Source organism: Rattus norvegicus, chromosome 1 (assembly GCF_021556685.1).
Source record: "Rattus norvegicus strain SHRSP/BbbUtx chromosome 1, alternate assembly SHRSP_T2T, whole genome shotgun sequence".
NCBI classification, from domain to species: domain Eukaryota; kingdom Metazoa; phylum Chordata; class Mammalia; order Rodentia; family Muridae; genus Rattus; species Rattus norvegicus.
Window position 1 is genome coordinate 83792244 of NC_141534.1, and position 72089 is coordinate 83864332.

General features: G+C 39.5%; 4 protein-coding genes and 1 pseudogene across 5 annotated transcripts; 2 read left to right on the plus strand and 3 right to left on the minus strand.

Annotated features, from left to right (window-relative positions):
* Positions 1-989: 989 nt before the first annotated feature.
* Positions 990-1934, plus strand: Vom1r49 (vomeronasal 1 receptor 49). Its single transcript, NM_001008920.2, has one exon. It carries the CDS (start codon positions 1014-1016, stop codon positions 1932-1934), a length of 921 nt encoding a protein of 306 aa, NP_001008920.2. The 5' UTR covers positions 990-1013.
* Positions 1935-4316: 2382 nt separating this feature from the next.
* Rpl36al2 (ribosomal protein L36A like 2) lies at positions 4317-4653 on the plus strand. Its single transcript, XM_087603152.1, has one exon. The coding sequence runs from the start codon at positions 4336-4338 to the stop codon at positions 4651-4653; it is 318 nt and encodes a 105-aa protein (XP_087459278.1). The 5' UTR covers positions 4317-4335.
* Positions 4654-10689: 6036 nt separating this feature from the next.
* Positions 10690-14938, minus strand: Vom1r50 (vomeronasal 1 receptor 50). Its single transcript, NM_001008918.2, is given in 2 exon segments — positions 10690-12072; positions 12098-14938. A coding segment is annotated over 1 exon segment (978 nt). The 5' UTR covers positions 14255-14938; the 3' UTR covers positions 10690-12072; positions 12098-13276.
* Positions 30719-31367, minus strand: Vom1r-ps54 (vomeronasal 1 receptor pseudogene 54; annotated as a pseudogene).
* Positions 50005-60227, minus strand: Zfp551 (zinc finger protein 551). 2 transcript variants are annotated; one of them, NM_001432556.1, is given in 5 exon segments: positions 50005-50212; positions 52884-54737; positions 56029-56152; positions 59304-59342; positions 59897-60227. In NM_001432556.1, coding segments are annotated over 4 exon segments (2166 nt in total). In that variant the 5' UTR covers positions 60062-60227; the 3' UTR covers positions 50005-50212; positions 52884-52899.
* Between the last annotated feature and the right edge of the window lie 11862 nt (positions 60228-72089).

Below are 72089 nucleotides of genomic sequence, written 5' to 3' on the forward strand. Positions count from 1 at the left end.
CATCATAAATAAGATTTTTCAAATATTTTCTGGTTTTTTTTGTCTTGGTGAATTTCGAATTCTATTTAATGTGAATTTCAGAAATAATGAACTATTTTAAAAATTCTTTATTTGACAATTGACCACAAATCATTGTGTTTAGGCAAAAGCAATAAAATATCTTTTTTGTTTGTATCATTTTTTACTTTTTGAGAATGTGATTCTCTGTGTATAACTATGACTGTTCTGGAACTGTCTCTGTACACCAGATTAGGCTTAGAATCATAGTTCTGGTAAAATACAGAGTTGGAGGCTCACAGCAAACCATTTGACTGAGCATGGGGACCTCAATGGAGGAGTTAGAGAAAGGACTGTAGGGACTGAAGGGTTTTGCAACACCATAGGAAGAAGAACAATATCAACTAAGCAGATTCCCCCCCACCCCAGAGCTCTCAGGGATTAAATCACCAAACAAAGAGTATACATGGAGGGCCCCTTTGCTCTAGCTGCATATCTAGCAGAAGATAACATTGTGTGGCATCAATAGGAAGAGAAGCCCTTGGTCCTGTGAAGGCTTGATTTCCCCAGTGTAGGGGAATGCCAGGGAGATGAGGTGGGAGTATGTGGGTTGGGTGGGGAGCACCCTCATAGAAACAGGGAGAGGGGGAATGGAAGGGAATGTTCCAGAGGTGAAACCTGGAAAGGGGATAACATTTGAGATGTAAATACATAAATATCGAATAAAAATAAAAGAATCAGTTCTGTATGCTTCTGAATCTTGAGTCATAAGATTAAGGCATGTACCAACACATCCAAGAAAAACTTTAAACTTTAGAAAATGTATCCAATATTTTTTATTTTAGTAATATAAAAATATTTATTTTTGCAAAGTAAAAGTTTTCTTCAGTGGGAATGCTATATAAATGAAATGAATGATGACTATTTCATTCTAGTTAATTTTATGAAATAATGTATATTTAATGTATTTCCAGGATTTTTTGACCATAATAAATTTATTTCCTTTTTCAATAGGCATGAAAATGACTTCTGCAAACTTAGCAATGGGGATATTCCTCTTCTCCCAGATTGCAATGGGAATGATTGGCAATTCATCCATACTATTTTATTATATCATTTTGATATTCACTGGGAAGCATTTAATGCCAAAAGACCGTATTATAGAGCACCTGACATTTGCCAATTGTTTGTCTATCATCTCAAATGGCATTCCACAGACTCTGTCAGATTTGGGATTTAAGGATTTCCTAGATGATACTGGATGTAAACTGATAATGTTTATTTACCGAATAACCAGGGGGATGTCTCTGTATGCAATGTGCCTATTGAGTTGCTTCCAAGCAATCACAATCAGCCCCAGGAACTCCAGGTGGATGATGCTTAAACACAGAGCCACAAAGTACATTGGTCTCTCCTGCTTAGTCAGTTGGCTTCTGCACCTGCTTCTAAACATCACAGCTCCAATAAAAGTGACAGGCCCCATTTCTAGCAAAAACGTGACAAACATGTTGAGTTATGGGTACTGCTCATGGTTCACTTCTAGCAATGTTGCAACTGCATTGTATATGTTCTTATTGTGCTTCTACGATGGCTTGTGTCTGAGTCTCATGGCCTGCTCAAGTGTTTCCATGGTGAATATCCTCTACAGACATAAGAGACAAGTCAAACATATCCACAGTGCTCAACATTTTCTGAAAGTCTTGCCTGAGGACAGAGCCACCCAAATTATTCTCATCCTGGTATGCACATTTGTCATCTCTTACTCAATCTCTTCTATTCGTGTGATCTTTTCAAGCTACACTGAGAAATCAGTGCTATGGGGAGTGAGTTTATTTATATTTCTAGAAATATGCTTTCCCATATTTTGCCCCTTTGTACTCGTCAGCAATATCAAGTGTCATTTCAGACTGTTTTTACCGTGTTGTGGTAAGAGATAGCTCTCTCAAAATATTATTTGATACATGCTCATTTTTCTTGCTGTCATATTATATCCTTTTATCGAATATAGATCAGTAAGTCTATAGTTTGAAGATATTAATTGTCTTTTAACTGACTCCTACTGATATGTATTTTGATCACTACGTGTTTTATCATAAAGTTTATTTTTTACAGAAAATATTATCCAATAAAGAACAACTTTCTGATTCATAGAATCACCACAATATATAAACTATTATGTGTTATTACACAAAATATGGAACATTAACAATATATCTGGGGACCTGAACACACACTGTCTCTCTCACTCTCTCTCTCTCTCTCTCTCTCTCTCTCTATATATATATATATATATATATATATATACATACATACACACACACACACACACACACACACCACACCACACAGAGACACATAGACATAAACACACATATGTAAAACAATTGGTTGTACACATATTCATATATGTGTGTGTACTTTTAATTTTATGGGTTTGTGAATTTTCTCTGCATGTGTGTCTGTGCACCACATGTGTAAAGTATCTTCAGTGAGCAGAAGATGCATTAAAAACTATAAAACTTGGGTTGGGGATTTAGCTCAGTGGTAGAGCGCTTGCCTAGCAAGTGCAAGGCCCTGGGTTCGGTCCTCAGCTCCAGAAAAAAAGAACTGTAAAACCACAGTTACACATTCTTGTGTACGAACATTGAGTGCTGGAGTTAAAGCCTGAATCTTCTGAAATAGCAATCAGTGCTCTTAACCACCAATCCATCCTTTACACAATGAGGGGTTTTTATCATTTAAATTATTTTAATGTTTTTACATGTGTGTGCCTCAGCATAACTATATGCATCATATACAATATCTGTTGCCTATAGCTGCAAGAAGTGCATGTTCGATCCCCTGTAACTGGAGTTATAGAGCTACCTGATGTGCTTGCTAGGAACTGAACTCACTTTATTTTCCAAAATTATTACTAGTTTCCACACTTAGCCATCTCTCTAGCTCCAAGCTGTTGTTTATTACTTCTCATGTATAGGGACTACAATCATTCAAATATAATATGACCTGAAAATGTTGCAGAAAAATGAATGTGTCAGCAGTTATCTTAAAAATAGTTGTCAGTCAGTCTCAGGAAAAATATTGTATTTTCTTTCATGTAAAATCAAGGAACAAAGAGATATCAGAGGAAAGTATGAACTACTAAGAAGAGGAAAAGTACCATAGAGTAAAAATGAGGTGTATAAATGAGATAATGAAGGATAAATATGTTTCAGTCACAAACTGCATAGATATGAAAGCATCACAATGCAATCCATTATTTTGTACAATTAACGAATGCTTTAAAATATAAAATAATTAAAACCTGCTGCTACTTCCTGCTACATATTTGGTTCATTTCACTAAGGTAAATATTGCCATGCCTCCATATCCTACTTTCTAAAACATTTATCAAAATATTTTATCTGTGTATAAATTATTATCCTATGAATATATTTGCATCCTCAGGAAAATGTACCTCTGGGTTCTTCCTTTCTTCTGACAAACTACATTAGTAATGTACTTAATTTATAATAACTTTTGCTAAAAGAAAATTATCCTTTTTCTGCAAAGAAGAAATATACCCTTCAATCCCCTAGAGTCTAGATATGGCAATAACCTAAGTACTGGCCATGGATATTCTAAAAGCTCCATCCTCTCCAAGGGGACTGGAACATGTAACACATGGACCTTGGTGGAGAGATCTTCAGAATGTGGCTTTAGTGCCACTTGCAGTGAAAATATTGGTTTCTTTAAAAAAACACAGAAATACTATAAGTATATGTTGTTATTTAAATCCAGGTGTATGACATGGGGCTGCTTTAGATTATCCATAACAGCTGACTATGGTTCGTTGTGCTTTAGCAAGGAGCAACAGATAGTTTCTAACGTTGTGTAGTGTTTGGAATTCTGGTGAATTCTTATAAGGTATTTAAATGCTAGGGCCCTGAGAGATATGGAGGGTTGTTGGTTGATTGTTGGCCTATAATTGCAGTTTATTAAGTAGTCGTGTACAAAGTAGAAAAACAAACAAATGTTAGATAGCCTGACACTATTGCTGACAATCAACCTGCTTAAACAGACACACTTCCTAATAATAAAACTCCTCATTGGCCAAGCATTCAAGCACATAAGTCTACAGGAACCAACCCTTTTCAAACCACCATAGGAACCTATTCACACACACACACACACACACACACACACACACACACACACACACACACACACAAACACACACACATGCACGCACGCACGCACTCATGCACACACGCGCGTGCAGACATGGTTTGGAGGGAAGAGTCACACAATTATCTTTGTTGATAAAAGAATGGCTCTACTTTCTGAGCTCTTGCAAACATGGTGAACGTTCCTAAGACCCGCCAGACATTCTGCAAGAAATGTGGGAAGCACCAACCCCATAAGGTGACGCAATACAAGAATGGCAAGGATTCTTTGTATGCCCAGGGAAAGCAGCGTTATGACAGGAAACAGAGTGGCCACGGCGGGCAGACTAAGCCCATTTTCTGCAAAAAGGCTAAAACTACAGAGAAGATTGTGCTGAGACTGGAGTGCGTTAAGCCCAACTGCAGATCTAAGAGGATGCTGCCTATTAAGAGATGCAAGCCTTTTGAACTGGGAGGTGACAAGAAGAGAAAGGATCCAGTTCTAAGCTGATTTTGTTAGGAAGACAATCAAATCTTGACCTTTCAAAAAAAATGACTCTAACACTCTTGTATAATGATAGTGCTTGGATGGTAGTAATAAAGAAAAAATATCACAGGCCTGGGGAACTAGAGTAATAACACAGAATTGAGGGCCAGGAGTCCAGATTAATGATTCCATCTTAAGATGGGATGGTTACAAAATTGTAGATCAAAACTTGTTGTGGTAAGCTGTTGTGATTTGAGCTTATTTACTAAACCCTTACCTGATACGAGACTGCCATGTAGAAGCTATTGAAATCTTTCACCATGCCCATTACCTTAGCATAAAAAGAATGAAAATATCCATACATATACTTCTTAATTAGATGGGAATTGCCTTTTAAATCTTCGGTGAAGATTATGTGGAGAAGTGGAAGGAACATTACTTTCCTTACACAGTTTTTTTTTTTTTTTTGGTGTGTGTGTGTGTGTGTGTGTGTGTGTGTATAAATCAGACCTCTCTACAAACCTAAGACAAAGTTTTCAGTGAAAATGAGCCATACTATGAATAAAATATCTGTCTTTTCTCAAAGGAGCACAGAAAAATAATTGGTTTAAGCAAATTTTAAGCTATAACTGTTTTAATTTGTATTAGTTCCCTGAGTTTGGTATAAGTTGATTTGATCATATTCACTTCTCCCATCATTTTTCCAAATGCCACCTTTCATTCCCTAACTTCCTGTTCTTTTTAAACAGACCTGTCAAGACCATTGGTTCTATCCAATTGTCCTTACATCCATCATATTTCCTGAGTGTTGTCTTATTACCAGGGACTATGCTCCTAGAGAAAACTGTATTTCTATTTCTCCCAACAGCTAACAATTGTGAATAGCTCCACAGCTAAAGTAGAATTTAGTCTCTAGCTTCATTTAATATGATAAGATTTGTTCAAGCTTGGTCTTATATAGATCTTGTGCCTGCTGTAACAGTCACTGTGAGTTCACATGTGCAGAGGCCCTGCTATGCATAGAAAACACAGTTGTTTATCTTTATCTACCATCTCTACCTCTTATTCACTTTCTACCTTTTTTCTGCAATGATTCCTGAATATTTTAAGGAAGAAGATAAAGAGACATCCTGTTCATGGATAAACATTATCATGCATTCACTTTTTCTCTATCCTTGAATATTTATGGGTCTTTAAGTTAATCACCATCTATTTCAAGAAAAAGCATATCTGAAGAGGATTGAGAGATGCATTTATCTATGGAAATAGCAAGTTGTTAGGAGTCAGTTTAATATTAATATCAGTTTAGCAGAGTAAAAGTAATAGGTTCTCTTTTATGACCTTTGACATGTCTAGTCATGGGTTCTTACCCCAGTAATGGTGCCAGGTGCCTGGGGGAGGAGGGAGGGCAGGCACATCAGGGGATCTTCTTTCTTGTGGTTTCTTCTTGAGACAGCAAAGGAGGAAGAGTGTCAGCCAAGGGTGACTTGGTCTTAGGAGATACAGGGGTAAGATTTTGTCTTATGAGATATTTAGGGTTGCTTTATAGTAAAAAGTTGACTTATCTAAGTTTCTATGCTACTGTAGCTGACCTGCCTTCTGTGTTCCTCTGAAGCCAGAAACTGCAATCTTTGCCACTTAGCACCTCATTCTAAAACAACAAAGCATTAAGTAAATAGTCTTTATACTATCTCAGCTGGAACTGTGCTGGCTCTAACTTTCTATGGTTGGTAGTTGGAATTCACAGGAAGAAAAAGGGACACTTTGAAAAGTGATTATAGAGTTTATTACTAAGTTGTAAAAAGTTTTCTATGAAAGCTATCTAAGGGGGAAAGTGGAAAGATGCTAAGCAGGGAAAGGAAAAAATTCTTCTAAGTGGGGAAAAGAAAAAAATTCTTCTAAGGAAAAAAATTCTACTCTTTAAGCAGGAAAATGAAAAAAATATCTCCTAAGGGGGAGAAAGATCTTTTCTATCTGATTCTCATCTCTTTGTCCTCAGTACTTATACATCTTTCAAAATATGTGATCACATGTTAAAAGGTTCATCATAAGTTCACACAAAAAATCAGATCATAAATTGAAACAAATGTTTGCAACAGAGAATGTTTACATGCAATATCGACTAGGAGTAATTATTTGACTAAACATTCATCACTTGTCTTAGCTCTACAGGTTCCCTGAAGGTTTAAAGCCATAACTAAGTTATAGGTGAAATTTTGTATAGATAAAACCTATTAATATTTTATATTCTGTCCTAGCATCCATAATAAATTGTTAGTTCCTTTTTATGACCTTTGGTTAATTGTTTTACAACCTTTTGGAATGTATTCTAAGTCAGAGAAAGTAAGTTATCTATTAACTGGTGACACTTGGAAGACTGCCAGAATTCTCAATGAAGTTTTGACTATCAGAAAAGGACAAGAATCAACAGAACCAAAAGTTGGTTCTTTGAGAAAATCAACAAGATAGATAAACCCTTAGCCAGACTAACGAGAGGACACAGAGAGTGCGTCCAAATTAACAAAATCAGAAATGAAAAGGGAGACATAACAACAGATTCAGAGGAAATTCAAAAAATCATCAGATCTTACTACAAAAACCTATATTCAACAAAACTTGAAAATCTTCAGGAAATGGACAATTTCCTAGACAGATACCAGGTACCGAAGTTAAATCAGGAACAGATAAACCAGTTAAACAACCCCATAACTCCTAAGGAAATAGAAGCAGTCATTAAAGGTCTCCCAACCAAAAAGAGCCCAGGTCCAGACGGGTTTAGTGCAGAATTCTATCAAACCTTCATAGAAGACCTCATACCAATATTATCCAAACTATTCCACAAAATTGAAACAGATGGATCACTACCGAATACCTTCTACGAAGCCACAATTACTCTTATACCTAAACCACACAAAGACACAACAAAGAAAGAGAACTTCAGACCAATTTCCCTTATGAATATCGACGCAAAAATACTCAACAAAATTCTGGCAAACCGAATCCAAGAGCACATCAAAACAATCATCCACCATGATCAAGTAGGCTTCATCCCAGGCATGCAGGGATGGTTTAATATACAGAAAACCATCAACGTGATCCATTATATAAACAAACTGAAAGAACAAAACCACATGATCATTTCATTAGATGCTGAGAAAGCATTTGACAAAATTCAACACCCCTTCATGATAAAAGTCCTGGAAAGAATAGGAATTCAAGGCCCATACCTGAACATGGTAAAAGCCATATACAGCAAACCAGTTGCTAACATTAAACTAAATGGAGAGAAACTTGAAGCAATCCCACTAAAATCAGGGACTAGACAAGGATGCCCACTCTCTCCCTACTTATTCAATATAGTTCTTGAAGTTCTAGCCAGAGCAATCAGACAACAAAAGGATGTCAAGGGGATACAGATTGGAAAAGAAGAAGTCAAAATATCACTATTTGCAGATGATAGGATAGTATATTTAAGTGATCCCAAAAGTTCCACCAGAGAACTACTAAAGCTGATAAACAACTTCAGCAAAGTGGCTGGGTATAAAATTAACTCAAATAAATCAGTTGCCTTCCTCTATACAAAAGAGAAATAAGCCGAGAAAGAAATTAGGGAAACGACACCCTTCATAATAGACCCAAATAATATAAAGTACCTCGGTGTGACTTTAACAAAGCAAGTAAAAGATCTGTACAATAAGAACTTCAAGACACTGAAGAAGGAAATTGAAGAAGACCTCAGAAGATGGAAAGATCTCCCATGCTCATGGATTGGCAGGATTAATATAGTAAAAATGGCCATTTTACCAAAAGCAATCTACAGATTCAATGCAATCCCCATCAAAATACCAATCCAATTCTTCAAAGAGTTAGACAGAACAATTTGCAAATTCATCTGGAATAACAAAAAACCCAGGATAGCTAAAGCTATCCTCAACAATGAAAGGACTTCAGGGGGAATCACTATCCCTGAACTCAAGCAGTATTACAGAGCAATAGTGATAAAAACTGCATGGTATTGGTACAGAGACAAACAGATAGACCAATGGCATAGAATTGAAGACCCAGAAATGAAACCACACACCTATGGTCACTTGATTTTTGACAAAGGAGCCAAAACCATCCAATGGAAAAAAGATAGCATTTTCAGCAAATGGTGCTGGTTCAACTGGAGGTCAACATGTAGAAGAATGCAGATCGATCCATGCTTATCACCCTGTACAAAGCTTAAGTCCAAGTGGATCAAGGACCTCCACATCAAAGCAGACACACTCAAACTAATAGAAGAAAAACTAGGGAAGCATCTGGAACACATGGGCACTGGAAATAATTTCCTGAACAAAACACCAATGGCTTACGCTCTAAGATCAAGAATTGACAAATGGGATCTCATAAAACTGCAAAGCTTCTGTAAGGCAAAGGACACTGTGGTTAGGACAAAACGGCAACCAACAGATTGGGAAAAGATCTTTACCAATCCTACAACAGATAGAGGCCTTATATCCAAAATATACAAAGAACTCAAGAAGTTAGACCACAGGGAAACAAATAACCCTATTAAAAAATGGGGCTCAGAGCTAAACAAAGAATTCACAGCTGAGGAATGCCGAATGGCGGAGAAACACCTAAAGAAATGTTCAACATCTTTAGTCATAAGGGAAATGCAAATCAAAACAACCCTGAGATTTCACCTCACACCAGTGAGAATGGCTAAGATCAAAAACTCAAGGGACAACAGATGCTGGCGAGGATGTGGAGAAAGAGGAACACTCCTCCATTGTTGGTGGGATTGCAAACTGGTACAACCATTCTGGAAATCAGTCTGGAGGATCCTCAGAAAATTGGACATTGAACTGCCTGAGGATCCAGCTATACCTCTCTTGGGCATGTACCCAAAAGATGCCCCAACATATAAAAAAGACACGTGCTCCACTATGTTCATTGCAGCCTTATTTATAATAGCCAGAAGCTGGAAAGAACCCAGATGCCCTTCAACAGAGGAATGGATACAGAAAATGTGGTACATCTACACAATGGAATATTACTCAGCTATCAAAAACGAGTTTATGAAATTCGTAGGCAAATGGCTGGAACTGGAAAATATCATCCTGAGTGAGCTAACCCAAACACAGAAAGACATACATGGTATGCACTCACTGATAAGTGGCTATTAGCCCAAATGCTTGAATTACCCTAAATGCCTAGAACAAATGAAACTCAAGACAGATGATCAAAATGTGAATGGTTCACTCCTTCTTTAAAAGGGGAACAAGAATACCCTTAGCAGGGAAGAGAGAGGCAAAGATTAAAACAGAGACTGAAGGAACACCCATTCAGAGTCTGCCCCACATGTGGCCCATGCATATACAGCCATCCAATTAGACAAGATGGATGAAGCAAAGAAGTGCAGACCGACAGGAGCCGGATGTAGATCGCTCCTGAGAGACACAGCCAGAATACAGCAAATACAGAGGTGAATGCCAGCAGCATACCACTGAACTGAGAACGGGACCCCCGTTGAAGGAATCAGAGAAAGAACTGGAAGAGCTTGAAGGAGCTCGAGACCCCATATGTACAACAATGCCAAGCAACCAGAGCTTCCAGGGACTAAGCCACTACCTAAAGACTATACATGGACTGACCCTGGACTCTGACCTCATAGGTAGCAATGAATATCCTAGTAAGAGCACCAGTGGAAGGGGAAGCCCTGGGTCCTGCTAAGACTGAACCCCCAGCGAACTAGACTGTTGGGGGGAGGGGGACAATGGGGGGAGGGTGGGGAGGGGAACACCGATAAGAAAGGGGAGGGGGGAGGGGGATGTTTGCCCGGAAACTGGGAAAGGGAATAACACTCGAAATGTATATAAGAAATACTCAAGTTAATAATAAAAAAAAAGAGAAAAAAAATATAGGAGCTTAATAGTCACTGTTTTAATTTTAAGAATTCTTATAGAATAATCATTAAAACTTAAGAAGTCATCTATTTGTCTATATAGCATCACCACAAGACAGTACATCTTTCTAGATATGTTCCAAAGTGGTGGGCTATGCTTAATGCTTGCTATATATGTTTAATAATAACAGATATTAATAGCAGGAATCTTTTGTAAAATGAATTCCCTTATAGCTCGCTTAATGAAGGCAAACCTGTCACAGATTATATAACAATCTGAAGCAGGCCATCTCAGGGAAATCACCTGCTAGTTATTAACTTGCCCCATTATGGCTCCTGTCAGCCAAATATGGTTTCAAGCTTCTAGAGCAGGATTTAAATCCAAGCAGTAGGTTATTAGTTGTTCCCATGAGGTTTATGCCATGGGTATGTCCCAGCAGGGCAGGCATTGTTACAGTGCACAGTGTCACTGCTGGATATGACTGATGATTAATTTTGCTCCTCCCATAGTATAAATAGAATTCCCTGCACTGTGAAAGTTATCCATTAGGTATGAAGTTCCAGGTCTGTACTAGATTTTGTTTCCTGTCACATTCTGGAGGGTAAGCAGGACCAATGGCAATACTGAGTCCTACTATTTTTTAACTAGGAAAAATTTTAATTATGGATCCTCAAAAATTTTTGTTGGTTATGGTTCTGGCGGGGTATTTTTAAATGCTTTATTTGGTTTTGTTGTTTTGGGTCACTTGGTCTCAGAAAGTAACCTAGAGTTGTTTCAGGCTCACTGTCTTCCCTAGACTTGCCTCAGATTCACAGCAATCTTCTTGTCTCAGCCTGCACAGTGCCAGAATTATTGTCCTGCAACATTAGAAACAACATTCAACTTTTCAACACATTCTTCTCTAAATGATACTCACCTTATGTAGACTTCTACTATCTAGGAAATTGTGGAACTGATTAATCTCAACAACCTATCCAATTCTTTCACATAATCCAACTATCTAGACACAAACATGGGCTTCAATTGCCCCCTCCTCTGGGAACATATAAATTAGTGAAAAGAAGAAGTGGAAGAAGAAAAAAGTACTTCAACAGACTTAGATATGATCAGATGAGAATTACTTAAATCTTAAAAATCATGGTAGGAAACCTCTCAATTTTACACTGAATAAAATTATTTATTATCATTGATTTCAATGTATTTAGACATTGTTTAAATTTGTATTTCTTTCACTTTAGAGAAGAAGAAATAGTTTTGTCTTCTCTGTGTTATGGATTTTTTCTCATGAATATGCAATACTGAAATTCTAAGTATGTCTTACTCACCTAAGTTATAAAACTCTTGACCTCATGCTGCATAATGTCCTAAGACCTGGGGGATCAGCCTGAGTTGACAACCACCCACAAACTGCATTAAGTGTCAGCATCTGCTAGAAGGCACTGTAACATCTATGTCAAAGAAATGTGAAGAGACAAAAGAAATCCTCAGAATTTATCTCTCATTGAATATGCTTTGGCCATTGGGATGACCTGTACGATTTTAATCAGCATAATTTAAGAATTACTGAATTATTAAGAGTTACTGAATTATTTATCCTTGTTAATTTTCACATTTTTCTGATGAAAAATGACAAAGTCAACCTAATTTTGGAGTGGTTTATTTTAACTTGAAGTTTGAGGATACAGTTCATATGGAATGAAAGTCATGGAATCAGGAGGCTGAGGCAGCAGAACGCCTTGCATCTGTAGTCAGAGAGCAGAGACAGATGCATGCTGGTTCTCAATTTTCCTCATTTTATTCAGCCTAAGACACTTAAACAATGGATTAACTGCTATGCAGAATTAGATTGTGTCCTCCTACATCCATTAATCCAACTTAGATGCTCCCTCAAAGACATCTCCACATGTTTGTTTTCTAGCTGATTTTAGATCTTGGCATTTTCAGCATTAACAATCATGTGTCCAAATACATACACGATGAATGAAGGAACAAATAGATATATCCATGAACAGGTTCAACAGAATGTGTGACACATTGAGAAATTTTAAAAAGTAACTCTTCTATGGGAGGAAAACAAAAGTGTGAAGACAAATTAGGTAACACTCATGAGTGCAATGGGATAAAATATGGAGGAATGTCTGTAGAGATATAGTTTACTTTCCATAGCTGTGCATTGTCTCAGACTGTCATACAGAGGAACAGGGCACAAGTAACTGTGTATCAGTTGACAATGGTGCACAGTAGGATAAGGATGGCTAGGGAGTATCTGTGGCTTCAAGTGTAACTCTAAGAAAAACAGTAATCAATGTAAATAGGCATTACTTGATTCTTCTTCCAATAGGGGAATCTGGAGGTGGAACCATCTGCCCAGAAAATAAGATCATATGCAAAACATAAGTGAAGTTGATACATACACAAAAACAATAGTTGCCAGAGATCCATGTTTCACTTACTCTGCTTTTCTTCCATTCAGTTGAAGCAGTAAGACAAGACTCTGACATGTGCCTACACAGAAGTTCATACCTCAAGACCTGCTTGGCTACCTGAAGGCATAAGAAATTCTTTGATGCCTCTAATTTCAGAGTATTTTGAATGAAAACAAAGAGGTATCTTAGTATCATAGAATTGTTTAGCCAGAATTATGACAGATATAACAGTCGACAATACTTAATTTACAGAGCCATTGATTTGCTTAATAATAACTGGTTGTGAGTTAGTCTAATATCCAATAATTGATGAAAGACTATTTGAATCTATCATAACACACAAGTGACCATTGTAAATTTCCTTCTGCTACAGCAGGGAAAAGGATCCTTGGAAGTAGATTGGTTATTACTGATAAGGATGAAGGGGCAAAATGTGGGGAAGCATGTGTCTAAGAATGCAAATATGTTTATTATCCACAGCCTTGGATTGTCAAAAACCACAGTATAGATAACAAGTATGAAGGACATTGAGTAGGAGAGGACAAAGGTGAACACAAGAATCAAGATAGTTTTTGTGGCTCTGTCTTCAGGAGAGACTCTGAAGGAATGCTGGGTACTGTGAATGTACTGTAGCTGACTCTTGTGCCTATAGAGAATGTTCACCATGAAGACACTGGCCCATACCATGAGGCTCAAATACACACAGTCAGTGAAACAAACAAAGAACAAATGTAGTCCAGTAACACTATTACCAAAAGCAAATGCTGAACAGTACCCCAACTTGATTTTTCTGGTGAAATTTATGTTACTATTTGGTCCAATTACATGTACAGCTGTCTTGATGCTTAGAAACAGATGTAGAAGCCAAGTTAGAGAGCAGAACTGAATCATGTATTTGGAGACAGAGTGTGTAAGTGTCATCAGCCTGGAGTGGCTGAGGCTGATTGTGATTGCTTGGAAGCAACTCAAAAGGCAGGTGCAGTGCAGGGAAACACCCCGGGACACTCTATTGCTGTAGAGAGTAAACTTACATAAGAGGTCATCCAGGAGATACTGCAACCCCAGCTGTACTATTATGTGAGGTGTTACTCTTGAGATAATAACCAAGGAATTGGCTAAAGTCAGATGCTTTAAAATCTGATCTTTGGGCATCAAACATTTTCCAGTGATTACAGACATGACATAATTAAGAAGAATTGACCAATTGCCAAGGATCCCCACAGCTATTTGAGAAAAGAACAAAATCCCCATCGGCAAGTGTTCAGAAGCCATGTTCTTTTCACCTGAGATAGACAAGTTTAACCACATCAATACATCCAGAAAGAAAACATTTAAATGTGCATCTATTTATCATAGCTTAAATTGCATGATTGTCTCATCAGGCCAAATGTCTGTCTTATAGCAGATTACCCAATCAAGACAAAAACCATGTTCAAACACATTTTGGGTCATCAAATATGGGAGTAAGGCAAAGGATGTAACCTTCAAATCATAATTTTCATACTTTCTACAGTGTTTCATAGTCTTCAAGGCTCCTCTATTGCTTTTTCTCCTAAATGAATATCCAATAGATTCTTCTAACTTTTCTGAAAGAAGGTGGTGTATTAATATGAAGAGTATACTTGGTTCATTCTTGTAATCAGCTACTAAAACACACACACACACACACAAAAATGGATATTAAAGATTGCTCCCAAACCCTAGGGAGAGAGAGCTCACCGCCCTGACAGGTGGGCACTCCTGAGACTGAAAAGCAGGAAACACCACCAATACTGCCCCCCCCCGCCCACATCTCTGGCCCAAGAAGAAACTGGATAGGGCCTCTGGGAACTGGAAGATAGGGACACTCAAGCAGCAGGTCCCCCGCAGTCCAGACACGGCCCGGACCTGAGGGGCCTGGTCAACAGTTCTCTGCACCCAAATCCCTTGAGAAGGAAAGCTAAAGCTTCAGGGGGGCAGACATGCCTGGGAAGCCAGAAGAGACTACATTCTGACCACATTTCTGATTCCAGAGGAAAACAACTAACGCCATCTGGGACCCTGGTGCATGGGGGCCCCAGGAAAAGTTGGCGAAGGCCCTCCTGGTTGCCACCCCAATAGAGAGCTCAAAAGCAGCCCCCACAAGCAACTTCAGCCACGGGACCACAGGTAAGACCAATTTTTCTGCTTCAAGCGACCTGCATGGTGGCCTCAGGACGCAGGTCCACAGGAAGAGCTGAAGACCAGTAGACAGGAAAGACTACACACCCGAAAGCAGAAAACTCTGTTCCCATAACTGGCTAAAAGAAAACATGAAAAGAGGTATACAGCACGCCTGACACACAAGCGTATAGGATGGTATAGCCACTGTCAGAAATAGCAGAACAAGGTAACACCAGAGACAACCTGATGGGGAGAGGCAAGAACAGGAACCCAAGCAACAGAAACCAAGACTACATGGCATCATCACAGCCCAATTCTCCCACCAAAGCAAACACTGAATATCCAAACACACCAGAAAACCAAGATCTACATTTCAAATCACATTTGATCATGATGCTGGAGGACTTCAAGAAAGACATAAAGAACTCCCTTAGAGAAACGGAGGAAAACATAAATATACAAGTAGAAGCATAAAGAGAGGAGTCACAAAAATCCCTGAAAGAATTCCAGAAAAACACAATCAAACAGTGGAAGGAATTAAAAATGGAAATAGAAGTAATAAAGAAAGCACAAAGGGAAAGCACCCTGGATATAGAAAACCAAAGGAACAGAGAAGAAGCCGTAGATACAAGCATCACCAACAGAATACAAGAGATGGAAGAGAGAATCTCGGGAGCAGAAATTCCATAGAAATAATAGACACAGCTGTCAAAGATAATGGAAAATGGAAAAAGCTACTGGTCCAAAACATACAGGAAATCCGGGACTCAATGAGAAGATCAAACCTAAGGATAATAGGTATAGAAGAGAGTGAAGACTACCAGCTCAAAGGACCAGTAAATATCTTCAACAAAATCATAGAAGAAAACTTCCTGAACCAAAAGAAAGAGATGCCCATAAACATACAAGAACTCAGAACTCCAAATAGATTGGACCAGAAAAGAAACTCCTCCCATTACTTATTAGTCAAAACACCAAGTGCACAAAACAAAGAAGGAATATTGAAAGCAGTAAGGGAAAAAGTCAGGTAACATATAAAGGCAGACCTATAGGAATCACACCAGAATTCTCACCAGAGACTATGAAAGCCAGAAGATCCAGGTCATATGTCATATAGACATTAAAGAACACAAATGCCAGACCAGGTTACTGTATCCAGCAAAACTCTCAATTAACATAGATGGAGAAACCAAGATATTCCATGACAAAACCAAATTTACACAATATCTTTCTACAAATCCAACGCTACAAAGGATAATAAATGGTAAAGCCTAACATAAAGAGGCAAACTACACCCTAGAAAAAGCAAGAGACTAATAGTCTTGGGAAAAAAACAAAGAGAAGAAAAGCACACAAACATAATCTCACATCCAAATATGAATATAACAGGAAGCAAGGATCACTATTCCTTAATATCTCTCAACATCAATGGTCTCAACTCCCCAATAAAAAGACATAGATTAACAAACTGGATACTCAACGAGGACCCTGCATTCTGCTGCCTACAGGAAACACACCTCAGAGTCACAGACAGACACTACCTCAGAGTGAAAGGCTGGAAAACAATTTTCCAAACAAATGGAAGGAAGAAGCAATCTGGAGTAGCCATTCTAAAATCAAATAAAATCGATTTTCAACTAAAAGTCATCAAAAAAGATAAGGAAGGACACTTCATATTCATCAAAGGAAAAATACACCAAGATAGACTCTCAAACCTAAACATTTATGCTCTAAATACAAGGGCACATACACACATAAAAGAAACCTTACTAAAGCTCAAAGCACACATTGCACCTCACACAATAATAGTAGGAGATTTCAACACCCCACTGTCATCAATGGACAGGTCATGGAAACAGAAATTAAACAGAGATGAAAATAGACTAAGAGAATTCATGAACCAAATGGACTTAACAGCTATTTATAGAACATTCTATAAGCAAAAGGATATACCTTCTTTTCAGCACCTCATGGTACTTTCTCCAAAATTGACCATGCACTGGTAAAAAATAGGCCTCAACAGATACAGAAAGATAGAAATAATCTCATGCATCCTATCAGACCACCATGGGCTAAAGCTGGTCTTCAATAACAATAAGGGAAGAACATCCATATATACATGGAAGTTGAACAATGATAACATGGTAAAGGAAGAAATAAAGAACGAAATTAAAGACTTCTTAGAATTTAATGAAAGTGAACATGTAACATACCCAAACTTAAGGGACACAATGAAAGCTGTGCTAAGAGGAAAACTCATACCTCTGAGTGCCTGCAGAAAGAAAGAGAAGAGATCATATATCAGCAACTTGACAGCACACCTAAAAGCTCTAGATCAAAAAGAAGCAAATAAAGCCATGAGGAGTAGAAGGCAGGAAATAATCAAACTCAGGGCTGACATCAACGAAGTAGAAAGAAAAAGGACTATACAAAGAATCAACTGACCCAAAGCTGGTTCTTTGAAAAAATCAACAATATAGATAAACCATCAGCCAGACTAATGAGAGGACCCAGAGAGAGTGTCTAAATTAACAAAATCAGAAATGAAAAGGGAGACATAACTACAGAATCAGAGGAAATTAAAAAAAATCATCAGATCTTACTACAAAAGCCTACATTCCACAAAACTTGAAAATCTGCCAGAAATGGACAATTTCCTAGACAGATACCAGGTACTGAAGTTAAATCAGGAACATAAGAACCATTTAAACAACCCGATAACTGCTAAAGAAATAGAAGTAGTCATTAAAGGTCTCCCAACCAAAAAGAGTCCAGGTCCAGATGGGTTCAGTGCAGAATTCTATCAGACCTTCTTAGAAGATCTCATATCAATACTATCCAAACTATTCCAAAAAATTGAAACAGATGGAGCGCTACCAAATTCTTTCTATGAAGCCACAATCACTCTTATACCTAAACCACACAAAGACCCTACAAAGAAATAGAAGTTCAGAACAATTTCCCTTATGAATATCGATGCAAAAATACTCAATGAAATTCTGGCAAACCAAATCCAAGAGCATATCAAAACAATCATCCACCATGATCAACTAGGCTTCATCCCAGCCACTCAGGGATGGTTTGATATATGGAAAACCATCAACGTGATTCATTATATAAATTGAAAGAACAAAACCACATGATCATTTCATTAGATGCTGAGAAAGCATTTGACAAAATTTAACACCCCTTCATGATAAAAGTCCTGGAAAGAATAGGAATTCAAGGCCCACACCTAAACATAGTAAAATTCACATACAGTAAACCAGTAAACATTAAACGAACATTAAACTAGATGGAGAGAAACTTGACGCAATCCCACTAAAATCCGGGACTAGACAAGGCTTCCCATTCTCTCCCTACTTGTTCAATATAGTTCTTGAAGTTCTAGCCAGAGAAATCAGACAACAAAAGGAGATCAAAGGGATACAGATTGGAAAAGAAGAAGTCCAAATATCACTATTTGCAGATGGTATGATAGTACATTTAAGTGATCCGAAAAGTTCCACCAGAGAACTACTAAAGCTGATAAACAACTTCAGCAAAGTGGCTGGGTATAAAATTAACTCAAATGAATCAGTAACCTTCCAATACACAAAAGAGAAACAGGCTGAGAAAGAAATTAGGGAAACAACACCCATCATAAAAGTCCCAAATAATATAAAGTACCTCAGTGTGACCTTAACCAAGCAAGTGAAAAATCTGTATGATAAGAACCTCAAGCCTCTGAAGAAAGAAATGGAAGAAGACCTCAGAAGATGGAAAGATCTCCCATGCTCATGGATTGGCAGGATTAATATAGTAAAGATGGCCATTTTACCCAAAGCAATCTACAGATTCAATGCAATCCCCATCAAAATACCAATCCAATTCTTCAAAGAGTTAGACAGAACAACTTGCAAATTCATCTGACATAACAGAAAACCCAGGATTGATAAAACTAACCTCAACAATAAAAGGACTTCTGGGGAAATCACTGTCCCTGAACTCAAGCAGTATTACAGAGCAATAGTAGTAAAAAACTGCATGGTATTGGTACAGAGACAGACAGATAGACCAGTGGAATAGAACTGAAGAGCCAGAAATGAACCCACACACCTATGCTCACTTGATTTTTGACAAAGGAGCCGAAACCATGCAATGGAAAAAAGATAGCATTTTCAGCAAATGGCACTGGCTCAACTGGAAGTCACCATGTAGAAGAATGCAGATTGATCCAAGCTTATCACCCTGTACAAACTTAAGTCCAAGTGGATCAAGGACCTCCACATCAAACCAGATACACTCAAACTAATAGAAGAAAAAGTAGGGAAGCATCTCGAACACATGGGCAGTGGAGAAAATTTCCTGAACAAAACACCAATGGCTTATGCTCTAAGATCAAGAATCAACAAATGGGATCTCATAAAACTGCAAAGCTTCTGTATGGCTAAGGACACTGTTGTTAGGACATAACTACAACCAACTTATGGGGAAAAAATCTTTACCATCCTACAACTGATAGAGGGTTTATATCCAAAATATACAAATAACTCAAAAAGTTAGACCACAGGCATACAAATAACCCTATTAAAAAATGGGTTTCAGAGCTAAACAAGGAATTCACAGCTGAGGAATGCCGAATGGCTGAGAAACACCTAAGGCAACGTTCAACATCTTTAGTCATAAGGGAAATGCAAATCAAAAGAACTCTGAGTTTTACCTCACACCACTGAGAATGGTTAAGGTACAAAACACAGGTGACAGCAGAGGCTAGCAAGGATGTGGAGAAAGAGGAGCACTCCTCCATTGTTGATGGCATTGCAGACTGGTACAGCCATTCTGGAAATCAGTCTGGAGGTTCCTCAGAACATTGGACATTGAACTACCTTGGGACCCAGCTATACCTCTCTTGTGCATATACCCAAAAATGCCCCAACCTATAACAAAGACACATGCTCCACTATGTTCATCGCAGCCTTATTTATAATAGCCAGAAGCGAAAGAACCCAGATGCCCTTCAACAGAGGAATGGAAACAGAAAATATGGTACATCTGCAAAATGGAATATTACTCAGCTATCAAAAACAATGCCTTTATGAAATTCATAGGCAAATGGATGGAACTGGAAAATATCATCCTGAGTGAGGTAACCCAAGAACAGAAAAACACATGGTATGCACTCATTGATAAGTGGCTATTAGCTCAAATGCTTGAATTACCCTAGATGCACAGAACACATGAAACTCAAGACGGATGACCAAAATGCGAATGCTTCACTCCTTCTTTAAAGGGGCAACAAGAATACCCTTGGCATAGAATAGGCAGGAAAAGTTTAGAACAGAGGCAGAAGGAACACCCATTCATATCCTGCCCCACATGTGGCCCATACATATACAGCCACCCAATTAGACAAGATGGATGAAGCAAAGAAGTGCAAGCTGACAGGAACCGGATGTATATCTGTCCTGAGAGACACAGCCAGAATGCAGCCAATATATAGGCGAATGCCAGCAGCAAACCACTGAACTGAGATCGGGACCCCTGTTGAAGGAATCAGAGAAACGACTAAAAGAGCTTGAAGGGTCTCGAGGCTCCATAGGAACAGCAATGATAACCAACCAGAGCTTCCAGGGACTAAGTCACTACCCAAAGACTATACATGGACTGACCCTGGGTTCCAACCTCATAGGTAACAATGAATAGCCTAGTAAGAGCACCAGTGGAAAGGGAAGCCCTTGGTCCTGCCATGATGAACCCCTAGTGATCATGATTGTTGGTGCGAAGGTGGTAATGGGGTAAGAATGGGGAGAGGAACACCCATAGGGTAGGGGATAGGGAGGGGTTAGGGGGATGTTGGCCCGGAAACTCTGAAGGGGTATAACAATTGAAATGTAAATAAGAAATACTCAAGTTAATAAAGATGGGGGGGGGAAAGAAAAAAATGGAAATTAAAAAGTACACCCAGAGACAGAAAAAGTTGTGAGCAAAAGGAATGGAAAGAAAAAATATAAGAAAAAGACAGGCTGAGAAAAATCAGAAAAAAGTAGTAAGAATTTCTTAAAATTTGAATCTAACAAAATGCCTACTAGCATTTTCTTATGTAAAAAATAGTCATTTATGTTCATATTTTCCTAATTTTAAATGAGATAGAATAGGTTTTCTTTCTATGACTCTCTGATGTCTTTCCAGATGACATACAATATGAAGTTTATAAGTATGTGTGGTTCACCCAACTAGAAAACCTTAGTTAAATTCTAGTGTCAATAGACAATAAGTGTCCCTTTGAATGAGTCTCCCCATAAATATTTATTACAATGGCATGTTATTGCACATTATAAGGTTAGTCTTGCTGCAATGTGAAGAAATGATAAGAAGTGTTTAGCAAGACAGATGATATAACAGTCAATTAAAAAGACAAAGTGAATAATTGTATCCAAAGGTTCAAAACTGCATCAATGCTTACACAACTGACTTTGAGAAAGCAACAACAAAATAAGAAAGAGAAAGGGGAAGAAGTGGGTGAAGCGAAAAGGCTATAGAGAGACTGTGAGAGTCAGTATGTGTCATACTAACATCTTTGAAAAAGAAAGGCAAATCCAAGACCCTCTCCCTAACCAACTGAGGAACATCTCTGTCCTGAGCCAGCAGGTGTTACTCCTTGACAGGGGTCTGAGAGGGAAAATCCAGGGGATCAGAGGTAAAAAAAAAGATAGGACAAGTTGCTTTAGGAGATGATCTATAAGCTATGTCACATGCCAAAGAAGCTTATTAAGAAGTACAGAGATGCCGTAACATAGCTCTCTGTACCCAGATCCCACGGAGAGAAAGCTGGTCTCCAGGAGTGCTGACACACAGGCTTACAGGAGGGTCAATACACTCTCAGAGTGGATAAGGAGGTTATGGATGGGAAACCAGGAAAGAGGACAACATTTAAAATGTAGATAAAAATATAGAAGAGGAAGAGGAAGGAGGAGGAGGAGAGGAGGAGGAGGAGGAGGAGGAGGAGGAGGAGGAGGAGGAGGAGGAGGAGAAGAAGAAGAAGAAGAAGAAGAAGAAGAAGAAGAAGAAGAAGAAGAAGAAGAAGAAGAAGAAGAAGAAGAAGAAGAAGAAGAAGAAGAACAAGAACAAGAACAAGAAGAACAAGAACAAGAAGAAGAAGAACAAGAAGAAGAAGAAGAAGTAGAACAAGAAGAACAAGAAGAACAAGAAGAACAAGAAGAAGAACAAGAAGAAGAACAAGAAGAAGAACAAGAAGAACAAGAACAAGAACAAGAAGAACAAGAACAAGAAGAACAAGAACAAGAAGAACAAGAAGAACAAGAACAAGAACAAGAAGAACAAGAACAAGAAGAACAAGAACAAGAAGAACAAGAAAAAGAAGAACAAGAAGAAGAAGAAGAACAAGAACAAGAAGAAGAACAGGAAGAGGAAGAGGAAGAGGAGGAAGAAGAAGAAGAAGAAGAAGAAGAAGAAGAAGAAGAAGAAGAAGAAGAAGAAGAAGAAGAAGAAGAAGAAGAAGAAGAAGAAGAAGAAGAAGAAGAAGAAGAAGAAGAAGCAGCAGCAGCAGTAGTAATAGTAGTAGTAGTAGTACAGAAGTAGGGACAGAAACATACTAGGAGAAGCTATTGGAATTAGTCGGCGCTTTCGAGGCAGTTGGAAACCTAGTACAATGTAAATTCCGTGGAACCCATGAGAGTAACTCTACCAAAGGCTTTTAGTATTGGGTAACAGGGATCCTAAATACACTATCTCCTATAACCATGCAAAGACCGAGTGGAAAAACAACCCAGCCACAAAACCTTCAACGTACAGTTTGTCCTGTCTGCAGAGTATGCTATACAGGATAGAAGGAAGCCTGTCATTGGATAAGAAGGAAGGAGGGGCGGAAGAGAAGTTTGAAGGAGGAGGAGACTAAAAGAGGGAGGAAGAGACAGGACAGAGGAGAGAGAGAGGGGAGAAACCATGGCAGGTGATGTTAAGATTCTGCTCTGTATATTTACAGATTGTTATCAATGTTCTTAAGGGATGGATGGTACCGGGCTTTGTATGTTTAAATGGGCAATTATATCTTACCAATTGGGTCAAAGATTACTGTGCTGTGTGTTCTTTTATGTGAGGATTTGAGTATAGGAAAGTGTGTGGCGGCAAGAGACACTAGGTCGCCGAGGGGTGGGGATGTGTTTCCACCAAGGTATCTAGTAGATATCTGGGGCACTGCGGCGTGGACCTAGCAGGGTAAAAGACAACTACTCTTTTTTATTTTTATATTTTTACAACAACAGTGCTAGAACAAGAGTCAATCAGAATTGTCATCGGAGAGACTTCATCCAGGAGTTTATGGGAGCAAATGCAGAGTTCCACAACCCAATATTAGGTGGAGCTCAGGAAATCCTGCAGAGGAAGGGCAGGGAAGGATCAGAGGAACGAGAATACTCAAAGACACACCATGAGAACAGGGCTCTCAGAATCAACTGACAGGGACTCATGGGAACTTTGGAGATCAGGGAGTCTGTAGGCATCTGACCTAGACCCTCTGCATATATTATGATTGAGTAGGTTGGTGTTCTTGTGGAAATCCTAACAGTGGGAGCAAGAGCTGACACTGACTGTTTTGCTTTCTTCTTTTCCCTTTTCTTCCTACTGAGTTGCCTTATCCAGCTTTTATCTGATTGTATATGCCTGGTCTTACTGTAACTTCTTATGCCCTGTTTGATTGATGTCCTGGGGGGGGCTGCTCTTTTCTGAGGAGAGGGGGAAGACTGAGATGGAAGGATTTGTTTGGGAAGGAATACATGAAAGAATAATACATTTATTTATTTATTATCTATCATCTATCTATTTATTTATTTTGAAACAATTCATCATGGAATATTAGCTCCTTTTGCAATAGGTCAATAAATAAAAAATAATGAAGAAGAAATTATAAAGATATTACCATAAACAAATAGAAGTTAGTAACAGTGAAGTCAATAGTGAAATTCATCAAACAATCGTGATTGTTGAACTGGTGAAAATCTATACAAACCATTAACTAGACTAAGAAACTGACATGAAATGAGTTGTTAAAGGGATTCCTCTATGGATATTACTTCCCTCCCATCATGCATGCATTCCTGAGAATATATAAAGGTCTGGAGTGTCCTATGAAAATAACATACAACTTGAATGTTCCTTTACCTCCAAAGCTTGAAAAAGCACGCTCTACTTCATCAAACAGTCAAAGGGATCCTCTCCTTGAACTTCAGTAACCTTGATCCTAGACAACAGGAATTTTCAAAGTTGATATAAGGTTATATTACATGATATAAATGCAAATGGACCCTTGTCATATGTGTCAGTCTCATTTTAAACAACGAACTTACTTTAATTTATAAAAAAATAGTTATTTATCTAAAAATAACTATAGCATCTTATATGATATTCTCAGGGAGAAATGGGACAAAGTCAGCAAGAAGTTTATCAAGCTGAGTTGCACAATTGGGGCACAGAATATCTCAAAGGCCTCAGATTCTGAGCACACAGTGGTCCTGGAGAGATAACTCCAGCTTTTCAGGGTAATAAGCCAATTTCCCAGGAACCATAACCTTAACTCCTTTGAGGTCCATACTGAGACAGAGTCCACTTTTCCAAACAGACCTAAGTTCCTTTAGCTCTTTCATAGGGGCTTCTGTGACATTTTGGACCACTCTAGCTCTCAGTGCATCTACTAATCATGTGCCTCAAATACATGGGCATTAAGAATGGTCCAGTGTAGGAAGGTGTTCCTGATGGTGCCAGTATCAGAAGAAACTCGTAGTGATTTCGTCTCAACATTCTTCTCAATATACTTTTATATGAAGTCATATGGTAGTTGCATTAAGCTTCTATGGTTAAGAGCTGTTACGAGGTAGGGACAAAGCAATCAAACACAGTGTATAGAACAAGAGAGACGGGGGCTGGAGAGATGGCTCAGCAGTTAAGAGCACTGACTGCTCTTCCAGAGGTCTTGAGTTCAATTCCCAGCAATAACATGGTGGCTCACAACCATCTGTAATGGGATCTGATGCCCTCTTCTGATGTGTCTGAAGACAGCTACAGTGTACTTATATATAATATTAAATAAACAAATCTTTTTAAAAAAAAGAACAAGAGAGATTTAACATAGCACACTTCCATAGAATTAGACAGGAAAGGGAAGTAAGACAAAATATATTGGTTCACAAGTTACAATCTGTCAGACTATTGAGCAATGCTGAATTTCAAATATGATAATAGTCACTGTATTCAGACAAGGCAGCTCCAGTGAGTCAGATTACATGATAAACATCATATTGGGTTCAGGCATTCCATCCATCAATAATGAATAATAATTCATCCAAAAGTGATAAAGGGAAGATAGAAAGATATAATGGGAAATCTAGAAAGAAAAGAGGTCATTGATGTGTAGATGGCTCAGTATGAATTTTTTCATTCACAGGAAGAAAAACTAATAAAAGGTCTAAACCAGAAAACAAATGCTAGTCATAGCTTTGACATACTTAAATGGAGAATTTTCCATAAATTTATTTTGAAAAGGAGAAAAATGTCTCTCAGCCTGGATATCAAGGGAGTTTGATGAGCTTTGTATATAATCACAGTGAATTCACTGACATATGGTAGCACTCAGAAGCAGCAATTCACAGAATTCCCTGTGGCCCTGCTCCATGTGCAGTGCTCCTCACTTAACCCTGGTCCTATCCACTGTATGATGTTGTTTCTTAGGCTCTGGAACTGACAAGACTCTCCTCACTTTTTTATTCAAACACTGTGCTCATGTCCTAAAAGTCTCCCAAGTTTCAGAATATACCAAGAATGAGCAAAACCATACCTGTCAATAGTGAGCTTTCTCCTTCAGATTTCATTTAAGACTCCCCTTCTCTATTCTCACAGTGACGTGCTGAGGATAATAATAACTGTGTTTTCCCTGTCATCCACAAAACTGATGCAGAAAGATATTTATAGTATCAAACAAAACCAACTGAAATAATTCTCTATTGAAACACAGAAATTCTGGCTCAATCTACAAAGAACAGCCAGCCTCATTGTGTTTGAACCATGTTGTTCAATGTACACACTGTCCCTTCAGTCACACAGAAGCACCTAGCTCAAAACATCTATTTTAATAAAAATCTCTTTTAGTTTCTTAAACGATTTTATGATGTCATTAATGGCTTATGTCCCTGTGATTTTAAGGTCAGTAACTTGTGGTCTGGAAAGAGAAGGCAGTGGTTAAGAACACTTGCTGCTCCTTCAGAGAATATGCCCTCAACTCCAGCTCAAGGTTGAATTGATATGTCTGGGCTCTACTTGCTCCAACACACACATACCCATGAACAAGCATACATGTAAATAAATGTTATTTAAAATAATAAACATGAATCTTAAAAGAAAAGATTAGCAACTTTTATTCACCAGGAAAGAATAGAAAGAGCAGAATTCATCCCCTAATAAGAGTGATGTGGGGGCAGGAGACACAGTACAAGTAAAAGTGTTTACTCAAAGCATCTGTATCTAAGTTTAGATCATACCACCTGCTTGACATTGCTGGGTATTGTTGTTCACCTGCTTAGAAACACACCATACACACCACACACACACACACACACACACACACACACACACACACACACCACCACCATCACTACATTATTTATTACCTATTTATATATCAATCATTTATCTACCTTCAACATACTTTATATCTCTCTGAATGTTTTCATTTACATATATGTATATATGTATATATATATCATAAATATGAATGAAAATGCAGAGGTCTCACAAAATAGGAAGGGAAACATTGGAGATTGTGGGAAGCATTGATCTGCACAGAATGGAACAAACAAGAGAAAGTTTTAAAAAAACAAACAAACAAAACAAAACAAAACAAAAAACCAGGAAATAGCTCTCATTTTATGTGAAAGCCTTTTCAGGGTATTGCTTCAATACTAAGCAATAGTGGCTCTCCCATATTCTCTTCTACATGTAGGTACTCTGGTCATCTGTGACTTGGTATAAAAAGCTTATGTACTTACTGTGTGCTCTGAGAAATCACGGTAGAAGAGTCCTGTAGTGAGGAGTTGAGTATGCCTTGCTGAGATAAGACTCTGGTTCCTCACATGTTTATAACTTCCTGGTCTTTGTCCTCTAAGGACCTGTGACTTTCAACTCTAGATCCATGGCAACAGGTGCACAGAGGATTGAGAATAATTTTTCAACAACTTTGCTTTAGACAGCAAATCCACAGAAGCAATTATGAGGAGTTGAGAGAAAACTTTTTCTGTGAGTCTTTAGAGTATACAAGGTGTCACAAGCAGAGCCACACAAGTCCTATTCCAGGGATTCACAAGGAAGTTACATGGCTCTGTTTGAATCTGGGAAGATCTGACTGCTTATCTTCAAGACCTTATATCTTGGGAGATTTCAGAAGTTGAATAACCAGCATTAAAAGACATTAGAATGGGAGATTTCATAGATCATTAAATCTCACTTATTAGAATCAGCATTTTCTGAATGTTTCTTGCTTGTTTTGTATACTGCTGTAGTCCATTAGTCTTGATGTCTAAAGAAAATACTTTGCATGTATTTACCACTATACATGTGAATAGCTTACGTGTGACTCCAATTTGAGCTATTATAAATGAGACTTCTCTAAACTTCATAGTAAATTTATTGCAATGCATTGTGTACATGTAATTTGATAGCATGGATTTCAGAGTCAATGGATTTTTGAGGTCTACAGGGTTTTAAAAATAAATTTATTTACTATCTTAAAATTTCAAGTATATATACAATGTAGCTTAATCATATCTACTCCCCTACCCCTTCTCCAATATATCCTTTCTGGTAGATCTCCCTCCCAATTTCACATCTTTTCTTTTCTTTATTTGTCATTTTTAAACATCACCCACCAAGTCTAATTAGTGATATCCATATGCTCGTGGACATGTATCATTCACTATGCCTTGGACAATGTTTCAGTTTTCAAACACCCAAAGAAAAGTGACTCTCCCGCTCTTAGATTCAATCCACTGCAAATAGGTCCATATATATGAGTAGGGCCTCAGTAACTCCTCCCCTTACCCATGTTGGAATGTGCCACTTAAAACTGAATTAATTTTGCAGAGCCTTGTGTGGGTAACTACAGGAGCTCATAAGGGCAGCAGACATGTCATACACAGAAGACAACATTTTATATCTGAACACTTATAGCCCCTATTTCTAACCAGTTGACTAGTTATTAGTCTTTTTAAACTATTACTACAAAGGAACTTCTCTGACAAAGGTTTAGTGTCATACAAATCTATGAATACAAACACAAACATTTAAAAAGCATTTGGTAATATGACCATTTAGCAAAACAGCTATAACGGGTTATCATATAGGGTCTATTATTTCCAAAGCCTTGGGAATTTGACTGTATTTAAAAGACCAGGCATGAACTCTCTCTTAAGACATGGCCCACAGATTCAATCAAAAATCAACTGGTTACCTCAGGAACAGCTGTGCAACAACTGTACTGGGAAGCATATCTTGCTTGGGTAAGACATTATTGTAGCATGCAGGGTTCACTGCTGAATAAGAATGTCTTAGTTGGGCTGGAGAGATGGCTCAGCCGTTAAAGGCTAGGCTCACAACCAAAAATATAAGAATGTCTTAGTTAAGGTGCTGTTGATGTAAACAGACATCATGACCATGGCAATGCTTATATAGGAAAACATTAAATTGAGGCTGGCTTACAGATCAAAGGTTTCATCCATTATAATTGTGGCAGGAAACATAGTGACCTGTAGAAAGACATGATGCTGGAGAAGTTCAATATCAAGATTGACAGGCAGCAAGAAGGAAGACAGAGACACATTGGCAAGATTTGAGTTTCTGAGGCCTAAAGCCCTCCCCCCAGGGACCCAAGTACTTCAAATGGACCACACTTCTTAATAGTGCAACTCGCTATGATCAAGCATTGAAACACATGAGTCTATTGAGTCATTCCTATTCAAACCATTACATTCCACTCCTTGCCTCCCATAGGCTTGTAATCATAAAATAATGCAGATGTGTTTTCAGTACAACTTACAAATTCCCCATAGTTTCTTTTAAAGTCCAAAGTTCAAAGTCTCTTCTGAGATTCATGCATACTCTTAGCTATAATCCCCTGTCAAATCAAAATAAAAAAAAAGATCATGTACTTCCAAAATATAATGGCACAGGATATATATTCTTTTTCACAAAGGTAGAGAACAAAGTAGGAAAATGCTGAACCAAACAAGACTGAAATCCAGCTAGGCAGACTCCAAACTCTGCCTCTCCATGTCTGATGTCAAAACACTCTTCAGATCTCTTACTCCTCTCATCTTTGTTTAAATGCAACACAATTGTTTCTAATAGGCTAGTTCCACTCCCTTTTAGCAGTTCCATGGCAGATATCCTATGGCTCTGGCATCTCCAACATATTGGGGTCTACAAGGTAATACAGGCTTCAGTTCATAGCTCCATGCAATGGCCTCTAGGGCTGTCTAGACCACCCTGCCTAGAAAAGGGACATCACTACCACACACTTGGTCTCAGTATCTTTCCTCAGTCTCAGCCAGAGATTCCATAATCTAATTCCACTATCCCAGACTCTAAAGACAGAGCCATATTCCTGATGCTGCCAGGTTCTGCTGCTTATTGGAGCTGGAATATGATCCCCTCCTTCAATGACATCTTCACCAGCTTTCTGTCTTCAATGAATTCCTTCACTGCCTAAGTTTGATTGTCCTAAAACTCAATCTGTAGACCAGGTCGGCTTTAAACTCAGAAGTTCAACTGTCTCTGCCCCTGAATCCTGAGATAAAAAGCTTATGTTTTCACACCAGACTCTAAGATTTTATTGATTCTTTTTCAAAAGTTGGAGTCATAACTGAGTGTAATCTTGCCCAAAGCCACCACTCCTTTTATTCCATTTAACAGCAGATTTTTCTTTGTTCTATTTCTCTCCTTAAAATCAGGATTTAGCTATCTTCCACTTTCTGATGTTCCTTTTCTGTTAAAATTGTACATTTTGTAACTTTCCCTTCTCAGCCTGCTCCATTTCATTATAGATTTGCAGAAGTATGGCCATTAATAACCACACAACATAGTCTACACAGGGCTAATTTAAAATTGCCATAAACACAATCAATCCAAAACTCTACAATTTAACCTAAGACAAGTCTTTCAGACAAAGAAAAATAAAACTCCACAATCTTCACTAAAATGTCACAAGGTGGTTTCTAGGACAGATACTATCACATTCTATTTCTCTGAAACCTCTCAGACAAGGCCCCCATAGTTCACTGTCACCCATGCTTCTACTAGTATGGCTCACTAAATTCCATTTAAAGCATTCAACTGTTTCTTTTCTAATTCCAAGTCCCAAAATTTTCCAGATTCCTCCAAACAAAATCATGGCCGGGCCTATTACAGCAATATTCTATCCCCCGGTACCAACTTCTCTCTCTCTCTTTGTTATGGTTTTATTACTGTGAAGAGACACCATGACCATGCGAATTTTCATAGAGGAAAACATTTAATTGTGGTTGACTTAAAGCTCAGAGGTTTAGTTCATTATTATCATGGCAGTAATCATGGTAATTAAATTCAAACACGTGAGTCTATGAGGATATGCCTGTACAATACAACTATATTTTGAGATGATAGTCTTAGATTATCAACAAAAGTTACCATATAAAGAAGCAGGAGGGAGGATAATGAGTAGTAGGAAACAAAAGTCCACATGAGGAACTGAATGGGTTGGGTGGCTCTGGATACAAGGAAGACTCTAGGGCAGTACTTGGCACTGTGAATACACTCTACCTGCTCCTTTTCCCTGCTGAAGATGTTCACTATGGTGACACTATCTCAAACAATGAGACTCAAACACAGACTGTTAGTAAAGCAGACCAAGAACACATACAGTGTTCAGAAACAAAACCAGCACAGCATCCAAAATTGAATATTATTGCCATCCCTGTTCTTAGGAGGACCAGTCATTCTCATGGCATGTGCACAAGCCAGCTGAATGAACAGTGGGAACTGATGTATTTGATGGTTCTGCATAGCAACTTTATCCGTTTTGTGCTGCTGAGCTGATTGTGATTGCTTGAAAGCACCATAGGACATAAGTGTTAAAAAGGGAAACTCCCCAGGATCACAGTAAGTTTACATATGAAGTTATTCGGGAGAAATTTTAACCCATGATCATAAATATCTTGACATTAAAGGAGTAAACAAGTAGGATCTGAGTTTGTGGAAGACCATTCTCAGAAAGGACATTAAAATTCTTCTGTCTGTTGCCCTCTGGATTCAGGTCCTAGGTCTGTGTTCCCTCCAGTCTCTTCAGGTGAGAAGTTTAGCAACGGAGAAATAAATTCTGTTTTGTATGTCTATAATATGTGAGAATATTTAAGCATATGGGTGCCTGGGTGGCATAGTGTGCATGTGCCGGTTAGAGCACAACATACACTGCCATTAATTCCCCTCTACATGATTTGACACACGATCTCTTCATTTTGATATTTGCTGCTGTATACATCAGGTTAGTTGATGAACAAGCTTCTGGAGACTCTCCAGTCTCATCCCCAACTCTGTAGCAGACCGTTTGCTATGTCTTCTCCTTACTAATTGCCCCTATTCCTAGAACAAATATATATATTTGCGAAATGCCTTTATTTCCTCCCTCCTGTGGACCTTACCAAACAAGCCCCCCAAGTCAATCCCCATTTCAAAAGATCAGCTCCCAATACTTAGAAATACTTTTTACCTGGAACAACAAGTAGCCATACATAGCAGGACCCAAGAATAACTTCCTACCGGAAAACACACAGAGAGCACATACTCCTAAAACCCAAGGAAGGTAACAGAAATCAAATAACAAATATCCACCCAACAAAGAAAGACCAGATATCAGTACCCACACTAATAATTTCCCTAATCCCAGATGCCTACACACCAAATTTAAACACAGTAATGGCCAGGGTAATATAGCCTCATTAGAGCCCAGAGATTCTACTAGAGCAGGTACTGAGTATTTCAACATAGCTAAAGCTCAAGGAGAAGACTTTTAAACAACTTTTATAGACATGATTAACGTCGTTAAAGAGGAAATGAATAAATCCTTAAAGAAATCTATGAAAGCACAAATCATGGAAGGAACTAAAGACTTGAAAGTAGAAATAGAATCAAACAAGAAAACATAAACTGAGGGAAATCTGGAAATGAAAAATTTAGGAATTTGGAGAGGAAACTCAAGACATAAACTTCATCCATTCAATAAAAGAAATGGATGAGGGAATCTCAGGCACTGAGATGAAATGGATATTATATTGGACAATGAAAATGTTAGATGTTAAATCTAAAAAAAAAACCTGCTGACATGAGACATGCTGTGAAAAGACCAAATTTCAGAATAATAGGAATAGATCAAGGAGAAGAAATCCATGTCAAAAGCACAAAAATATTTTCAACAAAATAATATAAGAAAATTTACTTATCTTAAAGAAGTAGATACCTCTCAAAGTACACCAAATTGACAGGATCAGAAAAGAAAGTGCAATCCCAACATAATAATTAACACAGTAAACATACAGAACAGAGAAAGAATATTAAAAATCATCAAGGAAAAGAAACTAATATGTAAAGCCAGACTGACTAGAATTACAGCTGATCTCTGAATAGACTCTAATACACAAAAGACCTGGATAGGTGTGCTATAGATTCTAAGTAATAACAGACCCACCCTAGAATACTATACAAAGCAAAGCTCTCAGTCATAATATAAGGAGAAAGTAAGGCATTCCATGATTTATTTAAAAAGCTCTAATGGCCCAATGGGATGAATGGGATGATATTAGCTAAACCACCCAATAAAAGAAAGAGAGAACCTATAGAGACCCTATCCAGAGGTCAGGCATGACCTCCAGGTAAGGGATGGGGTCACCCACACACCCATCTCAAAAATATTAACTCAGAATTGCTCCTGTTTAAAGGATGAGGACAAAGAGTGGAGCAGAGACTAAAGGAAAGGCCATCCAGAGACTGCCTCACCTAGGAATTCATCCCATCTGCAGACATCAAGCCCAGACTCTAATGCTAATTCCAAGAAGTGCTTGCTAACAGGAGCCAGTTACAACTGTTCCCAGAGAAGCTTCACCAGACCTGACCAGTAGAGCCAATCATCAGACTGAGCACAGAGACCCCAGTGAAGGAGTTAGGGGAAGAACTGAATCAGTTGAAGAGGGTTGCAACCCCATAGGAAGAACAACAATATCAACCAAACAGAACCCCAAGAGCTCCCAGGGGTTAAACCACCAACTAAAGAGTATTGGTCACACACACACACACACACACACACACACACACACACACACACACACACAAACACACACACACACACACTCACAAGAAAATAACTAATATCAACAAACATCGTTCATTGATATTAATGGTCACAATTTCCCAGTTAATAAAAAGCACAAACTAACAGAATGGATGTGAAAACAGGATCCATACTTCTGCTGCTTCCAAAAACATACTTAACATGAAGGACAGACATCATCACCTCAGGGTAAAAGTAAGGAAAAGTTACTCCAAGTAAATAAAACTAAAAAGCAAGATGATGTAGCCATTTTAATGTCTGACAAAACAGACTTCAAACTAAAACTAGTCAGAAGATAGATGGAAAGACCCTACACAGTTATCAAAGGAAAATTCTGCCAAGGGAATATTTAATCAAGCAGAAGGGCACCCAAGTACATAAAAGGAACACTACACTTAAATAACATTTTTGAAACACATACACACACACTGAGAGTGGAAGACTTTAACACTTCACTCTCACTAGTAGACAGATTATCCAGACATAAAATAATCAGAAAAATGCTAGAGCTAACTGATGTTGTTAACCAAGTGGACCTAACACAGATTGAACATTTCACCCAAACACAAAAGAATATATATTGTCTTTTCAGCACCTCATAAAACTTACTCTAACATTTACCACATATGCTTATCTAAGTAGATACATGAAAACTGACATAACATGTCTGAAACCTGGCAGCCATGAACCAAACCTGAATATCAACAGAACTTTCACTTGCTTGGTTAGAGTTACTCCAAGATATTTTATATTATTTATGAATATTGTGAAGGGTGTTGTTTATCTAATTTCTTTCTCAACCTGGTCATCATTTGTATAAATAAAAATCTACTGATTTCTTTGAGTTAATTTTATATCTAGCCACTTTGGTGAAGTTATCAGCTGTAGTAGTTCCTGGTAGAATTTTTGGAAATGTTTATGTATACTATCATATCATCTGCAAATAGAGATACTTGGACTTCTTCCTTTCCAATTTGTATCCCCTTGATCTCATTCAATTGTTGTCTTATTGCTCAGGATAGAATTTCAAGTACCATATTGAATAGATAGGGAGAGAGAGGGCAGCCTTTTCTAGTCCCTGATTTTAGTGGAATTGCTTTTAAGATTTTTTTTCTATTTAGCTTGATGTTGGTCACTGGCTTGCTATATGTTGCTTTGATTGCGTTTAGGTATGTGTCTTGTATTGCCAATTTCTATAATAATTTTTTTTCAGAGCTGGGGACCGAACCCAGGGCCTTGCGCTTGCTAGGCAAGCGCTCTACCACTGAGCTAAATCCCCAACCCCTCTATAATACTTTTAACACGAAGGAGTGTTGGATTTTATCAAAGACTATTTCAGCATCTAGTGAAGTGATCATGTGATTTTTTCTTTCAAGTTGTTTATATGGTGGGTTGCATTGATGGATTTTCATGTACTGAACCATCTCTGCACCCCTTTGTTGAGTCTTTGGGTGATTTAGGTATCTGGGTGACTGTGGACTCACAGAATAAGTTTGGCAGTATTCCTTATCTTTCTATTTTGTGGACTAGTTTGAAGAGTATTGTATTATTTCTCTTTGAAAATCTGATAGAATTTTGCACTAAAATCATCTGACCCTGGGCTTTTTTTGCTTGGGAGAATTTAGTGACTACCTCTATATATCTAGGGGTTATAGGGCTATTTATACAGTTTACCTGATGTTGATTTAACTTTGGTAAGTGGTATCTGTCTAGAAAATTGTCCATTTCACTTAGATTTTCCAATTTTGTCTAGTACAGGCTCCCCCCCCACATTTTTATTAAATTGGGTATTTCTTATTTATATTTCAAATGTTATTCCCTTTCCTGGTTTCCTGTCCATCAGCCTCTAACCCATCCTCCTCTCCTTCTATAAGGGTGTTCCCCTCCTCATCCACCCTTCCTTAATGCCCCCACCAACAATCCCCTATATAGGGGATCTAACCTTAGCAGGACCAAGGGTTTCCACTTCAACTGGTGCCCCAACAAGACTATTCACTGCTACACATTCAGTTGGAGCCCAGAGTCAGTTCACAGGTAGTGGCCAGTCTTTGGGTAGTGGTTTAGTCCTTGGAAGCTCTGGTTGGTTGGCATTGTTCTTATGGGGTTGGAAGCTCCTTCAGCTCTTTCAGTCCTTTCTCTAATTCCTCCAACGGGGGTCCCATTCTCAGTTCAGTGGTTTGCTGCTAGCGTTCACTTCTGTATTTGACATATTCTGGCTGTCTCTTAGGAGAGATATACATCCAATTCCTGTCAGTATGCACTTCTTAGCTTCATCAATCTTATCTAGTTTTGGTGGCTGTATATTTATGGGCCACAGGTGGGGCAGGCTCTGAATGGCTGTTCCTTCAGTGTCTGCTCTGAACTTTGCCTCCCTATCCTCTCCTATGGGTATTTTTGTTCCCCTTTTTAAGGAGTGAAGCATCCACATTTGGTCATCCTTCTTGAGTTTATGTGGTTCTAATTATGGTTTCATGTTGTCACAGTTATTTAGAAAGAAATGAATCAATAGATAGCAATAGATATTTTTTATGTATATCTGAATTGCTGCTTCTCCTCCCAGTGGCCCATCACTGAGTCCTGCCCCCCCCATCTTCACTCCCCATTGTGTCTGAGAGGGTGGGACATCACCCCACCCTGATACATCAAGTCTTTGCAGGATTAGGTAAATCCTTTCCCACTGAGGAAAAACAGGGCACCCCTCTGTTACCTATGTTCTGGGGGCCTGTGTCTAGCCTGTTTATGCTCTTTGCTTGGTGGCTCAAACTCTGAGAGTTCTCTGGGGTATAAGTTAGTTGATACTGTCGGTCTTCCTGTGGGCTTCCTATCCCATTCAAAGCCTTCAATCTTTCCCCTAACTCTTCCATAAAGGTTTCCTGACCTCAATTCAGTTTAGCTGTGGGTGTCTGCATCTCTTTCAGTCAGCTGCTGGGTAGAGCCTGTCATAGGACAGTTATGCTAGGTTCCTCTTTGTAAGAATAACAAAGTATCATTAATAGTGTCACAGATTCTTGCTTGCCCATAGGATGGGTCTCAAGTTGGGCCAGTTATTGGTTGGCCATTTTTTTCAGCCACTTTCCCATCTTTGTTTCTACATTTCTTTTAGACACGACAAATTTTGGTGGAAAGTTTTGTAGGTAGGTTAGTGTCCTTATCCCTCCACTTCAGGTTCTGCCTGGTACAGAAGGTGGCCTCTTCAGCTTCCATGTCCCCACTGTTAGTTATCTCATATAAGGTCACTGACATTGACTCCTGGAAGCATTATCCATCCCAGGTCACTGGGATTTTCTAGAGATTCCATTCACCCTACCCCTGGCAGCTGCATATTTCTATTCATTCTCCTAGCCCTCTGAGCATCTCTCCTGTATCCTTCCATACATGATCCTGACCCCCTATTCCACTCCACTCCTCCAGCTCAGATTTCCCCCTGACTTCAGCTTCCCATTACTATCTATTCTACTTCACTTTCTTAGTGAGAGTCACTGGTCCCCCCTTAAGCCTGCCTTGTTACTTGGCACATTGAGTAGAAAGTGACATAGATGCACACCAGAATCAGGATGACTTGAGTGGCTCTGGCTTCAGGTGAGACACAAGAATGGTGGTCACTGTGGATGTACTGGACCTGCTTCACATGCCTGTAGAGCAAGTTCACCATGGAGACAGTAGTTCAGGCCATGAACCGCAGATAGAGAACATCAATGAAGCAGATCAAAAATAAATATAGTGGACGCTACAGAACTTCCAGAACCAACTAATAAGCAGTAGGACACATTTAATTTCTTAGTGAAATGTCTGTTCTGATCAAGAACAGTCACTCTCATAGCAATTCTGTTTCAGATACACTAGCCAGTTGAAAATACAGGAGAGAACAATGTACCTGATGGCACTCTGCTTAATCTTTATCCTCCTAGAGTTGCTGGGGGTAACTTGCAAGCAACTCAGGAGCCAGGTGGAATAATGGGAAGCTCCTTGGACTATACAATGCAGGCATATAACAAATTTAAATCTACTGTCATCCGGAAATATTTCAGTCCCAGCTCTGCTATTGTTTGATGAATGCCTTTTGAGATCACAGACATGAAGTTGGCAAAAAAGTCACCTGCTTTAAAAACTCATCTTTAAATATAGACCTGAAATAATAAACCAGAAGTGACCAGTTACTCAAGATTCCTACAGCTGTCTGAGGAAATAATCACCATTGGCAAATTCTCAGGAACCATCCTCTTGTCATCTAAGAAAAGACAAACATATTCACATCAAGAGACATAAAAATAAAATACTTTAGCATGGATTTCCTTTGTGTTTGTTTTCACATGTCTCTGATTTCTAGAAAATCACTTAATTGAGGCTGGCTGACAGTTTCAGAGGTTCAGTCCAGAACCATCACTGTGGGAATTATGGCGGTCTGCAGGCAGACAGGAAGCTGGAGAAGCCAAGAGTTCTACATCTTGATTCAAAGGCAGCAGGAGACTGTCTCAACAATGGGTATAACTTGAGTATAGAGACCTCAAAGCCTGTCTCCACAGTGAAACACTTCCTCCAAGGCCATATCTACTCCAACAAGGCCTCATTTCTTAATACTTCCACTCCCTATGGGGCAAGTATTCAAATACCTGAGTCTTTGCAAGCCGTACCTATTCACACTACCACAGAAGGAATTGAAAGAATCTTGAGTTTTAAAACTTCTGTCCATTCATCAAAAGGGTTCTAGTATAATTCTTATTGGCACTTGGAGATTTCTACACCTTGCAATGGTACAAAAAGCTGCAGACCTAGGTGGGGAAGCAGACTTTACTTCAAATCCACAAGTGCGTGGAAAGTTACACTTTTCAAATAAGCTCCAGAAGTAAATGAGGAACCAGAGTGGGAACCAGATATGATCTTGCTTAAGGATCACAGGTAGTGGAAAGATCCACACTCAGAAGACAAGTTATAATCCCAGGTATAAGGTCTTAGCTGACACAGAGAAAGACTGGAAACAGAGGGCCTGACTTTCAAAGCTAGTCCACCAGAGGAATAGGATACACCAAATCTACTAGGACATACCTCTTCACAGAACATTGGAATAACCACGAAGATAGAAAAAAGAAAGAAAGAAAGAAAGAAAGAAAGAAAGAAAGAAAGAAAGAAAGAAAGAAGGAAGGAAGGAAGGAAGACAAAAACAAAAAGTAGAAAAGAAAGAATACCCCATCTAACACACTGACTCCAGATGTACAGTCCTGGCTCAAAAACATAAGCAAAGTTTCTCCCACAAATCAGTGGCCCCATCATAATGACACCAAATGAAAATTACCTAGAAGAACTACCAGACAAAGAGTTCAAAAATGATATTAAGTATGTTCAAATAATTAAATAACATGAATAAACTCTAAAAGAACAAAAACAGAGAATGGATGAAATAGGAAAGGAAATGGTAAGATCTGAAAATAATAGTAGAAATGCTGAGGAATAACTGAAATGATACTGCAAAGAAAAAAAATGAATAAGCCAAATAAAATCCTCAGTAGAGAGCCTTATCAAGAAAAGGGAACAGGCAGAAAACAAATACTGAGTTTTGGAAGTCCAAATTGAGGAATGAGATAATGTAGTAAGTATCAATAATAAATTGAAAAGAAAATATGAACAAAGACTGGAGGAACTCTAAAACACCATAAAATATCTGACCTTCCGATTTTGTGCATTGGAAAAGGGAAAAACTGTGGTGAAGGCATGCAGAGTATTTTCAATTCTCTTTCCAAACCTAGAAAAGAAATGTGTGTCCAATAATTCTGCAGAATTTCAAATATATAGAACCAGAAAAGAAACCCACTGTGTAATATAAAGTTGAAATATTAAAAACAAATATTAATGAGTAATTAAGTAATTATATTTAAACTAATAATTTTAAACTCTTCAAAATTTGAAAATATAAGACCCAGTACATGGGCCTACTAGATCCTCAAAGAATAACTAACACTAACACTCCTCAAATTGTTCCAATAAATTGGTAAGGAAAGAATGCTTCCAAATTCTTTTTACAAAGCCAGTGTTCTCTTGATGCCAAAATAAGACAAAGACTCAACATAAAAACAGACTTATAGGTGACTCTTCTTGAAAAATATAGATGCAAAATCTCAGTAAAATAGCTGTAAACTAAATTCAAATTAGTCTTTCCTATCTCACTCTCTGTTTCCTGCCTGATTAATTTATTTTATTTTATTTTTCCTTTTTCCTGACATTCCCCTACACTGGGCTATTGAGCTTTTCACAGGAACAAGAGCTTCCCCTCCTATTATTGCCAGACAATGCCATCCTTTGCTACATGTGCAGTTGGAGCCATGGGTCCTCCTATGTGTACTCTGATTGGTGGTTTAGTTCCTGGGAGCCCTGAGGGATCTGGTTGGTTAAAATTTTTGTTTTCCCTATGGGTTGGCAAACCGCTTCAGCTCCTTCAGTCTTTTTTCTAACTCCTCCATTGGGGTCCCCATGCTCAGTCTGATGGTTAGCTTCAAGTATCCTCATCTGTATCAGTAAGGCTGTGGCAGAGCTTCTCAGGAGACATCCATATCAGGCTCCTGTTAGCAAGCACTTCTTGGCATCACCAATAGTGACTGGGTTTGCAGTACCTAGGTGTGGCAGGATGGCCTTTCCTTCAGGCTCTGCTCCACTCTTTGCCCATGTATTTCCTTTAGACAGGAGCAACTCTGGGTAAAATTTTTGAGAAGGGTGGGTGGCCCCAATCCCCAATCGGGGGCCTTGCCTAACCAATGGATATGGTCTGTACAGGTTCTGCCTCCCCTTTGTTGGGTACTTCTACTAATCTCATCCCTGCTGGGTCCTGGGAGCCTCTTGCTTTCCTGGCATCTGGGACTTGCTCCCTCTCCCCCATTGCTCCACATATCTGTTCAAATTCCTGACCTTCTGATTATTACTATTCCTCCCTTACCTGATCCTGCCACCCTTTTATGCTTCCCCTCTTCTCTTCCTCCCAAGTCCCTCCCAACCTATACCTTCCATGAGTGTTTTGTTCCCCCTTGTAAGAAGAATGAAGCATCTACATTGTGGTCTTCCTTATTCTTGAGCTCCATATTGTCTGTGAATTGTATCTTAGGTATTCCAAGCTTTTGGGCTAATATCCATTTATCAGTGACTGCATACCATGTGTATTCTTTTGTGACTGGGTTACCTCACTCAGGATGTTATTTTCTAGTTTCATCCATTTGCCTAAGAATTTCATGTAGTCATTGTTTTTAATAGCGACTAGTATGCCATTGTGTAAATGTACCCATATTTTCTGTATCCATTCCTCTGTTGAAGGGCATCTGGGTTCTTTTCAACTTCTGGCTATTATAAATAAGGCTGCTATGGACATTAGAGTACGTGTCCTTATTATTTGTTGGAGCATCTTCTCGGTATGTGTCCAGAAGTAGTATACCTCGGTCCTCAGGTAGTACTATGTCCAATTGATTTCATTTTTATGTGCATAGATGTGTGTGTTTGTGGAGAAGGAGTACCTGTTTGGGTTCCTTCAAAAGCAGAAGAGGGAGTCAAAGCACCAGAGCTTGAGTTGAGCAGCTGCTTGACATCAGGGTTGGGATCCAAACCCATGTTCTGCAAAAGCAGCAAGTACTCTTAACTGCTAAGTCATCTTGGAATCCTATGAGCCCATAAGTTTTCAGTGTCCTCTAAACATGACAGGACAGTTTCCCTCTTGAACACACAGAAGCCAGTGCTGTCTGCCCAAGACCTATATGCAGGGGATCAAGCCACTAGATTTTCTACAAAGGGAGAGAAAAAGGGTTCATGAGCTTCTAGCTGAGGAGCTATTGACAGTTAATGGATAAGGAATAAGAAGAGCCCATTTTCTTTAATGTGAGCCATGTTAAGTTGCTCATACTACTGTGGGTGATCCCACACCCATGAACATGTGAGAAACACTAACTAGACATGGGGTCAGGGGATAAGGAGATAGACAGAGAGGATAGATAATGAGAGAGAAGGGGGAGAATGAAAATCAGGAAAGGGTGGAAGGTAGAGTGTAAATTGGGGAAGAATTAGGGGGAGTGGTAAGCAAATACAGTCAAAAGACATTATGTGCCATGAGAGAGTTTGTCTCAAAGACTAAGATGGAGAATGCTAGAGGACATTCAACTATCTGCTGTGGCTTCTGAATGCATGCACACAGGGGCACGCACATATGTGCATGTGTAGACATAGCACGTACACACTCCAAACCAGGAGGAGGACTAGCTGGAAAGAAGATCAGCAAGAGGGACAAGAATAAGAGAAGGTAACGATATTTAGGAGGATGTGTTCATAGTACATTGTATACAAGTAAGGAATTATCCAATTTTTAATTATTTTTAAAGAATTAGTTGCTTTATCAGTAATTGTATGCACTAAAGAAACTATATTAAAAGAGTAGGAAGGACACTTGCTTTGGAGAAACAGATGTGTAAAGATATCAAAAAACGTTTTAAAGGTACACAGGTCTAATAAGTTATATCACAATTGTTTTTAAAACAAATATTTAACATCTACCACTCTTAGTTCCTATGTTTGATTAATACCTGAGTTCTTGGGGTCATTTGCAGCAATTCAATCAATAAGTTGGAAACAGAATCCATAAAATGTTGATAGTACATATTCTCCCAGACTCCATGTATAGTGACATCTCTACATACAAAAATTGATCTCACCAATACTGACAGAAGGGAACTGGGAAAGGCCACAATCCTGGGCTTATTATAGTAATGAATGTTTTAACTTAAGAAACTGATTGGTGGGCTTTTAAAAATGTATGTTAAACTTACTTATCAATGGTCAACATAGGCATGTCATTGTATGTATGACAAAAACCTTAAGGAAAAATTTTTCTTCCAGTATTCAAAAGCAGTTGTTCTACACAACAAAATACTGTTCATAACACAAAGCATGAGCAAAATCCTGTGTATCTTTGATGTTACACTCTGTCCTATCTGTAAAATAAATCTGGGCTTGGTATGGCATCAAGAACCTTTAATTCGAGTCCCACACCCGAGGATCCCAGCCCGCAGCAGCTCTCTGCTCCCAGACCCGGTGAGAGAGAGACCCAACCGCCTGGTCAGGTGGGCACTCCTGAGGCTGCAGAGCAGAAGAGACCACCAACACTGCTCACCCCTGCCCACATCCCTGGCCCAAGAGGAAACTGTATAAGGCCTCTGGGCTCCCGTGGGGGAGGGCCCAGGAGCAGCAGGACACCTGCCAGAGACACCGTCGGACCCTGAAGGAAACAGACCGGATAAACAGTTCTCTGCACCCAAATCCCGTGGGAGGGAGAGCTAAACCTTCAGAGAGGCAGACAAGCCTGGGAAACCAGAAGAGACTGCTCCCTGCACACACATCTCGGACGCCAGAGGAAAAAGCCAAAGACCATCTGGAACCCTGGTGCACTGAAGCTCCCGGAAGGGGCGGCACAGGTCTTCCTGGTTGCTGCCGCTGCAGAGAGCCCCGGGGCAGCACCCCACGAGCGAACCTGAGCCTCGGGACCACAGGTAAGACCAAATTTTCTGCTGCAAGAAAGCTGCCTGGTGAACTCAAGACACAGGCCCACAGGAACAGCTGAAGACCTGTAGAGAGGAAAAACTACACGCCCGAAAGTAGAACACTCTGTCCCCATAACTGACTGAAAGAGAGGAAAACAGGTCTACAGCACTCCTGACACACAGGCTTATAGGACAGTCTAGCCACTGTCTGAAACAGCAGAACAAAGTAACACTAGAGATAATCTGATGGCGAGAGGCAAGCGCAGGAACCCAAGCAACAGAAACCAAGACTACATGGCATCATCGGAGCCCAATTCTCCGACCAAAACAAACATGGAATATCCAAACACACCAGAAAAGCAAGATCTAGTTTCAAAATCATATTTGATCATGATGCTGGAGGACTTCAAGAAAGACATGAACACACTTAGGGAAGCACAGGAAAACATTAATAAACAAGTAAAAGCCTACAGAGAGGAATCGCAAAAATCCCTGAAAGAATTCCAGGAAAACACAATCAAACAGTTGAAGGAATTAAAAATGGAAATAGAAGCAATCAAGAAAGAACACATGGAAACAACCCTGGATATAGAAAACCAAAAGAAGAGACAAGGAGCTGTAGATACAAGCTTCACCAACAGAATACAAGAGATGGACGAGAGAATCTCAGGAGCAGAAGATTCCATAGAAATCATTGACTCAACTGTCAAAGATAATGTAAAGCGGAAAAAGCTACTGGTCCAAAACATACAGGAAATCCAGGACTCAATGAGAAGATCAAACCTAAGGATAATAGGTATAGAAGAGAGTGAAGACTCCCAGCTCAAAGGACCAGTAAATATCTTCAACAAAATCATAGAAGAAAACTTCCCTAACCTAAAAAAAGAGATACCCATAGACATACAAGAAGCCTACAGAACTCCAAATAGATTGGACCAGAAAAGAAACACCTCCCGTCACATAATTGTCAAAACACCAAACGCACAAAATAAAGAAAGAATATTAAAAGCAGTAAGGGAAAAAGTCAAGTAACATATAAAGGGAGACCTATCAGAATCACACCAGACTTCTCGCCAGAAACTATGAAGGCCAGAAGATCCTGGACTGATGTTATACAGACCCTAATAGAACACAAATGCCAGCCCAGGTTACTGTATCCAGCAAAACTCTCAATTAACATTGATGGAGAAACCAAGATATTCCATGACAAAACCAAATTTACACAATATCTTTCTACAAATCCAGCACTACAAAGGATAATAAATGGTAAAGCCCAACATAAGGAGGCAAGCTATACCCTAGAAGAAGCAAGAAACTAATCGTCTTGGCAACAAAACAAAGAGAATGAAAGCACACAAACATAACCTCACACCCAAATATGAATATAACGGGAAGCAATAATCACTATTCCTTAATATCTCTCAATATCAATGGCCTCAACTCCCCAATAAAAAGACATAGATTAACAAACTGGATACGCAACGAGGACCCCGCATTCTGCTGCCTACAGGAAACACACCTCAGAGACAAAGACAGACACTACCTCAGAATGAAAGGCTGGAAAACAACTTTCCAAGCAAATGGTCAGAAGAAGCAAGCTGGAGTAGCCATTCTAATATCAAATAAAATCAATTTCCAACTAAAAGTCATCAAAAAAGATAAGGAAGGACACTTCATATTCAAAAAGGAAAAATCAACCAAGATGAACTCTCAATCCTAAATATCTATGCCCCAAATACAAGGGCACCTACATACGTAAAAGAAACCTTACTAAAGCTCAAAACACACATTGCACCTCACACAATAATAGTGGGAGATTTCAACACCCCACTCTCATCAATGGACAGATCATGGAAACAGAAATTAAACAGTGATGTCGACAGACTAAGAGAAGTCATGAGCCAAATGGACTTAACGGATATTTATAGAACATTCTATCCTAAAGCAAAAGGATATACCTTCTTCTCAGCTCCTCATGGTACTTTCTCCAAAATTGACCATATAATTGGTCAAAAAACGGGCCTTAACAGGTACAGAAAGATAGAAATAATCCCATGCGTGCTATCGGACCACCACGGCCTAAAACTGGTCTTCAATAACAATAAGGGAAGAATGCCCACATATACGTGGAAATTGAACAATGCTCTACTCAATGATAACCTGGTCAAGGAAGAAATAAAGAAAGAAATTAAAAACTTTTTAGAAATTAATGAAAATGAAGATACAACATACTCAAACTTATGGGACACAATGAAAGCTGTGCTAAGAGGAAAACTCATAGCTCTGAGTGCCTGCAGAAAGAAACAGGAAAGAGCATATGTCAGCAGCTTGACAGGACACCTAAAAGCTCTAGAACAAAAAAAAGCAAATACACCCAGGAGGAGTAGAAGGCAGGAAATAATCAAACTCAGAGCTGAAATCAACCAAGTAGAAACAAAAAGGACCATAGAAAGAATCAACAGAACCAAAAGTTGGTTCTTTGAGAAAATCAACAAGATAGATAAACCCTTAGCCAGACTAACGAGAGGACACAGAGAGTGTGTCCAAATTAACAAAATCAGAAATGAAAAGGGAGACATAACTACAGATTCGGAGGAAATTCAAAAAATCATCAGATCTTACTATAAAATCCTATATTCAACAAAACTTGAAAATCTGCAGGAAATGGACAATTTCCTAGACAGATACCAGGTATCGAAGTTAAATCAGGAACAGATAAACCAGTTAAACAACCCCATAACTCCTAAGGAAATAGAAGCAGTCATTAAAGGTCTCCCAACCAAAAAGAGCCCAGGTCCAGATGGGTTTAGTGCAGAATTCTATCAAACCTTCATAGAAGACCTCATACCAATATTATCCAAACTATTCCACAAAATTGAAACAGATGGATCACTACCGAATACCTTCTATGAAGCCACAATTACTCTTATACCTAAACCACACAAAGACCCAACAAAGAAAGAGAACTTCAGACCAATTTCCCTTATGAATATCGACGCAAAAATACTCAATAAAATTCTGGCAAACCGAATTCAAGAGCACATCAAAACAATCATCCACCATGATCAAGTAGGCTTCATCCCAGGCATGCAGGGATGGTTTAATATACGGAAAACCATCAACGTGATCCATCATATAAACAAACTGAAAGTACAGAACCACATGATCATTTCATTAGATGCTGAGAAAGCATTTGACAAAATTCAACACCCCTTCATGATAAAAGTCCTGGAAAGAATAGGAATTCAAGGCCCATACCTAAACATAGTAAAAGCCATATACAGCAAAGCAGTTGCTAACATTAAACTAAATGGAGAGAAACTTGAAGCAATCCCACTAAAATCAGGTACTAGACAAGGCTGCCCACTCTCTCCCTACTTATTCAATATAGTTCTTGAAGTTCTAGCCAGAGCAATCAGACAACAAAAGGAGATCAAAGGGATACAGATCGGAAAAGAAGAGGTCAAAATATCACTATTTGCGGATGACATGATAGTATATTTAAGTGATCCCAAAAGTTCCACCAGAGAACTACTAAAGCTGATAAACAACTTCAGCAAAGTGGCTGGGTATAAAATTAACTCAAATAAATCAGTTGCCTTCCTCTATACAAAAGAGAAACAAGCTGAGAAAGAAATTAGGGAAACGACACCCTTCATAATAGACCCAAATAATATAAAGTACCTCGGTGTGACTTTAACCAAGCAAGTAAAAGATCTGTACAATAAGAACTTCAAGACACTGAGGAAAGAAATTGAGGAAGACCTCAGAAGATGGAAAGATCTCCCATGCTCATGGATTGGCAGGATTAATATAGTAAAAATGGCCATTTTACCAAAAGCAATCTACAGATTCAATGCAATCCCCATCAAAATACCAATCCAATTCTTCAAAGAGTTAGACAGAACAATTTGCAAATTCATCTGGAATAACAAAAAACCCAGGATAGCTAAAGCTATCCTCAACAATAAAAGGACTTCAGGGGGAATCACTATCCCTGAACTCAAGCAGTATTACAGAGCAATAGTGATAAAAACTGCATGGTATTGGTACAGAGACAGACAGATAGACCAATGGAATAGAATTGAAGACCCAGAAATGAACCCACACACCTATGGTCACTTGATTTTTGACAAAGGAGCCAAAACCATCCAATGGAAAAAAGATAGCATTTTCAGCAAATGGTGCTGGTTCAACTGGAGGGCAACATGTAGAAGAATGCAGATCGATCCATGCTTATCACCCTGTACAAAGCTTAAGTCCAAGTGGATCAAGGACCTCCACATCAAACCAGACACACTCAAACTAATAGAAGAAAAACTAGGGAAGCATCCTGAACACATGGGCACTGGAAAAAATTTCCTGAACAAAACACCAATGGCTTATGCTCTAAGATCAAGAACCGACAAATGGGATCTCATAAAACTGCAAAGCTTCTGTAAGGCAAAGGACACTGTGGTTAGGACAAAACGGCAACCAACAGATTGGGAAAAGATCTTTACCAATCCTACAACAGATAGAGGCCTTATTTCCAAAATATACAAAGAACTCAAGAAGTTAGACCGCAGGGAAACAAATAACCCTATTAAAAAATGGGGTTCAGAGCTAAACAAAGAATTCACAGCTGAGGAATGCCAAATGGCTGAGAAACACCTAAAGAAATGTTCAACATCTTTAGTCATAAGGGAAATGCAAATCAAAACAACCCTGAGATTTCACCTCACACCAGTGCGATTGGCTAAGATCAAAAACTCAGGTGACAGCAGATGCTGGCGAGGATGTGGAGAAAGAGGAACACTCCTCCATTGTTGGTGGGATTGCAGACTGGTAAAACCATTCTGGAAATCAGTCTGGAGGTTCCTCAGAAAATTGGACATTGAACTGCCTGACGATCCAGCTATACCTCTCTTGGGCATATACCCAAAAGATGCCTCAACATATAAAAGAGACACGTGCTCCACTATGTTCATCGCAGCCTTATTTATAATAGCCAGAAAATGGAAAGAACCCAGATGCCCTTCAACAGAGGAATGGATACAGAAAATGTGGTACATCTACACAATGGAATATTACTCAGCTATCAAAAACAACGAGTTTATGAAATTCGTAGGCAAATGGTTGGAACTGGAAAATATCATCCTGAGTGAGCTAACCCAATCACAGAAAGACATACATGGTATGCACTCATTGATAAGTGGCTATTAGCCCAAATGCTTGAATTACCCTAGATCCCTAGAACAAACGAAACTCAAGACGGATGATCAAAATGTGAATGCTTCACTCCTTCTTTAAATGAGGAAAAAGAATACCCTTGGCAGGGAAGGGAGAGGCAAAGATTAAAACAGAGACTGAAGGAACACCCATTCAGAGCCTGCCCCACATGTGGCCCATACATATACAGCCACCCAATTAGACAAGATGGATGAAGCAAAGAAGTGCAGACCGACAGGAGCCGGATGTAGATCGCTCCTGATAGACACAGCCAGAATACAGCAAATATAGAGGCGAATGCCAGCAGCAAACCACTGAACTGAGAATAGGTCCCCTATTGAAGGAATCAGAGAAAGAACTGGAAGAGCTTGAAGGGGCTCGAGACCCCAAAAGTACAACAATGCCAAGCAACCAGAGCTTTCAGGGACTAAGCCACTACCTAAAGACTATACATGGACTGACCCTGGACTCTGACCCCATAGGTAGCAATGAATATCCTAGTAAGAGCACCAGTGGAAGGGGAAGCCCTGGGTCCTGCTAAGACTGAGCCCCCAGTGAACTAGTCTATGGGGGGAGGGCAGCAATGGGGGGAGGGTTGGGAGGGGAACACCCATAAGGAAGGGGAGGGGGGAGAGGTTAGGGGGATGTTTGCCCGGAAACCGGGAAAGGGAATAACACTCGAAATGTATATAAGAAATACTCAAGTTAATAAAAAAAAAAGTAATGGATTGGGTGACATCAATAGTCCTACCAACCAACCCTCCAATGGAATGTTGTGTCTTCGTTCATTTTTGCCATTGTTGGACCACAGAACAACAGCAATGTAGCTGCTCAGCGATTGCTTATTTCAGGACTTCAACCATTGCTCAATCAAATCACTAGCTAAATGGGAATGGAAAAGGAAAGTGACACCAACTTCAAGGCACATAGCAATCATATTTTGCTGCCACAGAATATAGTGGTCATCAGATAAGTCATTTAAATGTCTTATTTTACAGCTGTACTAAAACTATTTTTATTCATTTCCTTAGGAGTTTCTAATGACTTCCCATGTTGTTCACTTGTAAATAGAAGATGTTTCAAAATAAAGGCTACAAATTGTAAAAAAAAAAAAAAAAAAGTGAGAAACATTCCCCATAGGCTGCGCCTTGAACCCCTGGACTGCAGTTGGAGATTTGGGAGATGTGGTCTTGCTAGAGGAATTATGTCACTGAGGGCAGGCTTTGTGAATGAATATATATATGTATATATATATAATATATATATATATACACACACACACACACACACATACATACATATACATATATGTATGCCCTACTTTCAGTTTGCTCTCTCTGTTTCTCTGCTTCGTTCTTAGAGTGGAGATGTAAACTCTATTCTGGCCACCAATGCCTGCCACATCCTGCCATGTTATTCCATTGCAATGGACTCTTATCCTTGTGGAAGGTTAAACCCAAATACACTCTTCCATTGGCAAATTGCTTTGGTTATGATGATTTATCAGGAAATGAACTGATACAAACTTGTAACATCTCTGAGTATCTTTTATGTTCCAATGTTTAATAGCTTCATGTACATGTTCACTTTGTATACACTATTTATAAATTATTTTGAAATAAAGTGTGGGACTTCCATGAAAAAAAAAAAAAGAACCTTTAATTCTAGCAGAGGCAGAGGCAGGAGGATCTCTGTGAGTACTAAGCCAGTCTAATCTACATAGCAAGCTCCAGAATAGCCAGAACTACATAGAGAGACATGGTTTCAAAATAATTAATGATTAATAATAACAATAACAACAACAACAATTTCACTGAAGGAAAATAAAAACACATAGTCATTTTATTACAGATGAGGCAATTAAGCACATGAAAAATGTGTTTTATTTCAGAATACTTAAGGAAATACATTGAAATACATAGTCACAGTAAACTCACCAAATGGGATAAAATCTTAAAGGACTATTCATATAGTGAACACGTCAGGATGGAGAGAAACAGCCACTTTCACGTTTAGCTGGTGGGAATGCAAAAGGGAGCAAACACATCACAGTTGGCATTTCCTAAATTGTTCTTAAAATATTCATCTATAACTCCTATATTACAATTTGAGTTATTAACAAAAGGTGCTTAAAATGCATAACTATATAAAACTGACATATATTCACAGCAGCCTTTGTCGTATGAAAAATCTATAAAGAAACTTTTTTAAATAAATTAATAAACAAACATTAGTTGAGCCATACAAAACACTATTCAGCAATAGTAACAAGTTTTCATATGAGCATCACTGTTGAATCTTGAAGTAATTATACAAGATATAATATATATATATATACATATATAAGCATTCACGTTTTGAAGGCAATAATTTAAAATTCTAAATCATGTAAACTAATATGTTGCTTAAGAAAAAGCAGAGTCTGAAGATGTGACTCAGCAGTTGAGACCACTAGATGTTCTTCCACGAAACCTGGATTCAGTTCCCAATATCCACACGATGGCCCACAACTATTTGTAACTCCAGTCCTTCTCCCTCTTCTGGCCTCCCAAGCACTAGGCACATATACATACATGCAGAGAAAATACCCATACACCTAAAAGTTAAAGTTTAAAAACAAAATCACTGGTTTCCAGGAGAGGTAGGAAATGCTAATAAAGGGGCACATTATAAATATATAGATGACAGGTAAATTCGCTTTTATAACTGTAATGATTTCAAGGCTTTACCAAATTGAGGTTTTGTTTTTGAGATAGAGTCATGTTATGTTGCTCCCAATGAGCCACAAACTCCTGGGCTCATAGACTCCTCATTCTTCTGCCTTTCTAGAAATTTGAACTCCAAGCACATGCCACAGTGCCATGCTATGTCCTTTAAGTATCAATCATGCAGATGATACAGAAATAATGCCGTGAAAACTAGCCCAAAACAGTATACCTAGATGCCCTGCTGTTCTCAAAACATTTTCACAACCTGATATGGGTTCCATCATCTTTCTACTCAGAATCTGAGAATCATAGCCTTGCTCCACCGACAGCCAGTCTTGGTAAGTAATAAAAGTTACTACCCTTCAAATCACAAGTAAGGTCAGAATTATACCCCACCCCACAGAATCTTCTTCCTCACCTTGTTTTTCTGATTGAACAACTTTGGCCTATGGCAGAACTGGGGGAATATAGGAATCCACAAAATCATTTCACTGTTTTCTCTGACAAAAAAACCAGAGCCACAGGAAATAGCTAAAAAGATCTTGAGAATTTGTCAACTCACACAAAATGACTAGAGCATCTGTGGGTGAACTTTTAATAGAAGCATGTTCCAGGGTCAGAGAGTTGGCTCAGTAGGTGAAAGGGCTCACCAAAAGGCTAATGACCTGAATGCAATCTCTGGAGCCCACATAGTAGAATAGAATCAACTCCAAAAGCTGCCTTCTGACCTCCATACAAGTACTACAGTCCATGTGAAGCAAGCCACATATATGCATAATAAAGAAATGCAGTATTATCTTTGCATCCATTAACTCAGTTCCTGTCCTAATCACAAACTGCTACCCTACACACTATTCAGCACATAGCCAACGGCTCCAGTACAAGGCCAGCAGAAGAGACTACCCTCAGCAATGCTAGGAATTATGTGACATCCTGGTGGAAAAGTGGACAGAATTGTTCAGGTGGCACAGAAGTACCTGGGGTTGTCATAACACACCTCTTCGTGAAGACTTCTTACCTCTCAAAAATCATAATCACTTCAGTAAGTCAGGAACACAAAACCCAAAAAAGTCTTTCCTGTGAGGGTAGGTGCAGCCATGAAAATTAGACCAATACTCCACACAGCTGCTTCAAACAGAAAGTGAGGAAATCGATGAAATTGGTCCACCCCTTCATGCTGACATCACAGGTCGGCTGGTAAGTCACAGCACAGAGTGAGCAGAACGTTTAAGATCAAAGGAGCATAAACAAACTCCCTTTTCAAAAGTTAGGTGAGAGTAAAGCATCTCACAAGTTGGTGGGTTCCAGCCTGGAAATATTCGTCAGGAGCAAGGTGTGAGAACAAAATCTGTCCTGAACAAGGTTATCCTTCCTAGCAAAGTTGAAAGCACAACTCAAACCACACTTTCTAAATAAGATTACCACCCTGTAAGGAAAGGAGGGGTCTCCAAAGCTAAGGCCGGAGCAGAGTAAAGAGGTCTGCATCGCTAAGCACTCAGCAGGGACAGTCAGCCTCCTAATCCTCCAGGTGCTAAGAGTAACAGGGTTTCTACCACAGACACTGCAAAAGGTATAAATCTGGACATGACCCTGGGCATACTAAAAACTGGAATGAGTCTCCTCAAAGTTTCCTACATATCTGAAATAACCTCCACTTCTGAAACTTAAATGAATCTTTGAACTCAGAGAGGGCTGTGAGTCTACCCCAGTGTTACTACACTTGTAAATCAGCACTTTTTTTGGAGCCAAATTTGAAAGAAGTTTTATTAAATACTGGCCAGGATGATGGACACTGGCCAGGTACTTACCTGGGATGCTCAGAGAATGGCACCAATTTATGTTAGTCAGGTGCTTATAAAAGCAAAACCCACAAGGCTGCATACCTACCAGCCTTGCCCAATCAGGAGCAGGCATACATCTTCATGCATGTTTTGCCTATGTACTGTGATAAAGAACATCCTAAGCAGCACATTTCTTACATGATAAAGACTCTTCTTAGGTGTGAACTCGCTGGTGTCGGACAAGATTCGATCTACGGCTAAAGGATTTCTCACAGCCATGGCACTCATAAGGTCTTTCTCCGGTGTGAACCCTTTGGTGCTGAATCAGGTCAGACTTATGGGTGAAGGGCTTGCCACATTCACTACATTCATAAGGCTTTTCTCCACTGTGGCTTCTCTGGTGTTGAATCAGGCTAGCACTCTGGCTAAAGGACTTCCCACATTCACTACACTCATAAGGTCTTTCTCCAGTGTGCAGGCGCTGGTGTTGAATAAGGCTAGCACTCTGACTAAAGGCTTTCCCACATTCGATACACTCATAAGGCTTTTCTCCAGTATGAACTCTTCGGTGCTGGATGAGGCTAGAGCATTGTCTGAATGCCTTCCCACACTCTTCACACTCATAGGGTCTCGTGCCAGTGTGAATTCGTTGGTGTTGGATGAGGTCAGATTTCCGGGTGAAGGATGTGCCACACTCCCCACATTTGTAAGGCCTTTCTCCAGTGTGAACTCTTTGGTGCTGGATGAGGATGAATTTGCGACTGAAGGATTTGTCACATTCACTGCACTTATAAGGCCTGTCACCAGTGTGTACTCTCCGGTGTCGAATGAGGTTGGAGAACTGCCTGAAGTATTTTCCACACTCGCTGCATTCATAAGGCTTTTCCCCACTATGAATTCGCTCGTGTTGAGTGAGTTCAGCTTTGCAGCTAAAGGCTTTCCCACAATCGCCACACTGGTGAGGCATTTCTCCAGAGTGGACTCGCCTGTGTCTGATGAGATTAAATATCTGTCTAAAGGATTTCCCACATTCATAGCACTCGTACGGCCTTTCTCCAGTATGGATTCTGTGGTGTCTAAAGAGGCTAGAGTTTTGTCTGAAGGATTTGCCACATTGTTCACACTGATAAGGCCTTTCCCCAGTGTGGATTCTCTGGTGTTCAGTGAGGTTGGATTTGTAGGTGAAAGACTTTCTACATTCCTTACACTCATAGTGTACTCTACCACTGTGGTGTCTCTGATGGTAAATGAGTTCAGATTTATAGATAAAGGCTTTTCCACATTCAGTACACTTAAAGGGCCTTTCTTGAGGACAAATTCTGTCTTGTGTGTTGAGGCGGCACTTTTTTCTGAAGGACTTCTCATTCTGAGTGTGCTCATATGTCCTTTGTCCCGGATGACTGTCCTGGTGCTGAGCAAGTTTGTAATTGCAGGAGAAGGCTTTCTCATACTTGCTACACTCAGACGGCCTTTTCTCAGAGGAGGCACTTGAACACTGAACAAGTCCCTGTGTGCAGCTTGAAACTTTTTGGCATTCACTGCCCTTACAATGTTTCTTTCCATTCAAAAGTGCTTCCCCACTCTTGCTGCTGCTGTGAGGCTGTTCATTACTACAAGTGTCCTGCTGCTGAAGACAGCCTGTGGAGGGCTGTTCACTATGACAAGCACCCTGTTGCTGAAGACAGACTGTAGAGGTGAGGGCCTCCTCCCCATCCTTCCCACAGATGAATGGCTTGGTCAACACATGGGATATGCAGCTTGACATAGCTGAAGCCTTGTCAGGATCCCTTTCACAGGACTTTCCTCCACTGTAACTCTTCTGATACTGGTTATTGTCTTCATTTAAACAGGAACCTGTTCTGCCTGAGCCCAATGTCAGAACAGGATGTGTGCTTAGGAACTCAGTCTGGTGCACAATGTCTTCCAAAGCTGGGACAGGTATCTCAAAGAGATGACTCTCCTGGGGAATTGGACTTTTGTTACATACCACCCCTTCTGCAGGTGCATTAGGCTCACAAGTTACCTCTTTACTCCCCATTCCAGTGCAGGAACCTGAAATCAGAGAAATACATGTGGAGATGCTAATGAAATCATGCTGGAGAGGGAAAAGTCCATCACAAAGGTAAGCTAGACACAAAAAAGCAAAAAAACAGCTGGATTTAGATTACACCTTACTCTAAACACTTGGCAATCTAAGGCAAAGGGCTTATAAGTCTGAGGTTAGCCTGTGCTACATAGAAAAGGGGTTATCCCAGAAAAAAAATGGAGAAGAGGCAATGAACGCACTGAAGTGTTCTAAAAACAAAAGAGCTGCAGACATACTGAGGGAGCTGCTTTCAAATACAGAATGGGGTATATCACATCAGACAAAACACATAGGAATAAAGTATAGGAAAAGACAAGCAGGGTCTCCACGCAATTTCTCAGCCAACAGCCTCCACCAGACTGTTTCTTGGTGATCTGTCTATACTGAGCAAAAGCCCCCAAATGAAGTTAGTGATCAAGGACTAATGAAAGCTGTATAAGTACCTTATAACACCTTATGTCAAAACTAACAAGCAGCAGAGCATCAAGGTAGCCAAGAGTCAAAAGTTGCAGGTGCAATCACAAGATGCCAAAGAATTAAACAAGGAGTAAAGGTGGTAGAAATGAGATATGGGTAACTCCTTTACTAAAACACTGTGGGCACTCTGCTGCCTCCTGATATAAAGTAAACATGGCCTTCTCTGGATGCCTACCACAAGATCTGGTCTCCTTTAAGATAATCTTGCCTTCTCAACTCTATGAAGCAATCAAGACCTTTCCTCATCCCTAACCACATGGGAAATGGAAATGTAAATATTGGGAGAGAGTGAGTGACCCACACTAACTCATAGCAAATTAATATAAAATACTACATAGGAAAGAAAACATAACAAAATACTTAAAGAGTCCTTCAAGAATATCTCCCGATTCATTTTAAAATAAATGTGACAATATTGGCAATTTCTCACAAAGGCAGCCATAGGAAATGACAACTAAGCCTGGTGCATGTCTTTAATTCTAGCGTTCAGGAGGCAGAGAAAAGGTAGATCTCTATGAGTTCAAAGCCAGCCTAGTCTACCTAGTAGTGAGTTCCAATACATCTGGGGCTATGTATAGAAAGAGAACTCAAAAAGCAAAGAAAAAAACAAAAAGGAAAAAAGAAAAAAAGGAAAAGACAACTCCATGAAATAGGCAGAAACCAAGGAATAGGACATTATAGAGAAAGTTTGAGACTTGTTATGACTCCTAAGTTAGCAATTACTTTCAGGTAAAAAGGTAGATGAAACCCTGGACACTGGGAGTCATGCAAGGACCTTACCCAGAGATGCCACAAGTGCCAAGTTTTCCAGCATCACATTGCAGTACAGGAGTCTCTGGGCCTTATCAAGGAGCACCCACTCTTCCTGGGAGAAGTGAATGGTCACATCCTCAAAGGACACATCCTATCACATTGGAAACAATTCAGCTTATAATCGGCTTCTCTTTCAGAATTCCAACCACTCCAATCTTCTTGCCACAATATATATCTTTGCTCTCTCTATTTTCCATCTCATATCAGAGGAGACACTCGTCCATTGATGCCTAGTCTCTGTTCACTGATATTGTACCCTTCCATGGAAATACAGGGAGATAAACAGAAAGATGAAATTTGGCCTAGGATAAAAGCTACTACTCCCTTTTATCAGTGCTGTGGCTGTCACGGATACTAGTTAGGGAGAAAAATGTTTCAGAGAGAAGATAGGCTAACTTGAATTTTGTCTTCTCAGATAATACCTCCGAAGATCCTAAAAATCTTCCAGACCCAAGGAACATGGGCTCACCTTTTTATCCTATGACTCCTTACTGGTCCTGGGACAATTAGTTCACACTACCTCTGCACATTTGTACATGCAAGAAGTCAATGTTGAGTGACATGTTTAATTGTTTGTACCTTATTTGTTGCGATAAGCCTTCTCAATAAAACTGGAATGCACCGGTTTACACACTGGCTAGACCATGAACTCCAGGGATCTACCTGTCTCTGCTCCCCACCCTCAATCCCAGTGCTGAGGTTATAGACATGGTCTACAGGGCCTACGCATTATATGGGTGCTGGAAATCTGAACTCAGGTCCTCATCCATGAAAAGAAGCTCTTTACCTACTGAGCTATCTCCCTAGTGCCACACACAGCATTCCGAATCATACTTTTCTCATATGATTACATTCCCACAGCCACACCCTCAAGATTACAAGGCCCTGAATAATAGGGGAAAAAAGGAACTTTATGATCCATTTCCTTCTGAAGAATCCAATGTAATGCACATCTCCCATCTAATCCTATCTGCCCAGGAGGAAATATCAGGCCTGAGTATCACTCCAGGTTCTCTCAGTCTTACTAACTACTCCTGCACAGCACCAATACGTAGAAGGATGATGGGCAACATTTAACTCTAGCCCTGACATGTGAAGCTGCATGTTATATTACCATAGAACTGGCCCATATTCCTGCACATCCTTCACCCTATATACAACCGAACAAGGATTTGCAACTTCCATTTCTATGTTAAGACCTTGAGATAATAATTTTGCACTTCCACCTCAAAAACATAGACCTCTTTGTTCCACACACCTCTCTAACCGTACTCACATACAACCACAATTACACATTGAAAGCAACCCCTTGACATACCTACTGGTTACTCAATACATAATTTTAGGGGTCTTCGGGGGGGGTATTATCTGAGAAGACAATACCAGAGAGTCCTTAGGGAATTCAATCAGGATCCAACCCGTAACTCCTACCCGTTCCTCTCACAGACCCCATTACAAAGTAGCCCCAACCCTGTTATAATGGTATCCTACCTGATGCTATTCTTTGGTTCAACCTCACCTACTGTGGTGTTTTGAATAGGTTTGGCCCTCATACTTGGACCACAGGGAGTGGCACTATTAGGAAGTGTGGCCTTGTTGGAGTAGGTGTAACCTTGTTGGAGGAAGTATGTCACCATGGGGGCAGGCTCTGAGGTCTCCAATGCTCAAGCTATGTACAGTGACACAGTCTCCTTCTGCTGTCTGAAGATCAAGATGTAGAACTCTAAGCTCCTTCAGCACAAAGTCTGCATGTACACTGCCATGCTTCGTGCCAGGACAATAATGAACTAATGTTGACGTTTGGTCTTTTACTGTATATTGTAATGCTAAATACTGACCCCCCAAGGCCTGGTTGCCCACAGAGACTACACATACATGTACAACATGACCTTGTTCCTTAATTTAAAATTATTGATTAAATAAAGATACCAACAGCTAATTGCTGGGCAGAAGAGACATAGGCCAGGTTTGGGGTTATCAGGGCTTGAGGTCTGAGCAAGAGCATGAAAAGAGAGAAGAAAGTGGAGAGAAGGAAGCCGCCATGGGATAGGTGAATCATGAGAACATAGCCACGAGGGCTAGACAATTGGAGTTAAGAGCTGCCGAGATGGAACATGCAAATTATACCTCGGGGTTATTAATGGAGAAATAGATTTTAATAGCACAGAGGGTAGATATCTGCCCAGCTCTAGTGCTGATTAAAGCTTTTGATAATAATAAAAGTTGTATGTCTTTTATCCAAGAAATGAAGGCAGGGCAAAACTCCTGATTGAGATTAAATATTTCTACAACAGATTAAACCGGTGAAACTATAAGCCAGCCCTAATTAAATGTTTCCACCTCTTCACGGCAATAAAACCCTAACTAAGACACCAGCCAACAATCACCAGTGGAAGTTAGGTAATTTGACTCATGCCTATAATTCTAGTACTTGGAAAATTGTCACAAGTTCAAAGCTAACTTGGGCTACATAGTGATGCACAAGGCCCCTTTTAACCCAATACAAATAGCAGAGATAGCTGAAGAGATGAAACCAGATGTTATGTCTAGAAAAGACACTAAAACCTGTCACACTACCGGTAAGTTGTACCATGTGCTCCAGGATTCCAGTTTCCCAGAGTCATCGATCCATGCTGGAGTGGGCTTTTGTGGACAAGGGTATCTAGTGACCCCCCATTTCTGTAAGTAACCCCAATAAAACTCACTGGCTCACCAAGTTGTACTGTGGTCTATCCTCAGGTCCTTATCTGGGACTCACAGGATTAGTGTCAACACAACATTATTTCCCTTATTTTACAGTTGGTTTCCCATGCAGCAGCCAGCAACAAACAAGGAGCCTGAGGAGAATAGGTTGGCTCACCAGCCTCCTCTACATCCTATTGTTGTTTCCCCATATAAAGTACACATTCTGGTTTTCAGAGAAATATTCTGGGTCTGAGTGCTGCACCTCACTGATCCTTATTCCAAGGAGAAAGGAGATCTATCTACACATGTCTAAGTAATTCAGTCTCCCCTTCAGGCACAGCCACATACTAGCATATGCTGGGGGAAAAGTAACCTTCTACACTTCTGTTCACGCTTGCCAACAATTTCATACAATTTGCAGCCTCTGGGTTGTGTATCTAACCTGTTCAAGACTGCAAGACTCATGTCTACTAGAGCACACTGAGATAATAGACCAAGGACACCACTAAGCTAAAAACGGTATGGGTGTAATGAGGGTAAAGGCAGAATTTACTTACCAGGCCAACCTCCATAACTGGTTCTGAAATTAGGGGAACCTGAAAAAAGGAGGAGGCTGTTAGAATCTAGCAGCCATAGGCAGTCTTCACAGGCTTCAGCCATGCAGTGACCCTGCCCATCCTGGGGTCAGAAGGCCTGGGATGACTACAAATCTATGTGATGGTCCACAGTTCTGAATCTCACCTGAGAGCTGTCACACCTGTGACAAATACACTACCCTCTCCCACCTCTCATGTCTCCCCCTGTTGGTTCTTCCTCTGAGTAACTTCAGGAAAATTTAGAATCCTATTTCTGAACAGGACCTCTGTTCACAATTCTTACTGGTTCCCGGTGTCGAAGACTTAAACTCAAATTTCTCAGGAGCAAACTGACCTCACAACCGCTTCATCAAACACTTGGATACTAAGACTCGGTATCTTCCCTGCCTAGCTGCCCTTCCAGGTCTTTGCAAGAGTCATCCCTCTGCAACACTCAAACCCCAGCACACAGATAATCCTCCTGCCAGCGACACCAGCTAGGAGCTTCAGGGTCGTAATGAGGCCTCTACCGGTGCTCTTGCGATCGGGTGAGAGCCACAGGGCACAGCACTTACCTGGACCAGGTTCCTGTGCGTGGCCACAGCCATTGGATTCTGCAGAGGAAGCAAGGACCAGGTCACCGAGGTCTCTTCCATAGGCAAGGCTCGGGGCACTTGGGCGGAGTCGCTGGGCCTCAGCCGGGCCTCCTTACTGCAGAACAGCTCTTGGCTCTCCGCCATCCGAACAGCCCACCGCGCTCCGAGCTTCTGTTAGGTAAACAAACCCCAGAAACGCCAAAACGATCGCCAAGAACACCACGCTGGAAGTCCAGTTCCAGACAAGAATCACAAAACCGCGTGCGCACACTTACACACACACATAGACCGAGAGAGAGAGACATACACCCCCAAAATAAGAATAAATGCCGAATTTCCATTGGCTCAACTCCGCCCCCAACATCTCGCGTATTGCATCCCGGGAAATGTAGTTTCCATCACTCCCCAGGCAGGTACTCTGCCCCCAAGCCTGACTCCTGTGAACTTAGTTTTAAAAGAAAACAGGCATGCTGATGTGAGTTTGTGACTACAGTTTTCTGAAAAGGGAAACATACTTAAATGAAGCTGTTCTAGTGTTTCTGGGATCTGCTGTATGGCTGATAACCTCTGTGATGGTACCTTATTTCAGACACCATGAAGTCTGTTGTGCATCAAGAGGCTACAAAGAAACAAATTCAGATGAACATATTCCATGTAGTAGTTTAGGTGCTATATGTGTGTCTGTGTATCTGTATATGTATTTGTATCATCTGTATCAGTATCTGTATGTATACACTCAGGGATTTCATGATACAGGTCACATGAGGTCATTCCATCTATGATGTATGGGACTTTATGGTGTTTCAGATATTAATGGGTCACCCTTGCACCTTTAAGAACCCCTCACCAGTGCTCTCACACACAGTGTGTGTGTGTGTGTGTGTGTGTGTGTGTGTGTGTGTGTGTGTGCGTGTGTGTGTGTGTGTATTCATCATACACACATACCCATACCGTGTCAGTACACATACACATATGCATGCAAAAACTGTTGGTTAGGCCATAATATACATTTTTATTGCTGTTCAAATTCTTTCAGTCAAAAGCATTGGTAACAGAATTTGTAACTCTCTGTATGTTCAGTTAATGACAAGAATAAAACAGTGTTAATTGGGTACATTATATGGAACATAAAGAAGAATGTTTAGACTACTCTAACACAGAAGCTAAAAGGACATTTTTTCTTCTTGTTCCCAAAGACAGGTGCTTTCTTGACTATTTCCTAGTTATTATGCCCAATGCATATATCCGGTTTTATATTTTTCATTTAATATTTCTTGCTCAACATCCAAAGAGACAGTTGCCTTAAGAATTTTTTATGAGGACCCAGCTATACCACTCCTGGACATATAGAAATGCTCCAACATCTAACAAGGACAGATGCTTCACTATGTTCATAGCAACTTTATTTATAATAGCCAAAAGCTGGAAAGAACTTAGATATCCTTCAACAGAGGAACAGATACAGAAAATGTGGGTACATTTACACAATGGAATACTACTCAGCTATTAAAAAAATGACTTCATGAAATTCTTAGGCAAATGGATGGAACTAGAAAATATCATCCTGAGTGAGGTAACCCCGTAACAAAGAACACACATGGTATGTACTCACTGATGAGTGGATATTAGCCCAAAAGTCAGAACACCCACGATACAATTCACAGACCACATGGAGCTTAAGAAGAAGAAAGATCAAAATGTGGATGTTTTAGTCCTTCTTAGAAGTGGGAAAAAAAACACTCACAGTAGGAAACATGGAGACAAATTGTGGAGAAGAGATTGAAAGAAAGGCGACTGCCCCACCTGGAGATCCAGCACATATTCAGCCACCAAACCCAGACAATATTTTTGACGCCAAGAAGTGCATGCTGACAGGAGCCCAATATAGCTGTCTCCTGAGGATGCTCTGCTAGAGTCTGACAAACATAGAATCAGATGCTTGCAGTCAACCATTGTACTGAGAACGGGGTCCCAAATGCAGGAGTTAGAGAAAGGTCTGAAGGAGCTGAAGGAGTTTACAACCCCATAGGAAGAGCAACAATTTCAACCAACCAGACTGCCCAGAATTCCCAGGGACTAAACCACAAACCAAAGAATACACAAATATGGAGCCACGCCACGGCTCCATCGCATATATAGCAGAGGATGGCCTTGTCAGCCATCAATAGGAGGAGAGAGGCCCTTGGTTCTTTCAAGTCTTGATGCCCCAATGTAGCAAAATGTCAAGGTAGAGAGGTGGGAGGATGTGGGTGGACAGGGAAGTACCCTAATAGAAGCACGGGGAGACATGAGAGGATAGCGGGTATCTGGAGGGGAAACAAGGAAAGTGGGTAACATTTGAAATATAAATTTTAAAAACATCCAATAAAAGAAAAAAGAAGAAAAGAATTTTTATACTCACCATGTCTGCCATTTGCCCCAAATACAATATGTCAAGAAACTGCTGAATGAAAAATAAAAGAAATTTAAAAACGACATGCCTACTATTAGATATGTTGAAATTTAGTTGTACATATGAGGGTGAGCACAACCAAGCACAGGAGATTCCAGAGTGAACATGACCCTGAGCTAGGCCGTGCTAGGAGAGAGGTTAGGGGAGAGGAGAGAAACAAGAGACAAGGGTAGAAAAACGAGTCATGTAACCAAAATAGCTGGATTACATAGTAAAGGACATCTGGAGGGAGGACAGTCCAGCTCCTGAACTTGAAAGTCGTATTCTGCAACAGGTAGGGACTAAGAGAGAACCTTTTGGCCAGATCCACTTTGGTCTGTTAAACAGGCACTTCAGTTAGTTATCGGTTCCAGGTTTGAGACCTATTATCTGGGATTTGGGCTGGAAAAATGGGCAAGAGCTTCTGCTCTTGAAAAATAATCAGATTCAATTCCAAGTACCTACATGGTGGTTCACCACTTTCTGTAACTTCAGTTCCAAAGGATCTGACTCACTCTTCTGATCTCTGCAGGTACCAGCCCGACAGAACTTGCACAGATACACATATAGGCAAAATACCTATACCCATAAAATTAAATTAAAAAAATGGAATTCATCACCAGATGTGACCTATTTTATATTCCTGATGAAATGACTCATTAGGTTATATCTACACAATTTAATTCCCAATTTAAAAATTATACAATGAAATAATTATTTAAAATGTTTGTCTTTGGGCCTGAAGAAATAGCCCAATAGTTAAGCGCATCTGTTGTTCTTATAGAGGAATGGATTAAGTTTTCAGCACCCAAGTGGCAGTTCACAACTATCTGTAACTGAAGTTACAGGGAATCTAACACCTCTGGTCTCCTCAGGCACCTGGAAACACATGATATATGTACACACATGCAGGCAAACACTCTTTAACCAAAGGTTAGAAAAAAATTTTTAAAGAAACCTGAAACTTTAGTCCTCTGAGAGTTTGGTTCAAATTTTTATAACACAAAATTCTAGGATGTTTTGAGTACAGCAGAAGCATTTATAAGACCTAAAACCTGTTTACTTACACAGATGTGTTCATTTAGAGAAGTGTTTCAATAGTCATCTGAAGACTGGACACAGATATAACAAAATAAAAGGGGTGGAATACCTCTTCCACCACTGGCAAAGATCTTGTGCAAATTCCAGTCAGATTCACAGAACCCTCCACTGGCATCTGAGATCTTGTCACGAATTCCAAAATATGATTCAACATTGGAGGAAAACCAAAGCATGAACTGAAACACACACACACACACATACACACACACACACACACACACACACACACACACAGACAGACAGACACACACACACACACACACACACACACACATCACAACCACAGTCAAGAGTAGATAGAGAATGAAGGCATGCCTGCTCCAAAAATACATTATTTATACAGAATTCTCTTGACCCCTTTTATTCACCATTCTCCTCTTGTCTCTAGAATATTTTTTCTTCTTTCTCTTTATTTATAGGGAGTCTTCAAGACAGGGTCTCTCTGTGTAACCTTGGTTGTCTTAGAACTAGCTCTGTAGACCACATTGGCCTCAAATTCACAGAGATCTACCTGCCTCTGCGTCTTGAGTGCTGGGATTAAAGACTTGTGCCACCATCTCCCAGTTCAGAATATTCCTATGTGCTATAAAATCTTAAGAAATACTCTTAGGAAAATAAAAAGCTTGTGATGTCTCCAGCCTTGAAAAAGTTTCTTCATTACATAGAACAACTTTTTCTGAACCTTTCCACAGAAGAAACTATAACATATACTGGGATATCTTTGTTAAATTATTGCCCTGTTTTGACCTGTGATTTGAGTAAATTAATCTGCTGCATTTCACCAAGGGAATCTGCAAAAATTCACTGTCTTCACACCCAAAGGCCTTATTGGGTGAACAGACCATGCATTTTTAGCATGCTACCATGTTCACACAGTCACAAAATCATCAAATGGTACGTTTCTTAAATATGTCCCCATCACTAAATTGGGACTTCAATTCCAACATCTGCATTTTGAGAAAACAGAAACACTCAGATAATATGAAGTGGCTATTTAATAAAAATTTGTATATATATGTTAATAGCAGCTTTAATCACTACAATCAAGAAATATATGGAGACAAACCATTAAGTATTCTTATGTATTCAGATATGTGTGACTCTCGTGAATATGACATTACCTGGAAGTAGCCACATATATGATTCCATTTTTTCCTTTTTTTTCAACTTTATTAACTTGGGTATTTCTTATTTACATTTCGATTGTCATTCCCTTTCCTGGTTTCCGGGCCAACATCCCCCTAACCATTCCCACTCCCCTTATGTACGGGTGTTCCCCTCCCCACCGTCCCCACATTACCATACTCCCCCCAACCATCCAGTTCACTGGGGGTTCAATCTTGACAGGACCAAGGGCTTACCTTTCAACTAGTGCTCTTACTAGGCTATTCTTTGCTACCTGTGTGGTTGGAGTCCAGGGTCACTCCATGTATAGTCTTTGGGTAGTGGCTTAGTCCCTGGAAGCTCTGGTTGCTTGGTATTGTTGTACATATGGGGTAACAAGCCCCTTCAAGCTCTTTCAGTCCTTTCTAAGATTCCTTCAACGGGGGTACCATTCTCAGTTCAGTGATTTCATGAAGGCATTCGCCTATGTATTCTCTGTATTCTGGCTGTGTCTCTCAGGAGAGATCTACATCCAGTTCCTGTGAGCCTGCACTCTTTAGCCTCATCAATCTTATCTAGTTTGGTGGCTATGTATATATGGGCCACATTTGGCTCAGGCTCTCAGTTGGTGTTCCTTCTGCTTCTGTTCTAAACTTTGTCTCCCTATTCCCTGCCAAGGGTATTCCTGTTCCCCCTTTAAAGAAGGAGTGAAGCATTCACATGTTGTTCACCCTTCTTGAGTTTCATGTGTTCTGTGCATCTAGGGAAATTCGAAAATTTGGGCTAATATCCAATTATCAATGAGTACATACCATGTGTGTTTTTCAGTGATTGGGTTACCTCACTCAGGATGATATTTTCCAGTTCCATCTATTTGCCTATGAATTTCATAAAGTCATTGTTTTTGAGAGCTGAGTAATATTCCATTGTGGAGATGTACCACATTTTCTGTATCCATTCCTCTGTTGAAGGGCATCTGGGTTTTTTTCAGATTCTGGCTATTATAAATAAGGGTTCTATGAACATAGTGGAGCATGTGTCTTTATTATATGTTCAGGCATCTTTTGGGTATATGCCCAAGAGAGGTATAGCTGGGTCCTCAGGTAGTTCAATGTCCAATTCTCTGAGGAACCAGACTGATTTCCAGAATGGTTGTACAAGTCTGCAATCCTACCAACAACGGAGAAGTGTTCCTCTTTCTCCACATCCTCCAGCATTTGCTGTCACTTGAGTTTTTGATCTTAGCCATTCTCACTGGTGTGAGGTGAAATCTCAGGGTTGTTTTGATTTGCATTTCCCTTATGACTGAAGATGTTGAACATTTCTTTAAGTGCTTCTCAGCCATTCAGCATTCCTAAGCTGTGAATTCTTTGTTTAGCTCTGAACCCCATTTTTAATAGGGTTATTTGTCTCCCTGCAGTCTAACTTCTTGTGTTCTTTGTATATTTTGTTTATAAGCACTCTATGAGTTGTAGGATTGATAAAGATCTTTTCCCAATCTGTTGGTTACCGTTTTGTCCTAACAACAGTGTCCTTTGGCTTAGAGAAGCTTTACAGTTTTATGAGATACCATTTGTCAATTTTTGATCTTAGATCATAAGCCATTGGTGTTTTGTTCAGGAAATTTTCTCCAGTGCCCATGTGTTCCAGATTCTTCCCCACTTTTTCTTCTATTAGTTTGAGTGTATCTGGTTTGATGTGGAGGTCCTTGATCCACTTGGACTTAAGCTTTGTACAGGGTGATAAGCATGGAAAGATCTGCATTCTTCTACATGTTGACCTCCAGTTGAAACAGCACCATTTGCTGAAAATGCTATCTTTTCCCCATTGGATGTTTTTGGCTTCTTTGTCAAAAATCAAGTGACCATAGGTGTGTGGATTCATTTCTTGGTCTTCAATTCTATCCACTGGTCTATCTCTCTGTCTCTATACCAATACCATGCAGTTTTTATTACTGTTGCTCTGTAATACTGCTTGAGTTCAGGAATGGTGATTCCCCTGGAAGTCCCTTTATTGTTGAGGATAGTTTTAAAAATCCTGGGTTTTTTGTTATTCCAGATGAGTTTGCGAATTGTTCTGTCTAACTCTTTGAAGAATTGGATTGGTATTTTGATGGGGATTGCATTGAATCTGTAGATGGCTTTTCGTAAAATGACCATTTTTACTATATTAATCCATGAGCACGGGAGATCTTTCCATCTTCTGAGGTCTTCTTCAATTTCTTTCTTCAGAGGCTTGAAGTTCTTATTATACAGATCTCTTACTTGCTTGGTTAAAGTCACACCGAGGTATTTTATATAATTTGGGACTATTATGAAGGGTGTCGTTTCCCTAATTTCTTCCTCAGCTGGTTTCTCTTTTATGCAGAGGAAGGCTACTGATTTATTTGAGTTAATTTTATACCCAGCCACTTTGCTGAAGGTGTTTATCAGGTTTAGTAGTTCTCTAGTGGAACTTTTGGGATCACTTAAATATACTATCATATCATCTGCAAATAGTGATATTTTGACTTCTTTTCCAATCTGTATCCACTTGATCTCCTTTTCTTGTCTGATTGCTCTGGCTAGAACTTCAAGAACCATCTTGAATAAGTAGGGAGAGAGTGTGGAGCCTTGTCTAGTCCCTGACTTTAGTGGGATTGTGTCAAGTTTCTCTCCATTTAGTTTAATGTTAGGTAGTCATTTGCTATATATGGCTTTTACTGTGTTAAAGTATGGGCCTTGAATTCCTATTCTTTCCAGGACTTTTTTCATGAACGGGTGTTGAATTTTGTCAAATGCTTTTTCAGCATCTAATGAAATGATCATGTGGTTTTGTTCTTTCAGTTTGTTTATATAATGGATCACGTTGATGGTTTTCCGTATATTAAACTATTCCTACATGCCTGGGATGAAGCCTACTTGATTATGGTGGATGATTGATTTGATGTGCTCTTGGACTCAGTTTGCCAGAATTTTATTGAGTATTTTTGTGTTGATATTCATAAGGGAAATTGGTCTAAAGTTCTGTTTCTTTCTTGGGTCTTTGTGTGGTTTACGTATAAGAGTAATTGTGGCTTCCTAGAAAGAAAGTGCTCCATCAGTTTCAATATGTGGAATCGTTTGGACAGTATTGGTATGAGGTCTTCTTTGAAGGTCTCATAGAATTCTGCATTAAACCTGTCTGAACCTGGGCTCTTTTTGGTTGGGAGACCTTTAATGACTGCTTCTATTTTGTTAGGAGTCATGGGGTTGTTTAAATGGTTTATCTGTTCCTGATTTAACTTCGGTACCTGGTATCTGTCTAGGAAATTGTCCATTTCCTGCAGATTTTCAAGTTTTGTTGAATATACGTTTTTGTAGTAGGATCTGATGATTTTTTGAATTTCCTCTGACTCTGTAGTTATGTCTCCCTTTTCATTTCTGATTTTGTTAATTTGGACACATTCTCTATTTCCTCTCGTTAGTCTCGTTAAGGGTTTATCTACCTTGTTGATTTTCTCAATGAACCAACTTTTGGTTCTGTTGATTCTTTCTATGATCATTTTGTTTCTACTGGGTTGATTTTAGCTCTGAGTTTGATTATTTCCTGCCTTCTAATCCTTCTGGGTGTATTTGCTTCTTTTTGTTCTAGAGCTTTTAGGAGTGCTGTCAAGCTGTTGACATATGCTCTTTCCTGTTTCTTTCTTTCTTTTTTGTTTTTTGTTTTTTTTTATTAGCTTTAGTATTTCTTATTTACATTTCGAGTGTTATTCCCTTTCCCGGTTTCCGGGCAAACATCCCCCTAGTCCCTCCCCCTCCCCTTCTGTATGTTGTTCCCCTCCCCATCCTCCCCCCATTGCCGCCCTCCCCCCAACAATCACGTTCACTGGGGGTTCAGTCTTAACAGGACCAAGGGCTGCCCCTTCCACTGGTGATCTTACTAGAATATTCATTGCTACCTATAAGGTCAGAGTCCAGGGTCAGTCCATGAATAGTCTTTAGGTAGTGGCTTAGTCCCTGGAAGCTCTGGTTGCTTGGCATTGTTGTTCATAAGGGGTCTCGAGCTCCTTCAAGCTCTTCCAGTTCTTTCTCTGATTCTTTCAACGGGGGTCCCGTTCTCAGTTCAGTGGTTTGCTGCTGGCATTCGCCTCTGCATTTGCTGTATTCTGGCTGTGTCTCTCAGGAGAGATCTACATCCGGCTCCTGTCGGCCTGCACTTCTTTGCTTCATCCATCTTGTCTAATTGGATGGCTGTATATGTATGGGCCACATGTGGGGCAGGCTCTGAATGGGTGTTCCTTCAGTGTCTCTTTTAATCTTTGCCTCTCTATTCCCTGCTAAGGGTATTCTTGTTCCCCTTTTAAAGAAGGAGTGAAGCGTTCACATTTTGATCATCTGTCTTGAGTTTCATTTGTTCTAGGCATCTAGGGTAATTCAACCATTTGGGCTAATAGCCACTTATCAATGAGTGCATACCATGTGTGTTTTTCTGTGATTGGGTTACCTCACTCAGGATGATATTTTCCAGTTCCAAACATAAGCCTATGAAAAAAGTCATAAAATCATTGTTTTTGATAGCTGAGTAATATTCCATTGTGTAGATGTACCACATTTTCTGTATCCATTCCTCTGTTGAAGGGCATCTGGGTTCTTTCCAGCTTCTGCCTATTATAAATTAGGCTGCTATGAATATAGTGGAACACGTGTCTTTTTTATATGTTGGGGCATCTTTTGGGTATATGCCCAAGAGAGGTATAGCTGGATCCTCAGGCAGTTCAATGTTCAATTTTCTGAGGAACCTCCAGACTGATTCCCAGAATGATTGTACCAGTCTGCAATTCAACCAACAATGGAGGAGTGTTCCTCTTTCTCCGCATCCTCGCCAGCATTCGCTGTCACCTAAGTTTTTGATCTTAGCCATTCTCACTGGTGTGAGGTAAAATCTCAGGGTTGTTTTGATTTGCATTTCCCTTATGACTAAAGATGTTGAACATTTCTTTAGGTTTTTCTCAGCCATTCGGCATTCCTCAGCTGTGAATTGTTTGTTTAGCTCTGAACCCCATTTTTTAATAGGGTTATTTGTCTCCCTGCGGTCTAACTTCTTGATCTTTGTATATTTTGGATATAAGGCCTCTATCTGTTGTAGGATTGGTAAAGATCTTTTCCCAATCTGTTGGTTGCCGTTTTGTCCTAACCACAGTCTCCTTTGCCTTACAGAAGCTTTGCAGTTTTATGAGATCCTATTTGTCGGTTCTTGATCTTAGAGCATAAGCCATTGGTGTTTTGTTCAGGAAATTTTTTCCAGTGCCCATGTGTTCCAGATGCTTCCCTAGTTTTTCTTCTATTAGTTTGACTGTATCTGGTTTGATGTGGATGTCCTTTATCCACTTGGACTTGAGCTTTGTATAGTGTGATGAGCATGGATCGATCTGCATTCTTCTACATGTTGACCTCCAGTTGAACCAGCACCATTTGCTGAAAATGCTATCTTTTTTCCATTGGATGGTTTTGGCTCCTTTGTCAAAAATCAAGTGCCCATAGGTGTGTGGATTCATTTCTGGGTCTTCATTTCTATTCCATGGGTTTATCGGCCTGTCTCTGTACCAATACCATGCAGTTTTTATCACTATTGCACTGTAATACTGCTTGAGTTCAGGGATAGTGATTCCCCCTGAAGTCCTTTTATTGTTGAGGATAGTTTTAGCTATCCTGGGTTTTTTGTTATTCCAGATGAATTTGCAAATTGTTCTGTCTAACTCTTTGAAGAATCGGATTGGTATTTTGATGGGGATTGCATTGAATCTACAGATCGCTTTCGGTAAAATGGCCATTTTTACTATATTAGTCCTGCTAATCCATGAACATGGGAGATATTTCCATCTTCTGAGGTTTTCTTCAGTTTCTTTCTTCAGAGTCTTGAAGTTCTCTTGTACAGATCTTTTACTTGCTTGGTTAAAGTCACACCGAGTTACTTTATATTATTTGGGTCTATTATGAAGGGTGTCGTTTCCCTAATTTCTTTCTCGGCTTGTTTCTCTTTTGTGTAGAGGAAGGCTTCTTATTTATTTGAGTTAATTTTATACCCAGCCACTTTGCTGAAGGTGTTTATCAGCTTTAGTAGTTCTCTGGTGAAACTTTTGGGATCACTTAAATATACTATCATATCATCTGCAAACAGTGATATTTTGACTTTCCCTTTTCTGATCTGTCTCCCCTTGACCTCCTTTTGTTGTCTGATTGCTCTGGCTAGAACTTCAAGAACTATATTGAATAAGTAGGGAAAGAGTGGGCAGCCTTGTCTAGTCCCTGATTTTAGTGGGATTGCTTCAAGTTTCTCTCCATTTATATAGTTTAATGTTAGCAACTGGTTTGCTGTATATGGCTAGGTATGGGCCCTGGATTCCTATTCTTTCCAGGACTTTTATCATGAAGGGATGTTGAATTTTGTCAAATGCTTTTTCAGCATCTAATGAAATGATCATGTGGTTTTGTTCTTTCAGTTTGTTTATATAATGGATCACGTTGATGGTTTTCCGTATGTTAAACCATCCCTGCATGCCTGGGATGAAGCCTACTTGATCATGGTGGATGATTGTTTTGATGTGCTCTTGGATTCGGTTTGCCAGAATTTTATTGAGTATTTTTACGTCGATATTCATAAGGGAAATTGGTCTGAAGTACTCTTTCTTTGTTGGGTCTTTGTGTGGTTTAGGTATAAGAGTAATTGTGGCTTCATAGAAGGAATTCGGTAGTGCTCCATCTGTTTCAATTTTGTGGAATAGTTTGAATAATATTGGTAGGAGGTCTTCTATGAACATCTGATAGAATTCTGCACTAAACCCATCTGGACCTGAGCTCTTTTTGGTTGGGAGACCTGTAATGACTGCTTCTATTTCCTTAGAAGTTATGGGGTTGTTTAACTGTTTTATCTGTTCCTGATTTAACTTCGGTACCTGGTATCTGTCTAGGAAATTGTCCATTTCCTGCAGATTTTCAAGTTTTGTTGAATATAGGCTTTTATAGTAAGATCTGATGATTTTTTGAATTTCCTCTGAATCTGTAGTTATCTCTCCCTTTTAATTTCTGATTTTGTTAATTTGGACACACTCTCTGTGTCCTCTCATTAGTCTGGCTAAGGGTTTATCTATCTTGCTGATTTTTTCAAAGAACCAACTTTTGGTTCTGTTGATTCTTTCTATGCTCCTATTTGTTTCTACTTGGTTGATATCAGCTCTGAGTTTGATTATTTCCCGCCTTCTACTCCTTCTGGGTGTATTTGCTTCTATTTGTTCTAGAGCTTTTAGGTGTGTTGTCAAGCTGGTGACAGACGATCTTTCCTGTTTCTTTCTGCAGGCACTCAGCGCTATGAGTTTTCCTCTTAGCACAGCTTTCATTGTCTCCCATAAGTTTGGGTATGTTGTACCTTTATTTTCATTAAATTCTAAAGAGTCCTTAATTTCTTTCTTTATTTCTTCCTTGACCAGGTTATCATTGACTAGAGCATTTTTCAATTTCCACGTATATATGGGCATTCTTCCCTTATTGTTATTGAAGACCAGCTTTAGACCATGGTGGT

Bases quoted from the DNA above. Each gene is read 5' to 3' on its own strand.
- Vom1r49 (NM_001008920.2), top strand. From the start codon at position 1,014: ATGAAAATGACTTCTGCAAACTTAGCAATGGGGATATTCCTCTTCTCC.
- Rpl36al2 (XM_087603152.1), top strand. From the start codon at position 4,336: ATGGTGAACGTTCCTAAGACCCGCCAGACATTCTGCAAGAAATGTGGG.